The sequence below is a fragment of the Benincasa hispida genome, chromosome 2 (assembly GCF_027475165.1).
Source record: "Benincasa hispida cultivar pf3 chromosome 2, pf3_genome.v1.1, whole genome shotgun sequence".
NCBI classification, from domain to species: domain Eukaryota; kingdom Viridiplantae; phylum Streptophyta; class Magnoliopsida; order Cucurbitales; family Cucurbitaceae; genus Benincasa; species Benincasa hispida.
Genome location: NC_143479.1, coordinates 26,786,182 through 26,858,270, shown reverse-complemented (window position 1 = coordinate 26,858,270; position 72,089 = coordinate 26,786,182). Strand labels below are relative to the sequence as shown.

Sequence of the window (72,089 nt, the reverse complement as noted above, 5' to 3'; positions counted from 1 at the left end):
TTATAATCAACCTACGCTTGGAAAATATTTTAGGTGTGGTCAACAAGGCCGCCTATCAAATGAGTACCCTCAAAGAAGAATTTTAACAATTTAACTAATTAAAATAATACGGGAGTTAATCCTATTTAATTAATAATTTAATTAATTAATTAATTAAATAAACGAATTAAAATTTTATTTAATTAAATATGTATCATATTTAATTAAATAAATATTCAAATCATATTCAAATATATATCTCATTAACATGTAGTTTTAATATTAATCATATCATATACAATTAATATATATTTTCCTAAGCTAATTTGAACCATTTAAATTATTCTTTAAAAAATTTTAGTCCTTGTAATTCGTTATGAGCTAGCATGAGATCTAATGGACCTACAAATTTATAAACTTCAATTATTCAAGCTTAGTTAATTAAGTATCTTTAATTAATTTATCAACATTTATTAATTATGATGCAAGTCACAGAGTTGCACTATTATGTACTGTAAGACACGTTGCGTCCACTTCATGAGTTATTCGTAATTACTCAAAAGTTTGTTTTATCCTTGTAGTTATCTCTATATCCTTAATATAATTAAATTGATCCTCTAATTAACAATTTGTTTATGGTTCATCTTGTGAAATTACGTTCCTGACTCTCTAATTGGTTAAATCTCAAAATGGTAGGCTTATTGATAAATCAAATGACTAACCCTCACAGACAGAAGTTCATAACTCACTCAATATTAAAATCGACTTATATGTGATCATCCTACGAAATATTAATCTCTTCAATTAATAGAATTACAAAAAGAGATTAATTATTTTGCGGTCCAGTCTTATGCAAACTATTTGTATAGAATACCCCACTCAGATATCTTCACATGAACGATTTGGATTACATCATTTGTGATTATTACAAGGTGGTTAGTATCCATAGTGTTACTAAGATTATTACTTGAACATAATCTATTGTATGCCAAATATATTCTGTTCAAGTCTCATATAAATAACCTTGGATTTTGCTTTATTAGATATATTTATGCGAATTGTAGACATTAAAATAAAATAATAATTTATTTTATAAATAATAATCATTAAATTTTATTTATTTTCAAACCGAGTAGAGTTTAGGACATAAAACAGAAAAAATGTGGCTTCAAGAAAATTAGTTGATGCCATTAACTTGAAAACTGAACCACATCCTAACCCATATAAAATAAGAAAAAGGGTGGGGAAGCTAATGTTACTGAAATTTGCTCTGCTCCCATATCTATAGGAAATTAACATAAAGATCAAATTGTTTGTAATGCCATTGTTATGGATGTTTGTTATCTTTAACTTGGTATGTCATGGCAGTATGATAATCAAACAATCCATGAAGGCAGGGATAATATATATGACTTTAGTTGGTTAGGACAAAAGATTATTCTGCTACCTTTACAAGGGTGGGGGAAAAAAAAACACTAACAAAATCTTCTTCATAATTGTTTACTTTATCTAATAAGACCAATTTCTTAAAAATTAAAGAGGTGGGAATTTGATTCCTCAGCAGAAGCGCGTGAACGTACATGTCATTATTATTCATTTTGAAAACTCGAAAAAATAGAGAAAGCATATAATATGTATAGGATAAACATATATACATACAATATGCTTTTAAGGGAAAGAGAATAATACCTCTTAAAGACCTTTTTCAACACAATCCTTCACCTTTTCACAAACTCGTGAACACTAAAACTTCTTCCCAAACTCACAAATGAATACGAACTCGTAGCAATGCATCACTACTCAGTTTCCTTGCTTCTCCGGACAAGGATCAAGGATTGTAGGATTCTTAATTTGGTAGGGAGAGTGCTTGTGAGAGATAGCGTTTGTGTAAGGGAGAAGAAGATTTTTTTGTCGAGAGAAACTTTTTTCTTTTTTCTTTTTTATGTGGTATGTACCCATGAATCAACATCACTGAAAAAATTTCTCCTCCTTTCAGGAATGAAATGAAGTGATTGGAGAGGGAAAACTCCCTTCCACACTTCAGAAAAACCCTCAAGAGAATTATTTCCTTAAATTCACATTTAATTTAAATATTTTATATATTAGATCAAATGTAATATATATAATCAAATAAATATTGATTAATTAACAATTTATAATGAAGTGATTGGAGAGGGAAAACTCCCTTCCACACTAAATATCATATATTTAGTTTGATTTGAATCATATTCAAATAACAACCTCTCACATAACTTATAGTTTTAATATGAATCTTATTCATATTAATTATAACCTATAGTATTTTATGAATCTTATTCATATAATTTATTCAAATATTTATCTCTCACGTATTATAAAATATAATTTTGAATCTTATTCAAAATAAACTTTATAATATAATGTATCTATATACATTATATTAATTGTATTTTATCCAATTAATTCTCTTATTTAATTTGAACAATTCAAATGAATCTGAAAATAATTTATTTTTGTTTTACCCTTAGGAGACCTTATGGACCTACATATTAGAAACTTCAATGATACAAGATTAATTAATTAAATTCTTTGAATAAATTAATTAACATTCATTAATTGCATATCACTCTACAAAAGACTCATAACTGCACTAGATATATTTCTATGTCCATAGATATGGCCAATCAAAAGTAAATCAACCTTTCATAAATTATTCATAATTACAGTTGAGTCAAATTACCGTTTTACCCCTCTAATCAAATCAAAAGGTTGCTCTCATAGACAGAAATTCATAACTCACTTAGGATTTGGGTCATTTCCATCAAATTACAATCAAATATCGCTTTCCTATCCCAAGTCTTAGTGATATTTAAGACCAATTAGGGGCATTTCGTTGTTTTCTAAAATAGTTTTAAAGAGTTTCTACCACCAAATTTTTATTAAATATGGAGATGAGTGGAAACCAACTTTTAAAACTAATGAAGGACTATACGAGTGGCTAGTAATGTCCTTTGGATTATAATGCACCAACTACATTTATGTGTCCCATGAACCAAATCTTACGACTATAAATTTATAATTGTTTGTTTTGATGACATTTTAATCCATAGCCATTCCCATAGTGATCACATGTTGCATCTTTCTACCATATTTTCTATTTTACATAAGAACATCTTGTTCATTAACTTAAAAAAATGTAGTTTCTACATCCCTAAAATATATATATCTTAGGCTTATTTAAGCAAAGAAGAATTTTGATAGATCCCAAGAAAATTGAGACCATAGTACAATGGAAACAACCTCAAAGCATGAAAGAAATCCAAAGTTGTTTAGGTCTAGCCTTAATCTATAGGAAGTTCATTAAAAACTTCAGCATAATTGCAACCCCACTTACAAACGGCTTAAAAATGACTTTTTTTTTTTTTTTTCTAGAACAGAACAAGAAGTTAGTTTTAAGAAACTTAAAGATTTATTGGTTTCCAGTCTGGTCTTAGCTTTACTTAACTTCTCTCAACCTATTGAAATTAGCGTGGACGCCTCAGAATTAGGGATCGAAGGAGTTTTATCTCAAAATAACCATCCCATAGAATTCTTTAGTGAAAAACTCAGTCTAGCCCGCCAAAAAGGGGTTAACCTATGAGCAAGAATTGTACTCCTTTGTTAGAGCCCTCAAAACATGGGAACATTACCTATAAGTCAATAAATGTATCCTTTTATTTGATCATTTTTATCTCAAATTTCTTAATTCTCAACAGAATATCAATAGAATGCATGTAAGATGGTTGCAACTGAAGGAACTCTTATCAAAGAGACCAGTGAGTGGAAGCGAGATCGTTCCAAACCCTATTGTGACAAAACATACACATTTACAATCAAACAGTAATAGTTATGGAAAAATTCTAAATTACAACATGCTACAAAAAGCAAAATACTAAGGATCAAGAGAACTCACCCTTCAAGAACTATTCTTCTCGTTCCCCCGATGTAACAACACGATCGTTCACCAACACAAACGTCATGCCTCAGCAATCTCCTCGAACAAGAACAAATCTCACTCGTCCCTCAAAATAGTAAGAAGACACCATCAGAAGGCTACCTTGGTATTCTCGGTGTGAGAATCCAGGAGTTGTGGGCTCTGTAGGATTTGGTAGAGGGTAGGAGAAATTTGACAGATCGTGTTGACGATTGATTAAGTGGGAGATGACTATAGTCTATCGTATAGCCGGAGTACTTGATCGTTTAGAAAACAAGTGACTATCGTATTGAAAACTCGTTACACAATCGTGTATGCTCTCAAGCTATCGTATAGCTAATTCTTTTGATCATACGATTCTCAATCGCTTAATGATAGCATTGTGAAAAAATGAAAATGATTTTCATTTTATCCATCAGTTACCATAACTGATCACAACTTCCTACTAAATTGGTTATTGGGAGAAAAAACCGTAACTAATTATCCCATAATTGATCTTATTATAAATAAATAATATATTCATAACCTATAGTTTTAATATCACATCTCATACAATATATAAATCATAGTTCTTTTTAATAATAATTCCTCTAATTAATGTATCTAATACATTAGTTCAATTATATCTCATATAATTGATGCAATTTAATTATATCATATATAATCAAATTTCCTCTTGTTAATTTGAACACTTCAAACTAACCCAAAAACTGATTCTCAACATGAATTCATTGAGCTACCAAGGGGACCTTATAGACTTGTAACTTAAAGCTCCAACGATACGTAAATAACTAACTAAACTCTTTAATCACGATATCCACCATTCGTTTACTGTCGGGAATTCCACTAAAGACCGACAGTTGCACTTTTCGCACTACAGATATATTTTCATGTCCATTGGATATAACCAATCAACAGTACGATGACTCCTCACAAATCGCTCGTAAGTACAGTCGAGTCAATTTACCATTTTTCCCCTGTAATTACATCTAACTCCTTAAGTACCACTGATTCCTCTAATGAACAATATATCATAGCCCTACTATGAGTAAATCCTTCTCAAACCAAGAGAAGGTGTGGCGCCACATTGTTCAAGTCTTGGAATCAACCCTTAAGGGAGCAATTTATCTATTTACCCCTAAAACGGGGAAGAAGTGAATTTTGTCTTGTGTAGCTGAGTTCACAGCTCCCCAATCAGACGAATCCTCAAAGTGGTAGGTTTGAGTCGACAATTTGGCCACTCGTACCCATACAAATCAAAGAACTACCCTCATAGGCAGGAATTCCCAATTCACTCAAGATTAAGGTCATGTAACCTATGGTTATCCTAGTGAAATGAAAGTCTTTGCCATGAACAACGTTATATAACGAGACTAAACATTTCGTGGTCCGGTCTTATACAAACTCTTTTGTATAGAGTATCCCCGCTTGCATGTCTAATACATGAATGGTAAGGATCGGATCATTTGTGGTACTTTACAACACTTGTAACATCTACAAAGCAGGCCACACTCGTAGCGTCAATAGGATAAAGTTTCCCTCCTTTATCCATATACTACATACCATTTAGGTTATCACTTAAAGCACGATCCACTTGTATATCATCACATACATGCTTAAGTTACAGCGATAACCAGGGATCTTAATTTATTGATTTTTGGTTAATGCAACTAAAATATCTCATATTTCGTAGACAATAGTGAAGAAAATATCTCATATTATTACATTACAATATCTGTGTTCATACAGATATTTACAAACTACTAGACTCTATGAGATTTAGGGTATCAACCCAACAATCTCCCACTTATCCTAAAGCTTGTGGGGTGTACAAAAAATTATAAGTACAAATCAATAAACTAGGGCACAAAAGCCTAGTACAACAATACTCCCACTATCCCTAGTCCAGCCGCTAACGGTCTTGTAAACACATGCTCTAAAGGTGACCCTCAAACACTGTAGTTGTGAGAGCCTTCGTAAACGAATCAGCAACATTGTGCTTTGAAGCTATCTTCATGACAATCACATCCTCTTGATGCACAATCTCTCTGATGAGATGGTATTTTCGCTCTATATGCTTGTTGCGCTTGTGACTCCTAGGCTCTCTGGAATTCACTACAGCACCATTATTATCACAATAAAGGGTGATGGGCCTAGACATATCTGGAACAACTTCTAGATCAGTCAGAAACTTCGTGAGCCAAACGGCATTCGTAACAGTTTCACAAGCCGCTACATACTCGGCCTCCAAAGTGGAGTAAGCAAGGCACCCCTGCTTAGTGTTTCGCCATACTACAGCTCCTCCATTAAAAGTGAACACTGGTCCTGAAGTGGATTTTCGAGAATCCTTATCAGTCTGAAAATCAATGTTTGTGTATCCAGTAAGGATCAAATCCTTATATCCATATACAAGCATGTAGTCCCTCGTTCTCCAAAAATACTTGAGGATATTCTTAACGGCAGTCCAATGACCCTGTCCTAGATTAGATTGATATCTACTGACTATCCCCACAGCATAGCAGATGTCAGATCTAGTACATAACATCGCATACATCAAACTGCCAATAGCAGATACATAGGGGACCCGACTCATTTCTTCAACCTCTTGAGGTGTCTTAGGACATTGCTCCTTAGACAATGTAACTCCATGACGACAAGGCAAAAGGCCCCTCCTAGAGTTCTGCATCGAGTACTTGATCAACATCTTGTCAATGTACGATGCTTGAGACAGTGCTAGTACTTTGTTCTTTCGATCCTGAAAGATCTGAATCCCAAGAACAAACTGAGCCTCTCCCAAATCTTTCATTTGGAATTGGGTTGCTAACCAGTACTTAACTGAAGTCAATAAACCTAAATCATTCCCAATGAGTAGGATATTACATTCCCAAGTCATAATAAGAGGCAATGGACAAGAGAATATGGATAGACTTAAGCATGGCAACAAGTGAGAAAGTCTCCTCATAGTCAACTCCCTCCGTCTGGGTATAACCCTTTGCCACAAGTTTAGTCTTGAAGGTTTGCACCTTTCTATCAGCACCATGTTTCCTCTTGTAGATCTATTTGCAACCTATAGGTGTAACCCCATCAAGTTGATCTACAAGATCCCATACTGAATTGAAGTACATAGACTCCATCTCAAGATCGATGGCTTTGACTCATTCATCTCTGTCAACATCCTCCATTGCCTTTTTACAAGACAACGGGACCTCAACCTCGCCATCGACTATCATAGCCAGGGTTTCAGTTAAACCCATATAGCGAACAAGTGGGTTTGTAACCTTTCCACTACGTCGAGGTTCCCTCAACTCTTGAGATGGATTTGACCTAGTAGATGAACTTCCATCAATAACTTTTGTTGATGTAGCAAGCTCTTCAACAACTCTTGTTGAAGTTTCAGTAGTGTCTTTGGAAAGTTCACTCAATACTATTTTACTTCTCGGACTGTGCTCCCTTATATGATCCTCCTTAAGGAAGGTAGCGTTTATTGACACAAACACCTTGTTTTCTTTAGGATCATAAAAGTAACCCCCTCGTGTCCCTTTGGGGTAGACTACAAATAGGTACAGCCTCGAACGTGGTTCCAATTTTTTAGGATTAGCCTCAAGCACATGTGTTGGGCTACCTCAAATGCGGAAGTGACGCAAACTAGCTTTACGTCCATTTTATAACTCCAAAGGTGTTCTGGAAACACTCTTGGAAGGAACACAGTTGAGGATATAGGCTGCAGTCTCTACTGCAAAACCCCAAAATGAGTTTGGTAAGAAAGCATAACTCATCATCAACCGAACCATGTCCAACAGGGTTCTGTTTCTCCTCTCCGATACACTATTCTGCTGAGGTGTACCAGGTGTTGAGAATGGAGAAACGATTCCATGTTCTATCAAATAGTTCTAGAACTACGAATCCAAAAACTCTTCCCCCTGATCAGATCGAAGTGTCTTAATCCATTTATCTAATGCGTTTTCAACCTCAGCCTGGAACTCTTTGAATTTTTCAAAGGATTCTGACTTCTATTGCATCAAATAAACATACCCATACCTTGAGTAATATCAGTATAAGTGATGAAATACTTGTAACCTCCCCTGGCTCACACATTCATCGAACCACAAAGGTCTGAATACACTAACTCTAGAGGCTCTTTAGCTCGATAACCTTTTCTAGTAAAAGGTATTTTAGTCATCTTGCCTTAGGCATAACTCGCACACAGGTAAAGAATTTTCCACTAACTCGTTTAGAAGTCCATTCTTCACCAATCTTTCAATCCTATTGAGATTAATGTGCGCTAATCGAAGGTGTCAAAGTTGAGCATTTTCTTTAGGAGAAAGTTTAACTCGTTTATTTTGAGTTACGATAGTTTTAAACACCTCTATGTTGTGAAGGGAATTTGTTGCTAACGATTTTAGCACATACAACTTATTTTTCAGTAATGTTGAACATATCTCAACACCATCTTTTAGAATAAATACTTTATTCATTGAAAAGTTGAGGGTATATTTACATTCAAGCAAATACTTTACAGAAATTAAGTTCCTCATTAACTCGGGAACAACATATACGTCATGTAAAATGATAAATCTATTTTGTAAAAACTGGAGGCCTCCTATTGCCACAACTGAGACGACATTCCCAGTGCCTACTTGCATTTAGTCATCTCACCAGCCTCAAGCTACCGCCAGGATCTAATCCCTTGAAAAGAAGAGCAAACATGATTAGTGGCTCTAGAGTCTATGATCCAAGTAGAATCATCATTCTCCACTGAACAAGTTTCCAGAATTATAAATCACATTTACCTTGTCTGCCCTTGGCCTTAATCTTCTTCCTCTCCTTTAGCCAATGTGGGCAGTTCCGCTTCCAATGCCCATCCTGATTGCAATGGAAATATTTTCCTTTTTCAACTGGCGTTGGTTGCATACCCTGCTGTGCAGTAGGTTGTGGATTAGCCAGTACCTTCCCCTTCCCCTTACTACCCTTCTTCTTCAATTTGCTAGTGTTGGAAGAAGAAGGTGCAGACTTAGTTCCTGAGGTCAAACCTTTGTGGAACTTTTTAGATGATGAAGCAACATTTGCCTCACTAACTGTCTTTTCCTTGCTTTTCAGCAAGGATTGGATCGTCTGCAACTCATTGAGAAGAGTTGTAAGGGTGTAATCAACCCTGTTTAGAACAGTGTTACTTATGAAGTGCAGGATGCTTTTTGGCAACATTTGCAAAATAATGCTAACCTGGCTGCCCTCATCAATGCAGGCCTCATTCATCTCCGCCACATTAAAGTGGATCATCATGTTCAGAACATATTCTCAAACAGATGTACCCTTCTTCATTTTGGAGTTGAAGATGATTTTGAGAGTGTCATGCTTGAGCTGCCCAGATGGTTGTCCGAACATTCCCTTTAGGGACTCCATGATCTCATGTGCAGTGACCATGGGCTCATACTTCTTGGCCAAAACATCGTTTATATTGGCCAAGATGTACGCTCGGACCTTCTCGTTCGCCTGTATCCATCGCACATATGCGTCTTGAACATTTCGAACAGCAGTAGGAACTAGAATAGGAGAACACTCCTCCATAAGGACGAACCGAAGATCATCAATGATTAATCTAGTAAGTATTGAGTTTTTCCAACTAGCGTAGTTATCGCCAGTTAGTTTTTCGGCGGCTAATAAAGCTAACGTCGCGATTGCCATAATTTAAAAGTTGCTAAAAAAACAAGAACAAACTTAATAAGTCTATTTGCACTACTACTTTTAACACCAATTTTAGGTTTTAGCAAAATAGTTTTGTTGTACCCTAAGTAAAAGACATCTATTTTGCAATGATGCCCTAGTGAGGCAGGACAAAAATCACTGTGGGGTGATCAGGTGCCCCTTCACTGGGATGAGACATTCTCAACTATTAGACAGAAACAACTCTTGTAACTGACTCTAACAATCACCATTTTTCGATCTAGAATTGGTTAACATTTAATAATTCTGCGTAAGTGTAAACCTTCATTTTAGGCCCTCGAGTCCCACCCTAATGCGCCTACCGTAGGGAAAAAGCAGATTAGGAAAAAAGACTGAAGCGACCTTATCCTCTACAGAAGATCAGATAAAGAGTAATGCAAAACTGTCATCCTTTGGTTGGACACTCCCAGGGTGCCTCGAGGCGATGCATAAAACGTTATCCAACCTAATGAGAGAAACCGTGGGATATGTTGTCACACGTTCCGCTCTCACTTACTATGAACATTCTCTCCATTCACCTTGGTATTGACCTACCTAAACATTATCCTTTAGGGGGACATTCCTAGAGTGCCATGAGGTCGAGAATAGATCTCACGGTGTGAACTTTAGGGAGAAACGTGTAGAGATTTAAGTGAAGTATCATATACCCAAGTGATGCGTTATTTTATGAGGTGAGAATATGGAATGAAATGCGGTGATGGAATTGCGTTGAGCAACAACTTTTCTTAGTGGAATCCAAGTATAAACCCTACTGATTTCCTGGTAAGTCTAGGGTCGAACTCAGGGACTTGGGAAAATAATATGCGGTTATAATTTTTCACAAAGACTTTGCGGTAACCAGTAACTCAAATGGTTGTTTGGTGTTGTTGGTTGCGGTAAAGAAATAAATAAATACGGCAGATTTGAGAAAATTTTGATTATGCGATAGATGCACTGAGTATGCAGATGAACGGGTTAAGAAAACTATCTAAGGAAAAATTCTCTAACTCTCCGAACTTGCTGAACCCCTTTTCTGAAGGTTGCCTTCGGTATTTATAGAGCCTTCGGGGTGAAAGGTGGCTTCTCACTTATGATTGCACAGATTGGATGGCTTTAATTCTTTGACTGATGCGCCAAATATTTGTTACCAAAAAGCTGACTGTACTTGTTATCGTTAGCGGCTTATCAACTTAATTCGGATTCGACTGTCATCAACTTTCTGTCCCATCGTGATTAATTATGCCTTTCACCAAGATGCGCCCATCAAGTTGCGTCGGCTCTATGCGGCAATCCTTCTTGAGCAGATGTTTGCAAGCACAAATCACTACAAAGCCTTGCAGTAATGCTGCGCTCAACCGTTGATTTCTTGTGATCGCACTTCTCACTTTGCGTCAACGCATATTCTGCATAAAAATACAAAAATTAACTGTTTCTATGCGATGAACGCATCCGCCCGTAATGTCATGAACTTAATGCTTTTTGGACGCAATCTAACATATTTTATCAACACAAGCTTTCATTGTTTAATAACTTAGCACTGTAATAATGTGCATTTCTGCCCATTATCACACCTCCAAATTTAAACAATGCTTGTCCTCAAGCATAAGCTAAAGATTTCCTTTAGAGAGTCGACCGCAAATCTCTTTTCCTAGATTTCTCAAGGATACTTCATTCAAATCCTATACACCAAAATTTCCTCAATTCTTATTCAAGTCTCCTCTTAAAATATTTCTAAGAACTAGGGACCGCAAGTTTAACCTTCAAAATGACTTTGCTAGATTCTAGGACATCGCATGATTTATTTGAACAAAACTTTTTTTCACTGGGTGTTAAATGATTTTTATCCTTGCATATTTTTATCATTGTTATTTTTTTCTGGCCTTGCACTAATCCAAGTGCATTGCCTTCGTTTTGGCTTGCCCCCACGTATGTCATGCAAAAATCCAACTACGAGCCAGGTGCTCATCCTCAGACTAAACTCATATCTACTTGGTAGCGGAGTTGCGGTCATTTATTTATGCGTTGATCCTGGTGACTTACTTTCATTTTGACTTGCCCTCACGTGTGTCATGCAGACATCCAACTACGGGTAAATGCCCTTCACAACTTTACTCTTGTCAACATGGGTTTCCCCATAGCGTTGACAATGGAGTTGTTATTCTCAAAATTTTCTTCTTCCCTTTTTTTTTTTTGTAGAGCAAAAATAGCAAGGTTGAAAATAAATACCTCACCCCCAAATTTAAAATGCGAAAATGTCTCCATTGCCAAAAGATTGAAAGAAGTCATGCGATGTTCTTAGAAAACTTCGTAAAAAGAGTTTGAAAGAAAGCTAGCTGACCGTTAATTTCAAAAAATATATCATAAGGTGACTTTTCTAAGATTAAGTTGACTCTAGTATATATGAAAAAAATAAAAGCATGTGTTTCATAATTGAAATCATAATTGGCAAAGAGACAGCATGTGGTGACTTACTAAATTCATCAATGTTAAATTATTGCAGTAATTAAAGAGGATGTGGTGATAAAACTTTCAAAATTAAAATACGATGCGATAGTGCAAAATTTGGAATAAAGTCAAGGAATAATACAACTCCCAAATTTGCGTTGTCGCCCGCATTGTTTGTTGATGCATCCTACTTTACAACGATCTTCTTCCTTTGGATTGCGGTGACGGAGTGAAGTTGCATCTTCGTGTAGTGCCTCCGCAATCGTGTACTTTGATCGTTTGCAAAGAAACATCGAGATGGTCAAATGATAAAAAAAAGTTAATTTTTTTAAGAGAAGTAAAATGTAGATGGATAAATGATAATTGAAGCGTCATAGAATTGAGAGTTCATGAACCAAACAAGGGATACTCCAGAAAACTTTCACCCCAGATGATGTTGCATGCCAGTGCAGGGGCCACTCTATTTTCCTTTATTTCGGGATTCCCAGGTATATAGAGGTCTTTTCTTGCTAAAAATCACCCCCCCCCCCAATATGCCTGAACTCGCTACCCATTAACCTTAAATGTACAGCTCTCGTCCTCAGTAATCAGCTCCACCGCACCATGCTGGAATATTTCTTTAATGATGAAGGGTCCGGACCAACGCGACTTTAACTTGCCAAGAAAGAGCCGTAGCCGTGAATTAAAGAGCAAGACCTTTTGTCCCACATGGAGATTTTTACCGCATATGTGTTTGTTGTGCCAGCGCTTTGCGCGCTCCTTGTAGATCTTTGCGTTCTCATATGCATTAATCCTCCATTCCTCCAGCTCGACCAGTTGAAGTTTTCTTGTTTCTTCTGCTTTCTTCAAGTCAAAGTTTAGCTTCTTCACCACCCACAGTGATTTGTATTCCAGCTCCAAAGGAAAATGACATGCCTTACCAAATACCAACGCATATGGGGACATACCTATGGATGTCTTAAATGCAGTCCGGTATGCCCACAACGCATCGTCGAGCTTTGTTGCCCAATCCTTTCACAAAGGCCTTACCACCTTCTCAAGTATCAGCTTGATCTCCCGATTGGACACCTCGATCTGACCATTCGTTTGCAGATGGTATGCAGTGGCCACTTTGTGGAGAATGTTATATTTGTGCAGCAGTTCCTTGACAGTATGATTGACAAAGTGGGACTCTTCATCACTTATTATGACACGTGGGGTGCCAAAACGAGTGAAAATGTTTTTCTTCAGGAATTTAGAGACTACTGCCGCATCACTTGTGGCGCATGCCATAGCTTCTACCTACTTGGATACATAGTCGACAGCTAACAAAATATAATTTTTGCCATTCGATAGAGGGAATGGTCCCATGAAGTCAATACCCCATACGTCAAACAACTCAAGTTCCAAGATGGTGTTCATAGGCATTACATGTTTCCATGAAATGTTACCTGTGTATTGGCACCGATCACACTTTATCACGTAGTCAGCTACATCCTTAAACAATGTTAGCCAGTAGAATCAACTCTGTAATACTTTAGCTTCGGTGCGCTGTCCTCAAATGTGCCCACTATATGGTGAGTCATGACATTGTGATAATATGCGTTGTTGAGCAGCATTTGGTACGGATAGTCGCAAAATCTGGTCTGCCCCTTTTTTATACAGATTTGGCTCGTCCCAAAAATATGATCTGCATTCGTACTTGAGCCTCCTCTTCTGGTGGTCAATATAATCCTCTAGAAATTGCTCACAAACCAGATAATTGACTATGTTAGCATACCATGGTAATTCTTCAATATGGAACAACTGCTCGTCTAGGAACACCGTACTCACTTTTGATTGGTTGCGGCCAACCTTTGGGTTTTTCAAGCTGGACAAGTGATCTGCAACTTAGTTCTCATCCTCTTATGATCAATTATTTCTATGTCAAATTCTTAGAGGAGGAGAACCCATCTGATAAACCTCGGCTTCGCATCCTTCTTTGTCATTAAATACTTTATCGCCGAATGATCAATGTGGATGAGTACTTTTGTTCCTAGCAAATACGCTCTAAACTTTTCCAACACAAAAATTACCGCAAGTAGCTTCTTTTCTGTGGTGGTGTAGATAGTCTGAGCAGGATTCAACATCTTACTTGCATATGCGATGGGATGTAAGATTGTTTTTCTCTTTTATGCCAGAGTTGCTCCTATAGCATACACGCTTGCATCGCACATTAATTCAAAAGGAAGTGTCTAATCAGGTGCGATTAACACAGGCGTAGTTATCAGTGCATTCTTCAAAATCCTGAATGCGTTGAGGCAATTTTCGTCAAAATCAAATTTTCTGTCAGCCTCTATCAACGCACTCAGCGGTCGTGCTATTTTCGAAAAGTCCTTGACAAAGCGTCTGTAAAATCCGGCATGCACCAAGAAACTCCTTACAGCCTTTACACTTGTTGGAGGTGGGAGTTTTTCAATTGTTTCTATTTTTGCTTTATTCACCTCCAACCCGTCCCGAGATACCTTGTGCCCCAGCACAATGCCCTCCTTCACCATAAAATGGCATTTTTCTCAGTTAAGAACGAGATTCGTCTCCTCGCATCTTTTCAGTATCTTCTCCAGGTTGGCCAGACAGACTTCGTAGGTGTACCCTGATGATGGGAAATTGGAAGTTAACTTTACTCGACAACCAACTTCCCTTAGACGTGGTATGTAATGCATGTTCCTAAGATATGTATTGATAGTCATACGTCGATGGTCATGCGTTGGAATGAAAATTGCGTTAACGAATGTATGCGATGACCATGGGTCCTACCACAAGTTTTCTTGTGTTGACGTCAAGTATAACATAAACACAAATTTCTCAGGTAATCCGAGGTCGAACACAGGGACTTGTAACTATATGTTTGCAGTGATTGTGCATGCGACAGTTGAATAAAAGAATGGAGGGGATATTACTAAGTTAATCTTGCTTCTACTCCTATCTAACAGACAACACAATGAGAATATGCATGAAAGGTAGAGATGCGACAAACCTTGACATGGAATAAAGGTATGGGAAAATAGATAAAATGCAGAGATGAATTCATTGCAATACTTAAGAGTGACAATAAGGACAACCCTAGTCAACGCAAACTAATGCGATCATGCAACACTCATACAATAGTAAACCACATCTCGTTGCGAATGCTACGGCTTCTAATGCTAGAACGCATACGATATATGTGCAGAGGTGTCTATAGGGCCTACACATAAGCCTTTAATTCTTGTCTATGCGATGATACACAAACAAGGCAACCATATATCATCATTCATATTCCTAGGGTGCATGTGATGCAGTGTTGACAAACAAATCTTATCTCTAAGTCCCTCTGCTTATGCCGATCTAATCTCGCTCTCTCGAGTCTAGATTCTAACCTAGTTCTCTCCAATCATTAGGTTCTTTCTTTAGACTCTCTCTCGAGTAGCTCTAAAGGGGTGTTGGGCACAACATAAAACAAGACAAATGCATGAACTTGGTTGACGCAAGGTTGTTACTATCCCTTGTGAACAACGCATACCTTGCTTAATGCGTCCAACCACTTACCCTCCTAGGCAGTTGATTGTTGCTGACTTTACTCATAGACAAGCAATGCGTTAGCCTATAGACAGGCGTTGTAGCAGCTTCATACTGAGCAAATAAGGTTACTCACACACTCGCGCAACGCACACCTCTCGGTGGGTTGCTACATGCTTCATATTCCTAATCCACATGACTAAGTATGCATTACCCAAGCAATCCCACTAAGTGTTGCAATGAAAGTAAAAATGCTAAGCAAGAAGATGGAAATGGAGTCAAAGGAACAGGGAAATGCATTGAAAACAAATTGTATTAATTCCTTAATTCAAAATGTCATACAATACAATATAGGAAAAGAAAGGAAAAAGAAATGACTGGCTGGAAACAAAACTTTACTTCCAGCAGATGTGCATCAAGGCTGCCAATGGTGCCATGGATGGGGGGAGGAGCTGACTCTCTCAAGATCTAACTCTGGTCGAAGGCTCCGATCGTCACTCGAAATGGATGAAAGAGAAGAAGAACTCTCAGTCGTCTTCTCACGCATTTTGTCTGGATCGCGGGGAAAATCCCCGGTTGAGGGATAATCTCCGGATGATTGAATTTCAACTCATCAGCATCTATTTATAGAGCTTGGGTCGCCGACAGCATTAATTGGATTGCTCTGAGTCTGACATTCAGCCCGTTAGTCCTTTTATGAACCTCTGCCACTAAGGCGTGGTAGGTGAAATGTCAACATCATATTTTGGATTTTCTCGAGGTAGATGCGTTCATTCCATCTACCTTGCGTTGATCCCATTAGTTTGCATTGTCGCGCAGCCCCAATCATTCCATGACCACATTCGCTTAATACCGCAACTCTACACGATGATCGCAATCGCTCGACGAGTGCAACTCCCATGCGATAGACGCATACGACTGATTACCGCAAAATCCATTGTGTTGATCGATGTGTTTGCCTTTACGATGGAGTGTTTCTTCGCATGCGGTTGTTTATGTGGTGGTCTGGTTTCGCGTTTTCGTTCATTTTCTGCATTAGACAAAGATAGAACATTAAACGCATAATTAATGCAAAATAACGGGTTAGTTGAGATTCGACATGCTGATCGACGCAAGCTCATATTTGTGTGAATTCCTATTATGATCAACGTATATTCTGCCTAACAACCTTCATAATTCTAAGTAAAAGGCCTAAGATGACATGCATTTTTGCATGTCATCACACCCCCAAACTTAAAATCATGCTTGTCCTCAAGCATGCGTTATACTCAAGAAATTCTAACTCACCTTCATGCTTTCCTTTGCGATGACCAACTTCTCATAATATAATTTACACACACCTTTGACCATCATCGCAATGCTCTCCTCCACTTGGTTGCTTCTTCAAAAAGATCTTGTCTAAGTTAAATCTGACAAGCCTTTGCTCAAAAAATTTTTTATTCATTCACCATAATTTTGTGTTTAGCTTTTTGAGATTGTGTTCATTCAAAAATACTTCAAAATTTTGCAATGACTTATTCGAATGCGGTGTTGAACCTAGTTACGCCCTTCATTTTTGCTTACCCACACGTGTGTCATGCGGGCATCCAACTTCGATTGCGTTTCATATTCAACTAACTCTTGTTTTGGCTTGCGCCGGACAGAGGAGTTGTGCTAATGCGCTGATCCTGGCGACTTGCCTTCGTTTTGGCTTGCCCTCACCTGTGTCATGCGGACATCCAACTTTGAGCAAGTGCCTTTCACAACTTAATTCTTATCAACAAGGGTTTCTCTATTGCGTTGATAGTGGAGTTATTATTCTCAAAAGTTCACTTCAACTTTTTTTTTTTAAACAAATGATCGCAATATAATGAATGCAATTATTCAAGACCGCTGCCACCCTCAAACTTAGAGGTTGGCAGCATTCTCTCCACAAAGCTAAAAATAAAATTACAAGAATGCGATAATAAACGTTTGAACAAAGATTTCCACAAAATCAAACTTAAGACTTTCGAACTTTGAAGAGGCTAATAAAAGTAAAGAATGTCTTGCGTTGATTAGTTAGAAAATGCGGTGAACTATACGTACCATCATAGAAACATCGCAAAACAACGCAATCGGGAAAAAGAGAATTTCAAAAGGATAAGGCATACAAGATAACAAGAAAAGACCTTAGGCGAAACAATGCATGCGCTCATGCATTGGAATCTACGCGATTGAAGCCATGCGTTGAAAGGTGAGAGGAATTCTTCTGTTGAACTACGAACCGAGGAGACTTATTGTTGCACCTACAAGAGCAAACGTACCACAGCTAAGGAAGCAACCATATATCCAAAATAACAATGAAAATAAAATAAAATAAATAATCTATACTAAGAAAGCAAGTTAAAGATAAAGTAGAAGACGTCCCTGGAAAAGTAGGAGTGTTCTCACTGCAAGTTAAAATAAATAATCTTCCATGCAGGAGATGAATCTCAACTGCTTGGGTCAAGTTGCCCTAACCATTGGAACTTTCGGTGGTTGTGGGCACACGCGGCCATCATGTGCTTAGAATTACCTTCAGCTCTTTTGCGACTGATGGCCCTTCTACATTAAGATCAACATTGGCTTTCAGCGCATCGTCTACACTTCTATATTGTTTGCAACCTGGTCGCACAAGTTACAATACACCCAAGATAAAAAGTTTGCTCACAGAGACACAAAACTTAACAAACATTTAGTTGCCAAGTCCCCAGCAACGGCGCCAAAAACTTGATGAAGGGAAATTGGAAGTCAAATTTACTCGACAACCAACTTCCCTTGGACGCGGTATGCGATGCATGTTCCTAAGATATGCGTTGATAGTCATGCGTCGATGGTCATGCATTGGAATGAAAATTGCGTTAACGAATGTATGCGATAACCATGCGGCCTGCCACAAGTTTTCTTGTGTTCACACTAAGTATAATATGAATGCAAGTTTCTCGGGTAATCCGAGATCGAACACAGGGACTTGTAACTATATGTTTGTGGTGATTGTGCATGCGACGGTTGAATAAAATAATGGAGGGGATATTACTAAGTTAATTTTGCTCCTAGTCCTATCTAACAGACAACACAATGAGAATATGCATGAAAGGTAGAGATGCGACAAACCTTGACATGGAATAAATGTATGGAAAAATAGATAAAATGCGGAGATGAATTCATTGCAATACTTAAGAGTGACTACAAGGGCAACCCTAGTCACGCAAACTAATGCGATCATGCAACACTCATACAATAGTAAACCACCTATCGGTGCGAATGCTATGGCTTCTAATGCTAGAATGCATGTGAGGTATGTGTAGAGGTGTCTATAAGGCCTAACATAAGCCTCTAATTCTTGTCTATGCATATCATCATTCCTAGGGTGCATGCAATGCAGTGTTGACAAACGGAGCTTATCTCTAAGTCCCTATCTCTTGCTTATGCCGATCTAATCTCGCTCAGATTCTAACCTAGCTCTCTCGAGTTATTAGGTTCTTTCTTTAGACTCTCTTTCGAGTAGCTTTAAAGAGGTGTTGGGCACAACATAAAACAAGACAAACGCATAAACTTGGTTGACGCAAGGTTGTTACTATCCCTAGTGAACAACGCATACCTTGCTTAATGTGTCCAACCACTTACCCTCCCGGGCAGTTGTTATTGCTGAATTTACTCATAGACAAGCAATGCATTAGCCTATAAACAAGTGTTACAGTAGCTTCACACTGAGCAAATAAAGTTACTCACATAGTCGCGCAACGCACACCTCTTGGTGAGTTGCTACATGCTTCATATTCCTAATCCACATGACTAAGTATACAATACACAAGCAATCCCACTGAGTGTTGCAATGAAAGTAAAGAAGCTAAGCAAGAAGATAGAGATGGAGTCAAAGGAACAGAGAAATGCATTGAAAACAGATTGTATTAATTCCTTAATTAAAAATGTCATACAATACAATATAGGAAAAGAAAGGAAAAAGAAATGATCGGCTGGAAGCAAAACTTTGGTCTTGTTTAAGCAAAACTTCAGTGCATACTTGACACATTTTCTTCACAAAATCTGCACACTTTTTTTTTACCACCATGTCATCTTCAAAATTATAGGACTTTTCCCATGCCATCTTCATGCCATCTCTTTTTGACTCATTGAACTAACATTATATAAAACTTTGGTCTCAAAATTAATTTTCGGTTCTTGTGAATTTGCTAGTTTTTGAAGATGTAGTGTGAATGCCTCTTGAATCTTCTTTGTCTTGCTTCTTGTAATTGGTCCTTTAGGTACATGCAATGGTTCAATGGTTGAATTCATATCATCCCCCCTTTATTTAAAAGGATTTGTCATCAAATCAAGGTCTTCATTCCCTACATCAAAAGGAGTCAAATTAGCCACATTGAAAGTAGAACTTACGTTGTACTCACCTCGAAGATCCAATTTGTAGGCATTATCATTGATCCGCTCTATCACTTGAAAAGGACCATCTCCTCTTGGTTGAAGTTTAGACATCCTTTTAGCTGGAAACCTTTCCTTTCATAGATGTACCCAAACCCAATCACCAAGTTTAAAAATCATTTTCTTTCTCCCTTGGTTCTTGCTATTGACAAGCTTTTGATTCTTCTTTTCAATCCTTTCTTTGACTTCTTTATGCAAATTTTTTATGTATTCTGCTCTTGAAACAGCTGCATCACTAGTAAACATATTAGATGGCAAGGGTGACAAATCTAACGGAGTTAATGGATTAAATCCATATACAACCTCAAAAGGTGAACAATGAGTGGTGCTATGTATTGCTCTATTGTAAGCAAACTCTACAAAAGGTAGAGTATCCTCCCAAGACTTGAGATTTTTAGACATTAATGACCTAAGCAAAGTTCCCAATGTTCTATTAACCACTTCATTTTGCCCATCGGTTTGTGGGTGACAAGTTGTTGAAAACAAAATCTTTATTCCCAACTTACCCCACAAAACTTTCAAAAAATGACTTTAAAATTTTGCATCTCTATCACTAACAATGGTCCTAGGAATTCCATGCAACCTAACCACTTCCCTAAACAAAAGATTAGCAATGTTAGTAGCATCATCTGTTTTATTACATGGTATGAAATGTGCCATTTTACTAAACCTATCAACTACCATAAAAATGCTATCATGATGTCTCCTAGTATTTGGTAGTCATAAAACAAAATCCATGCTAATGTTAACCCAAGGTTCACTAGAAACATCTAAAGGTGTGTAAAGACCATGTGGTTGTGTCTTAGACTTAGCCTCCTTACATTTGAAACATTGTTTGCACACTTTATTCACATCCTTTCTCATTTTTAACCAATAAAAATGTTCAGCCAACATGTTATATGTTTTAAATTCCCCAAAATGCCCCATTAATTCTCCCCCATGAGCTTCCTTCACAAGCAACTCTCGAATGGAACACTTAGGGTTACAAAGTTTTCTTTTCCTAAAAAGCATTTCATCAAACACAATATAATCATGCACGTTTTTCCCTTCTAAACATTGAATATACACATCATGAAATTCAGATGTCTCTACTTTGCACAAATCAATCATGTGTTTAAAACCAAGAATTTTTGCACTAAGGGAAGAAAACAATGCATGTCTTCTTGATAATGCATCAGCCACCACATTATCCTTACCTTTCTTGTAATGAATGACATATGGAAATGTCTCAATGAACTCTACCCATTTAGCATGCCTCTTGTTCAACTTTGTTTGGCTTTTGAGGTGCTTCAAGCTTTCATGATCCGTGTGGATGAAAAACTCTTTTGGCCACAAGTAATGTTGCCAAACTTGCAAAGCCCTTACAAGTGCATGTAATCCCTTATCATATGTGGGGTAGCTAAGTTGTGCTCCATTTAGCTTCTCACTAAAGAACATGATTGGCCTCTTTTCTTGCATCAAAACACTCCAATCTCTATCCCACTTGCATCACATTCAATTTCAAAAGATTGGTCAAAGTTAGGTAAAGCAAGACAAGGTGCATTAGTCAATTTATCTTGCAATTCATTGAATGCATTTTCTTGCTTTTCTTTCCATTCAAATTTCACATTCTTTTTAATAAGTTCATTCAATGGTGAGGCTATGCTACTGAAATTCTTAATAAACCTTCTTTAAAAACTAGCCAAACCATGAAGAGATCTCACCTCGGTTGCATTGGTGGGTGTTGGCCACTCTCGAATAACCTTGACTTTTTCTTCATCAACTTTCACTCCATCCTTTCCAACAACGAATCCTAAGAAATTTACTTGGTCTAGACAAAAGCTACACTTTTTGAAATTAACATAAAACTTTTCTTCTCTAAGTTTAAGCAAAATTGTCTTGACATGCAACATATGTTCATTCAAATTTTTAGAGTAAACAAGAATATCATCAAAATATACTACAACAAATTTTCCAATGTATTCTCTCAAAACATGAGTCATTAGCCTCATAAAAGTACTTGGTGCATTGGTAAGACCAAATGGCATAACAAGCTACTCATAAAGACCAAATTTTGTTTTGAAAGCTATTTTCCACTCATCTCCCACATGCATTCGAATTTGATGGTAACCATTTTTAAGATCAATTTTTGAAAACAATTTTGCACCATGTAATTCATCTAGCATGTCAACCAATCTAGGAATAGGATGTTGATACTTTATCGTTATTTTGTTGATGGCTCGACAATCAACACACATCCTCCATGTTTCATCTTTCTTGGGAACTAAAATGACTTGAACCGAACAAGGACGCATGCTTTCTCGAACATAACCTTTATCCATGAGTTCTTCCACTTGCTTTTGAATTTCCTTGGCCTCGATTGGATTAGTCCTGTATACCGCCATATTTGGAAGCGTTGTCCCGGGTATGAAGTCAATTTTGTGCTCAATTCCTCTTAAAGGAGGTAGACCCATAGGTGCATCTTCATGTGGAAACATGTCATTAAATTCCTGCAAAAAATATTTAAAAGCACTAGGCAAACCATCATTAGAGTTAGGTTCAGTTACTAAACACATTCCTTTGCACATAAGTACAAAGTTTGGTGCTTCGAATGAAAACATATTCCTCTCTTCCCCCTTTCCATAACCAAACTCACACTCTTTCTTTTTTTTCCTCAAAATCACTATTTTTTCTCTCTTGGTTTTCACTCACCTTTTACCCCTCAATTTTCTCTTTTTTTTTCGTTCTTCTCCTTTAACTTACTTTCTTCTCTCCTCTCTTGATCCTCAAATTCTTTTTTTTTTCTTTTCTAATTTCACTTGATCGCATTACACTTCATATGGAGATAATGGAAGCAAAGTAAACCTTTTCCCATTCAAATTAAATGTGTACTTGTTCAGCAAACCATCATATGTGACTTCTCTATCATATTGCCAAGGTCGGCCCAATATCATATCACCCGCATGCATAGGTACTACATCGCAAAGAACTTCATCCTTATATCTTCCCAAAGTAAAAGAAATAAGAACTTGGGAGTTTACCTTCAATTCTCCTTTGTTTGTTAACCATTGAAGTTTATATGGTTTTGGATGTGGACGAGTAGTAAGCTGAAGTCTTTTTACAAGAAAACTACTTACTACATTTGTGCAACTTCCACTATCAATCACCAAGCTACATGGGGTTCCTTCAATCAAGCACCTTGTATGAAATAAGTTCTCCCTTTGATCTTCAACTTTCTCCTCCTTAATTTGCACATTAAGTACTCTTCTTGCAACTAAGGATATGGAGTTACCTTCTTCAATGTACTCATCAACAAAGGCTTCAGATTCTTCATCAAGGCTGCCACCTTGTTCATCACATTCATCTTCTAAATCAATAATTCTATTTCTTATGACCATGACTTTTTTATTGACACAATCTTTGCTCATGTGCCTAAATCCTTTGCACTTCTAACATTGAATGGAACTAGATTTCTCTCTTTCCTCCTTTGAAGCTTCATTCTTTTTAGTATAGGTGCTACCGGCTTCCACTTTTTTAGGAGCCACAAACTTCCCTTTTGCTTCACCCCTATTCACAAAACCATCCTTGTTCCAAACATTAGAATTTGAAAAGATATTAGCTTTAGAATTATACCTCTTGGAATGTTCCTTTTCCTCTCAATTGTACTTCAATTTTGATTGCATAATGATACATATCTTCCAAGTATAGTTGAGGATATCTATCAATGATATGAGCAATTTCTCGATTTAAACCTCCAAGGAATCTAGACATGGTGTCTTCTTCTTCTTCTTGAATATTTGCTCTTTCTATCAAAGTTTCCATCTCTTGATAATATCCAGCTATACTTTTTGTTCCCTGCCTCAAAACTTGCAATTTAGTTCTCAAATCTCTTTCATAATGTTTTGCAATATACCTCTTTCTCATGGCTTCTTTAAGTTCTTCCCAAGTTTCAATGGGATCCTCCTCTTTCCTCCTTCTCTCAGATTTGAGATGTTGATACCAATTTTCCGCATGGTTAGTGAACTCGGCAATGGCAAGTCTCATCTTCTTATTCTCACTGAATGTGTTGCAATCAAACACATGTTCTATCTTCCTTTCCCATTCCAAGTATGCCTCCCATCCGACATTCCACAAAATGGTGGAATTTTGAGCTTGACTCCACTATCTTTATCTTCATGGATTCTTTCTCCTCATCTAAGGTGCAAATTATTTCTTCCTCTTCCTCTCATGTTTCCTCTTCCTCCAATTTGTATTTCTTGTTCAACAAAGTCAATTACTCCCTCGTCTTCTTGTAAGACTCTTTGTTGTTGTGCCCTTCTTTCTTGCCTATCTTCCCTCATCATTTCCATCATGCCTTAAATGGCTTGAAGAATAGCCATATTAGTATCTTGTACTTGTGGTACTCCTTCACCCCATGACATTTTAAAGTTAGTAATAAAAGGACCTCACCACACTTCTCACCAATTTCACTCAAGAACACTCGTGTTTATCACTCAAGGGTAGGCTTTTGGTACTAGGTCAAAGATGTAAGAGTTGGCTTATATTTTTTGTGCAATCTCACTAAAAGTTTGATAAAAAGAAAAAAAAAACCAATTCAAAATTATCAACTCTCACAAACTAAGACTAGAGTAACTAAACTTAGGCTAAAAATAAAATAAATTTGGATTTTTTTTCTCAAATGAATTACAAGAAACTTTCATGTGCTTTAGATCTTTGATTTCTTTTCTTCTTCTTCTTTTTTTTTTTTTTTTTTTGCTGACTTTTTTTTTCTTTAAGATCTAAGCTGATTTGAAGAAGTTTTGAAGAAAAGGTGTAGTATGTCTTGTTATAAGATGTAAGCAATTGCTATGAAAAAAAAAAGTGAAATAAAATAAGTTGAAACAAAGTAAAGATAACACCTCTAAAGTCGGCCAAGAACGATGAACGAATGCTCTGATACCAAATGGTAAGCGTCTGCGATGCTTGTTGGATGCAAAGCTAGAGGTCCTTCTAGGATCCTTGCAAACACTCACAAAAAAAGCTACTTAGATCAAACTTAGAATCTATGATGGTCACTCTTAGATCCTAAGACAACTCACTCCAGAATTAGTTTGATCAAGACTAATCCAATGAATTGATTTAAATATCAAATCTAAAGCAAGATTTGAAAGAAAAAGACAACACCAAAGGTTTGAATAAGCACAAGCTTTTCACTATTGATAATTTGAGTTTTGAAGAACATTACAAGCTATTTTATAGGCCAAATGGTCATGGATGCAAGAAACTCAAAAGTAATTCAAATACAATTAATTGCAAATTGTAGAAAATAACACCTAGAAACTTGAAACTTAATTGCATACTAAATTATAAGTCCAAATGCAAAACTAGGAATGTAGAAAGTCTTCAAATTGCCTTACATATCTCTTCTAGAAGGTGGCAAAGTAGATATGCACGTTTGACAAGGTTTGACATCACATTTCCCCATGCAGTACACACTTGACAACATTTTCTTTACAAAATTTGCACACTTTTCTTTACCCCCGTGTCATCTTCCAAATTATAGGACTTTTCCCATGCCATCTTCATGTCATTCTCTTCTTGACTCATTGAACTAACATTATGTAAAACTTTGGTCTCAAAATTATTTGTCGGTTCTTGTGAATTTGCTAGTTTTTGAAGATGTAATGTGAATGCCTTTTGAATCTTCTTTGCCTTGCTTCTTGTAATTGGTCCTTTAGGTACATGTAATGGATAGTTGAAGTCATATCATCTCCCTCCATAGTTTTTCCACTCCGCAATGTCATGACTTAACATTGCTCTTTACCTGATCCCCCCGGGTTGCGTTGGAGTTTTGTTGAACTCGGCAGGGTCCCTTACGATCTGTTCTTTAACTCACTCGCAATCTGGCCCATCTGTAATTCTAGATTGCGGATGGACGTCGCCTAGCTTTGAAGCACAATTTCGTTTTTCTCTATATACTGCTTCAACAAGCTTTCTAAGGAAGAAGATTACGGCAGTTGTGAGCTACTGGCTTGACTGCTTGTCTGACCATTATTTCGTGGGAAAAATCTAGGCGGCCCTTCTTTTTGCGCCACAGATTGGAAATTCTGCTGTTGATTCTTCCATGTAGAGTTGGGGTAGTTTCTCCACCCGAGGTTATAGGTGTTAGAAAATGGATTATTTTTCACAAAGTAAATAGACTGTGAGTTCTGTGGGCATTCTTCCATTGCGTGTCCGTCATCGCAAGTCGCGCACCTTGCGGTATTCTGATTAATTGTGTTTACTTGCCCATTCTGCGGTGTTGGGTTGTTGATCGAAATTCCTTGAATTAGATTCATCATTGCGGTCATCTGATCTTGTAGTGAAGCAATAGCACCATTGTTTGCATCGTGATCCTTTATTCTCTGTCTCTGATCGCTCTCTCTCCAATCCTCATGATTTTTAGAGATGCGATCCAAGATGTTCTTAGCCTCGTCATACATTTTGTCTAGCAGACCACCAGCGGCTGCCGCATTGGCAGTGGTCTGCGAAGCGGGATTTAAACCGTGATAAAAGATTTCCATTTGAAGAAAATTTGGTAATCCGTTGTATGGATAGTCCCTGAGCAATCTCTTAAACCTCGCCCAGGCATCGCTAAGTGATTCGTCCATGTCTTGTTCAAAATTGGTGATTAGTTTCCTTCGTCGAGCATTCTCAGTAGGTGGAAAATATTTCTTCATAAACTTCTCTAGTACCTGTTCCCATGAAGTGATCTCTCCCGGCTCGAGGGAATACGCCCATTTTCTTGCCTGATCACACAGAGAAAATGGAAACAGAGTTAGTCGAACTTCTTCGATAGAGATGTTTAGGAACACAAAAATATTGCAAATTTCTATAAAGTTATGGAGGTGGGCATGCAGGTCTTCACCACGCCGTCCTCCGAATTGTCCTGCAGTCTGTATTATCTGCAGCATCACCGATTTCATTTCGATTTGGCTTCCATCAAAGGCAGGCCTCATGATTCCTGGAGAGAAATCATAGAGGTTTGGCGTTGCATAGTCCCTAATGGACCTATTACGATCGTTTTTCAAGAGGATTGGATTCACCATGATGTTGTTTTCGTTTGGTGCTTCGTTTCCAGGCTACTCCGCCATATCATCTTTATCTCGTTGTTGTGGTTGGCGACTGTTTCTTAGTCTTCATCTGAACATCCTCTCAATCTTCAGATCGTAATTCGCCAGAGATTGAGAGCTGTAAAGAAATCAGAAAATTACTGTTAACACACTGATGTGCCGAAGTCCTCGGCAACGGCGCCAAAAACTTGATGCGTTATGTATGAGGTGAAAATATGGAATGAAATGCGGTGATGGAATTGCATTGAGCAACAAGTTTTCTCAGTGGAATCCAAGTATAAACCCCACTGAGTTTCCTGGTAAGTACAGGGTCGAACTCAGGGACTTGGGAAAATAATATGCAGTGATAATTTTTCACGAAGACTTTGCAGTAACCGGTAACTCAAATATTTGTTTGGTGTTGTTGGTTGTGGTAATGAAATAAATAAGTGCGGCGGTTTGAGAAAAGTTTGATTATGCAATGGATGCACTGAGTATATGCGGTGATAATTTTTCACGAAGACTTTGCAGTAACCGGTAACTCAAATGGTTGTTTGGTGTTGTTGGTTGTGGTAATGAAATAAATAAGTGCGGCGGTTTGAGAAAAGTTTGATTATGCAATGGATGCACTGAGTATATGCGGTGATAATTTTTCACGAAGACTTTGTAGTAACCGGTAACTCAAATGGTTGTTTGGTGTTGTTGGTTGTGGTAATGAAATAAATAAATACGGCGGTTTGAGAAAAGTTTGATTATGCGATGGATGCACTGAGTATACGGATGAACGAGTTGAGAAGGTCTTTAACTAGCGTTACCTGGGAATGCGTCAGACTATGCGATCATGCTACACTCATACAACAAAAAATCATTTTCCAATGCAAATGCGGTGCTTCTAAGTCTAGGACGCATGTGTTCAATGCAAAAGTGTCCATAGAGATTATTCCTAAGTATCTACTCTTTTCCTATGTGATGATGCAAGATGCACATAAAAACAAGATGACAGCACACAATCATATCCTATCTCTAGGATGCATATGATGCGTTAATAGCAAATAATGCTTATTCCTGAGCTCCTATCTCTTGATTATGCATTCTAATCTGACTCTCCCGAGCCTAGATTCTAACCTGACTTTTTCAAGCCTAGATCTTGTCCTTAGACTACCCTCCCGAGTATCTCTAATGGACGAATGAAGCATACATAATACAAGATAATCACAGAGAATGAAGATACCCAGTTATTCTAGCTAAGTGCTTCTAAACCCATTCAACAGATTTAGCTACTCATGCGTAATAAACAGAGAATGAACAGATATAAAATAGTAAATTCCATTTCTATAAATGAGCTTGAGTACAAAATAACAATGGAAGATAAGGATTGAGAGCCTGGTAGCAATCCCTTGCTTCCCAAGGCTTTTACACTGTCAACTCTATTCGGTTCAAAAGATATTCCTGCTTCCACAGGAACTGACCCTCTCTCTCATCTTGAAGCTTCCGGCACTCTCCCAAGTTTACCGGAACGATCTATAGGCACAATCTCCTTCTCTCGCTTTCGCCTTAAAATAAAAGAAAATCTAAGAACAAGGCTAAACTATCTAAGGAAAAATTCTCCAACTCTTCGAACTTGTTGAACCCCTTTTCTGAAGGTTGCCTTCGATATTTATAGAGCCTTCGGGGTGAAAGATGGCTTCTCTCTTATAATTACACAGATGGGATGGCTTTAATTCTCTGACTGATGCGCCGAATATTTGTCACCAAAAAGCTGAGTGTACTTGTTATCGTTAGCGGCTTGTCAACTTAATTCGGATTCGACTGTCATCAGCTTTCTGTCCCATCGTGATTAATTATGCCTTTCACCCAGATGCGCCCACCAAGTTGCGCTGGCTCTATGTGGCAATCCTTCTTGAACAGATGTTTGCGAGCACAAATCACCGCAAAGCCTTGCGGTATGCTACACTCAACCGTTGATTTCTTGTGATCGCACTTTTCACCTTGTGTCAACGCATATTCTACATAAAAATACAAAAATTAGCTATTTCTATGTGATGAACGTGCGACCGCAATGTTATGAACTTAATGTTTTTTGGATGCAATCTAACATATTTTATAAACGGAAACCTTCATTATTTAATAACTTAGCACTGTAATAATGTGCATGTCTGCCCGTTATCACCAAGCACCTCCCACTGAATGTTCTACCTAGGGATTCATTAACTTAGAGAATCCGGGTACTGATTTTATCTAAGTGTGAGTTTAATTTGCTCAAAAAACAACTCTTTGATAATTAAACAAGTTCGAATCAAGTCACACTTTAACAGACTATCGTTGAATTTGCATACATGCATTAAATCTATCTAATTCACCTTTCCAGGTAGGTTCCCAGGTAGGGGTGTTCTGTTTCCGTCACCTTAAATACCCCAGCCTAGACAAAACCCGCCTTAGACAAAAGGTCCCTTATAGATAGATTTGGTACATATTTAATCTTTTATTAATCAATTTAATCCTATTAAACCGATTAAAAGATTAAACTTACGTTTCTAATCTCATTAGAATCGTGATCTTAGGTCTATCTCAATCAAATTTTAAAACTCTTTTAAAACCAGATTAAACCTAAGTTTGCATGCATGTCTTTCTTATTGATTTTAGTTTTAATTTCTAATATAACTCGAATAAAAGAAACAACTAAGATCATTCACATTGCTAAGCTAGACTAGGTAATGAACCAAGCATACATGCTTTCATACATCCTTATACTATAACACTTATAATATAAAGATGGTGCATGGATATGCTTAATGCATACATATATTATAACTCTTATATTACATGATGCATGAGCATGCTTTAAAGTAATTTAGTTATGCAAGCTACTATATCATAACTCTTACAATATAGAGATGATGCATGACAAATGTATAACCTATGGTGGATTTTAAAAAACTATATGGCATACTGTATGACATATAAAAATAAACATACATCACATGTACATTCATCAAGAATCAATGGACTGGGATGATTAGCCCCAAAAATCAGAAAAATTAAAACTATCTATTACAAAAAAAAAAAAAAATGAGCCAACCGGTTCAAATAGGTGAACTGGGTCTTCAATTGTTCAGGTGAAGCATCGTTCCTTTGATCATATAGCAGCTCCTTGTGATCATCTAATGACGCTGAATGAGAGTAAACGAATGTTTAGCATGGATCTTGTGCCTATGACAATGCGATGAAACATGAAGGCCATTCGATCGTGCAGCACACATCGTGTAACACATGCCTAAACGATCAAGTAGACGACAACTATACGGTGAAGCATGATCGTCTAAACAATCGCAAAGCAAGCATCAAGTATCGTATACCAAGTGATCGAGTAGCCAATGATTATGCGATGAAGCATGCTGGCTGACTCAATCGTTTAGTGCGCGCGCCTACCATGCTACGAGTATTAAAACCTCAACGATTGTTTACCTCAGCGTCTATACGATCGAGTAGCCAACACAACACGACTGAGTAAACACTTTACCCGATCGCTCAACATCAGCCATGTGATCGTTTAGCAAATACTATATGATCGGGTAGAACTTTTCTACACGATCGCGTAGCCAAATCTAAACGATCGTTTAGCCTGGGCTACACCACGCAACCAACTCTTGGTCTTCTTCCACGATGAGAACGACATCTTCATGTGCTGAAGCTTCTTCATGAACGACTCTCACAAACTCAAACACTTTGAATACAGACTCGGTAGCATTATCATTATGCTCAAAAACACAGGGACCCTTACAAATGTACTTGAAAAATAAAGAAATCTTTAACAAATAGAGGCAACCATCCTGAAACATCCATTGATTCACATCCATAACTACATCTAACATTTAAACGTATTACAGACTACATAAAATCCACCAAGACCGTAAATGTAATTTGATGCATCAATGGAATTTGGACTATCAGAACAACCTGGCTCTGATACCAATTGAAAGAACTTTTATCAAAGAGACCAGTGAGCAGAAGCGAGATCGTTCCAAACCCTATTGTGATAGAACATACACATTTACAATCAAACAGTAATAGTTATGCAAAAACTCTAAATTACAGCATGCTACAAAAAGAAAATATTAAGGATCAAGAGAACTCACCCTTGAAGAACTATTCTTCTCATTCCCTCGATGTAACAGCATGATCGTTCACCAACATGAACGTCACACCTCAACAATCTCTTCAAACAAGAACAAATCTCACTTGTCCCTCGAATAGTAAGAAGATACCACCAGAAGGCTACCTTGGTATTCTCAGTGTGAGAATCCGAGAGTTGTGGGCTCTGTAGGATTTGGTAGAGGGTAGAAGGAATTTGACAGATTGTGTAAACGATCGAGTAAGTGGGAGATGACTATAGTCTATCGTATAGACTGAGTACTCGATCGTTTAGAAAACAAGTGACTATTGTATAGAAAACTCGTTACATGTTCGTGTATGCTCTCAAGCTATCGTTTAGCTAATTCTTTTGATCATATGAATCTCAATCGCTTAATGATCGCATTGTGAAAAATTGAAAACGATTTTCATTTTATCCATCAGTTATCATAACTGATCACAACTTCCCACTAAGTTGGTTATTGGAAGAAAAAACCGTAACCAATTATCCCATAATTGATTTTATTACAAATAAATAATATATTCATAACCTATAGTTTTAATATCACATCTCATGCAATATATAAACCATAGTTCTTTTTCTTCCTTATAGTATTTAATAATAATTCCTCCAATTAATGTATCTAATACATTAATTCAATTATATCTCATATAATTGATGCAATTTAATTATATCATATATAATCCAATTTTCTCTTGTTAATTTGAACACTTCAAACTAACCCAAAAACTAATTCTCAACATGAATCCATTGAGCTACCAAGAGGACCTTATGGACCTATAGCTTGAAGCTCTAATGGTACGTGAATAACTGACTAAACTCTTTAATCACAATATCCACCATCCGTTAACTATCAGGCATTCCACTAAAGACCGATAGCTGCACTCTTCGCGCTACAGATATATTTCCATATCCATTGGATATAACTAATCAATAGTACGATGACCATTTATAAATCGCTCGTAAGTACAGTCGAGTCAATTTACCGTTTTTCCCCTGTAATTACATCTAACTCCTTAAGTACCACTGATTCCTCTAATGAACAATATATCATAGTTCTACTATGAGTAAATCCTTCTCGGGCCAAGAGAATGTGTGGTGCCACATTGTTTAAGTCTCGGAATCAGCCCTTAAAGGAGCAATTTATTTACTTACCCCTAAAACGGGGAATGAGTGAATTTCTTCTTGTGTAGCTGAGTTCCCAGCTCTCCAATCAGACGATTCTCCAAAGTGGTAGATTTGAGTCGGCGACCTGGCCACTCGCACCCATACAAATCAAAGGATCGCCCTCATAGGCAAAAGTTCTCAACTCACTCAGGATTAAGGTCATGTTACCTATGGTCATCCTAGTGAAATGAAAGTCTCTGTCATGAACGACGTTATATAACAAGACTAAATATTTCGTGGTCCAGTCTTATACAAATTTTTTTGTATAAAGCATCATCACTCGTATGTCTAATACATGAATGGTCAGGATCAGACTATTTGTAGCACTTTACAACACTTGTAACACCTACAAAGCGAGCCACACTCATAATGTCAACAGGATAAGGTTTTTCTCCTTTATCCATATACTACAAACCGTTTAGGTTATCATTTAAAGCACGATCCAATTGTATGTCATCACATACATGTTAAGTTACAACGATAACCAGGGATCTTAGTTTATTGGTTTGTGATTAATGCAACTAAAATGTCTCATATTTCATAGACAATAGTGAAGAAAATATCTCATATTATTACATCACAATATGTTTGTTCATACAAGTGTTTACAAACTACTGAACCCTATGAGATTTAGGGCATCAAACCCAACAACAGCTTTTCTAATGATTCGATTTTGTTATCAAACACACAAAAAGTAAAGCAAGGTAATCGATGCTCGTAGCCAAAAAGGTAGTTTACTAACTATTTTAAAAAGAGAAATCATGTCTTTCGACTAGATCCATGACTTATACCCTCTAGATCCCGACTTTAAAGATATTTGGACAACATGTTGTAATTATATTCCATGTAAAGATTTTCACATCTTAGATGGTTTTTTTTGTTTAAGGGAGACATCGTCTGCATACCACACACGTCTTTTAGAGAGTCCATTATTTTAAAGAAGTACATGCGAGAGGCCTTGGTGATCATTTTGGTGGAGATAAAATAATTCTTTCGACTTCATCCTGTTTTTTCTGACCCCAATTGAAAAAAAAGATGTCACTAACTTTGTTAAACCTTGTTTTATTTGTCAAACTTTTAAAGGCTCAACCCAAAACACTGATTTATATACACTTTTGCACGTACCTAAAACTATTTGGGAAGTTCTCTCCGTGGACTTTATTTTAGGTCTTCCTAGGACACAAAGTGGTCATGATTCACTAATTTTAGTGTTTGTTGATCGCTTTAGTAAAATGAACCATTTTTTAACTTGTAAAAAAAACGGTCGATGCTTTAAATATTTGCTAATTTGTTTTTGAAAGAAATAGTTCGTCTTGTTGGCTTTTTCGACCTTAAACTCAAAATTATTGATTTTAATTAATTAATTAATAATTTGATGACAACAAACCTGTTTTTATTTATTAATAATTTGAGTGTTTTGAAGTGTCCATTGGGTAGAGCTTGGAACAACAATTCAAACGAATCACTCAAATTGGAGTTCAACTTAGAATATAGGCAGAAACAAGCTTAACGAAAAAATCTCAAGTTGATGATGTGGCAGAATTTTTCTCATTAAAGTGGACCAATTTAAAAGTGCCACTTGGAGCAATAGAGAAGTGACACATGGTGGACTTTTGATTTTTGAATTGGTTATAAAAAAAATGAATTTAATATTATATAAGTTTGTGTGTAACGACTAGTTTTGGACACATGATGATCATTTGCTTTTTGTTGGGTTTTAAAAGAAATATTTTTAAAAGATATATATTATTATATTAATTTTTTGTTGGTGACTAACGGCTAGTTGACTTTAAAAACTCCACCATTGATTTTTCTTTTCCAAAATCTAATGACCTAAATTAAATGTGGTTTTCAATAATTTTTCTTTTCTATTTAACCTCATCTTCTTTTCTAAATTATAACAACAATTTTTATTATTTTCAATCCTCCATAACTCATTAAGCCACCATTGTTGCTCTCTCTTGAAGCTTCAATTTTCTTCTTTACATCTTCTTGAGAGAGATATTTTATGTTGTTAGGATTGATTCATTGAGTGCTAAATTTTGTAATTCACTCTTTTAGAGAGTTTGTCAAGTGTGCTATTTATTTTTTCAATCTATTGTGAGGGTTGTTCTTGATCCCGAAAAAAGAGTCATTGTAACGGTTTGATTCTCAATCGTGGAAAGGATCAGATTTGTTCTTGCGCCCGGAGAAAGAACATTGTACAGTTCGACTCTAAGCCATGGAAAGAGTTAAGTTCATGATGACATACCTAAGAGGAGTTTAAAAGTGGATGTAGGCCGGTTGTTCAAACCACTATAAAATTTTCAGTGTTAGTTTCTCTATTTCTCTCCTATTTTAATTTTGCAATTAACTTGTTGTTATATTTTATTGCATGAAATTAATTGCAATATTTGTTCCTTAAATTAATTGCTTAATGTTTATTTAGGTTTGTTGAATTGATCTTTACATATCTCATACCAATCTTTTTATTAAAATTAAATTGGGTGCTTAAGAGTGTTAGTTTTAATTTCTTGGCTATCTTGGGTTGAATTTATTTGCATGAACTTATTGTTTATTACTTGTTAACAAAAAAATTTGTTAATATGTTTAATTAGGCCCACATTAGTAAAAAAAATTTAATTAGTTTAAAGAAACTCTATTCACCCTCTCCAGGTTGTCATATCAATCCTACAATTAGTATCAAAGTCGATTACTCTCTTGTTTGTGATAAAAATTTTCATAAATCATTTTAGATTGATGCCTATTGTTTGAGTTTCTTACTCCTTGGTATAAGAGCGGCGGGTAGCTCTTCTACGTGAATTTTTTTTCAAGTATTATTTTGATACCTAAAGCATCTTATTAATATTTTAAAAAATTATTTGAAAAGTTTAATTGCTAGAGCTATGGCAACTTTAGATCATTGTGTTGATAAACCTTCATTTTTGTATGGTAGTAGAAATTATGATGTTTGGAGAAATAGAATGAAAACTTTTATGCTTGGTATGGATTTTAACATTGTATATGTTTGTGAGCATGATTTGTCAAAGTTGCAATTAAATAATGAGTTGCTTACTTTTAATGTCAAAGCTATAAATATCATCATATATTATACATTGGATAGACAAATATGTGAAAAAAATTTAAATTTTGAATATGCATATGATATTTGAAATTTTCTTGATAATATGTATAGCTTAGAAAATTCTCCTTGTAGTACTAATAACTTATTTGATGTGAAGGGGAAGTATAATTCTCATAATCAAGAAAAGTTACATGAAGTGAAAAATGAAAAATATGATCAAACCTCTTTGTGCTTAATGGTTAATTCGGATAAAGATTCTGGTGATGAAAGTAATGAAAATAAGGTAAATCACAAATCCCAACTTATGATGAATCATATGATTCCTTTGAGAGCATGCAATGCGATCTTGAAAAGGTTAGCTCTAAATATTTTAAAATTATCAAAGAGACATAAGGTCTTGATTATTGAGAATAAAAGTTTGATTGATGAAAGTACTTGTTTAAAAAATAGAGCCAATGATATATTGTTGCATGATGAGTGGTGTAACGAGAAAATTTCATTGAAGGACAAAATTGCTCTCCTTGAAAAAGAGAATAATGATCTCAAAAAATTATCTTGTAAAATGAATGTTGGATTGAATGACCTGGGACTGAAAATAAGAAATTTAAATTTTGTAATTTGGAATTAAATGATGAAATTGCTAAGTTGGACAATAAAATTATTGAGTTGGATGTGCATTGCTTAAAGAAAAAGAATTGCTTGTTATTAGAGAGTTTGAACTTGCAAAAGAGTCTTAAGAAATTATCTATAGGTGGAGAAAAACTAGATAAAGGCAAACCTTTTAATGACAAAAAAGGATTAAACTATTTGAATGGAAATTCATCATCTAATTCCAAGACTACGAGTGTACTTAGAATACATTTTCAAGTGTTTAATTTAAAAAATATGTTATTTTGGAAGAAAGTGGAGTGCTTGGTAACCATTCAAAATAGTTTTTTAAATGTATTTTAATCTGTTTTTGTTAAAAAGTGTTAAATAAAAATGAATTTTTTTAAAAAACACTTTTTTCTCAAGTCAGTCCAAGACTCTACTTTTATTAAAGCTACCCCTCGTATGTCCCATTATTCTTTACTCAATGTACCTAAATTTGTTGAATCTAGCTTTGTGCCCAGGCATGAAAAAATTATGTATCTATGAAAATTCAAAATTTGTGCAAAAACACATTCATGCTAGATCCAAATATGTTCATAATGTGAGTTTTGTGAATAAGGATGAAAAAGCTAGGTCATTTCATGAAAAATTAAGGTTGTGCCTAACATTGCCATGGAAAATCTAAATGTGTGCATAATGCTAAATTTGTGACAGACATGTAAATGCTAGAAATATCATGTGAATTCAAAACTTTGTGCCTACATGTCATTATTGTGGAGTTAAAGGTCACATGAGACCAAATTGTTCTAAATCTAAAAAGGATTTCTCGAATATAAATAAAGTACAAAATTTTTGTGTCAAAAAGAAATTTCTGCCTAATGTGACTTGTTATTCTTGTGGCAAAATTGGTCATAAATTTAATACTTGTTATTTACCAAAAATCAATGCTAGTCATGTTGGAACTAATTGGAAATGGGTTCCAAAGTCTCTGCTCAATAACCATGACCCAAGAAATGAGTATCAAAATCTTTTGGTTGAGATTTGTAAGAATATTCAAGAAACAATTATTGCTTGGACTTCAAATGAGAAATTATTTCAAATTGGAGCTCTTAAGACTTGCTTGAATCCAACAAAAGGAAATTGCATATTTGGTAACCTTTATTTTCTTTGAATTATTGAGATAATTATTCCTTTGGTATTTTTATGAAAATTATATCTCTGGAACAGTCTTGAATAATTAGATTTTGATTGTGAAATATATTGATTATTGGTTTTAATGTCATGAGAAATAAATGTATATCTATCTATTTGACATTTGTCTTTATTGCTTAATTTGTGACTTTTTGATCAATTAAATGTTTGTTCTATTCTTGTGTTTTTTTCTTGAAAATTTTAAGCAAAAGGATATTGAGTATTGCAAAAGATTATTGTTTTGATGATTAAGATATGTTGTTCATCTCTTGGTTGAAATATATTAAATTTGTATCAGATACTTTTTGGTATAAGTTATTGCATCTTTCATGGAAAATAAATGCTATGTTTTGATGATTAATTTTCTAATAGTGTTACTTAGATGAAATATGTCTTGTTGAATGAAAAATATTTTGAGTATTTTATTTGTCCTATGTTGAAAAGAATTGATCATCAAGCATATTGTTTTGAAGACTTATAAAATTCTTTTCCATAAGGGAAGTAGTTATTGAATTTATTTACTTTCTTCATCTCCCGTTAGCATGATATGTTGATACCATGCATATATTTACTAGTTAAGAACACGTGCAATGCATATAGTCAAAAATTTTAAGACATAAATTTTGGGGATGAAATTTGAATATTGAATAGAATATTTTTCACGTAACCTTTCTTCCTATTTCGCTTCCTTTGGGCTCTTTTTTATCCCACCCGAAAGTGCCAGACCCGAGTGAACTCACCCTTACGAATCTAAATGGAGTCTCTCTAAAATTGCATTCATGGTCAAATCTTGGTTTATTGAATCATTAATCATCAGGGACATTTTTCATTTATTTTAAATAGTAAACATTTAACATGATTTTACAAAATAATAAAAGAAATAGTAGATAAAACTATATACAATATAAGTTTGAATGAATATACATTTCACTAAATTTAAGAATTAAATAAGTATTTAATTAACAAAAAATTAACAAATTAAACATTTACCAAAAGAATACAATAAAAGGAGCATATACATAACAAGCTTATAAAAAATGAAGAAAAAATAATAGTTGGTTGGGATTTTCAAATTAAGAATAAAATTAAAAAAGATTAAACTACCCTCTACCGAATATTTCCTAAAATTTTCAATTCCTCTCTCCATAATCTCCTAACCCCTAACGAAATTTGTTATATGAATATCTTCCAATAAATCCAACCAAAATAAGCAATTTTTTCCAAGCAAGAAAGAATAAACTAATTACAATGAAGTTGCTAATAATGAAATTTGCTCATGTTTCAATTGTCGATTCAAGCAAAATTTCCCACAAAATTATACACCAATCAAAGGATGGTTCAATACTCTTTTTCTCTAAGTATTTGCATATATGTTATAATTCTTTTTGTCATTTTTATTTATTTATTTATCTTGTGAGTATTGAGTGAAGTGGGGACAGAAAAAATGGTAACCATGTGACTCATACGACAATGACACATTACATCCAAATTATTTCTCATTCAAACTTAATTTGATCCTAATTCTTTCATTTGGTTTTTCTTTTCTCATCCAAAAAAAAAAAAAAATCTCATCCAAATTCTTTTCTTTCTTTTTTTTCCTTTCTCATTCAAACTGAAATCTCATCCTAATTCTTTAATTTCTTTTTTATTTTCTAACAAAAGAGCATCTCCAAGAGCAAATTTTCACTTGAAAAGACTTCTCAAAAACACACTACTAATCTAGTCATAGAGATAGAAAAGAATAATTTTCCATCAATGAGTCTGGTTTTTTAAGGCCTCATCTCGATTAGGTTCAATATTTTCCTCTGAAGAACAAAATTTTTTAATCCTCACTAGTTCTAGAAGAGTTTCTTTGATATAAAAACTTTTCATGGCATCATATTGACATTGCGATCATTGATAAATGATAATGAGATTATCAAATTCTTTATTTTTATAGGTAGATCCCATCCAATATAGTAGAAGAGTTGTGTTTCTATTTTTAGTTGTAGTGAGATGTCGATCTTTTTCCATCCACCTATTCGATGTGCCCCTAAGTAGTTTTTTCCACCAAAGAGTATAAATAATTGTAAGGGTAAGATAGGTATTATTGAGAAACATAAGGGCAAAAAAGGAATGTAAAAATTCTCTCAATTTTGCCTCTTTTAATATAGTATAGATTTACTAATATTTCTTTGCTATTATTTGGTATTATTATGTGTTTTTCACCATTGATGTTTATTTTCAAATATTTGATTTTTTTTTTATTTCAATTGCTTGAATCTTACTTGAATGATATTATGTCCTTGGTAAATATTGATTTTTTCTTAGTAGAAGGAGAATGCTCAAGTTAGATGAGAGTTATACACTTTCATATATGAATTTCATATATTTGATGATGTTGATTCTCCATATTCCTTTATTATTGTATACCTCTTTTATGCATATTATTTATCCTTTTAGGGGGAGTTATTGTCATTGAACTAAAAATTTATTTTAAAAATTTATTCGATATTTCTACTCTCAAGTTAAATTATACGTTAAATATCTTTTGTCCCTTATTAAGGGAAGTGTTTAATTGATTTCAAAAAGGGGAGAATTTGTGAAATTTGGCCTTAAATAAAATTAAGCTTGAACTTGATTAATTCTTTTTTAAGCCTCTTAAATTTAAGATATTGTTTGTTATTTTTTTAGAACGTATCTCGGTATGAAAAGAAATACAAAGTATGTACTTGTGATTTTAAAGGAGGCTTTCATATCTTTGTCTATTTTTCTTAATTATCTTTTTTGGATTGATTCCAAAAAGGGGAGAGGTAGTAAGAAAAATGAAAGTACCTTGTTATTGAAATGTTTATTGTTTTCAAATTAATTGAATTATATATGTGTTGATTGTGATTCTTGTTCATATTCTATACCACACACTCTTTGAATTTCATTTTTCTTGAGTTGTTTGTGGTTTTTGGACCTTAATCTCAAATTAATTCATTTTAGTTAATTAGATAATAAACCTGCTGTTATTTGTTAAAAAATTGGATGGTTTGAAGTGTCTTGTGTAGAGTTTGGAACAATGGTTCTAATACAATTTGAATCACTCAAATCCAAGTTAACGGAAAAAATCCAAAAAAATCCAAACTAATGATGGTGGCATAACTTTTTCACATCAGAGTGAACCAATTGAAATGTGCCACTTGGAGCAATATAAGAATGACATAGGGTGGGTTTTTTTATTTTGGATTGGTTTTAAAAAGAAAATGATTTAAAAAAAATGAATCTAATATTATATAAGTTTGTGTGTAATTGCTAGTTTTGGATATATGGTGGACATGTCCTTTTTGTTGGATTTTGAAAGAAATGGTTTTAACTTTTTGTTGGGTTTTAAAAGATATTAAATTATTTTTTTTGTTTATGTCGAATGGCTAGTTAAGTTTAGAATCTCCACCATTGACTTTTCTTTTTCGTTCAAATCAGATGTGGTTTTCAACAATTTTTCCTCCCTATTTAAACTCATCTTCTTTTCCAAATCATAACAACAATTTTTATTATTTTCAATCCTTCATAACTCATTAAGCCATCATTCTTGCTCTTTCTCTAACTTTCAATTTTCTTATTTTCATCTTTTTCTTGAGAGAGATATTTTATGCCGTGAGAATTGATTCATTGAGTGCTAAATTTTGTAATTCACTCTTTTATAGAGTTTGTCAAGTGTTATTTATTTTTTCAAATTATTGCGAGGGTTGCTCTTGATCCCGAAAAGGGTCGTTGTAACGATTTGATTCTCAATCGTGGAAAGGATTGTATTGTTCGACTCAAAGCAATTAATTCTCTATCCCCTCCTATTTTAATTTTGCAATTAATTTGTTGTTATATTTTATTGCATAAAATTAATTGCAATATTTTTTCCTTAAATTAATTGCTTAATGGTTATTTAGGTTGGTTGGATTGATCTTTTCTTATTATTAAAATTAAATTGGGTGCTTAAGAATGTTAGTTTTAATTTTTCTTTGGCTATTTTGGGTTGAATCAATTTGCATGAATTTATTGTTTATTACTTATTAACAAATTTGTTTAATTGAACTCACATTAGTAAAAAAATTTAATTAGTTAAAAAAAAAACTCTATTCACTCCTCTAGGTTGCCATATCGATTCTACACTTCATGGAATATCAAAATCTATTGTTTCAAATAGAGATGTAAAATTTATGAGTTTTTTCTAGAAGTCCTCGTAGAAAAAATTTAGTACAAGTTTACTTTTTAACCCATCAAACCATCTCTAAATAGATGGATAAACAGGGAAGTCATTCGAAATAATTTATACTACTTTCTAGAATTACTTTAAACTCATCTAACATCCTTTTCAATGTTGATCTTAGCACAGAGGCCGATCTTACATGTTTGGAGATTAAATTTAACTATATGTGTAAACATTATAAATTTAAGAACTCTCATTAAATTTTAATAATATTTTTCACAATAAAGACTTAATAATTACAAACGGTAAAATGTATATACTAAATGAACTGAATGGTTGCAACTTTGAAAATATATTCTATTAAAATTTAAAGACTAAATTAGTTACAATTTTGAAAGTATTTATACTAAATTGTTACTTAAACTTCTTTTGATGGCGTTCCGCTCAACTGTACTGACAACTTGTTGGCAGTCTTATTTATTTAATTGTGACTCACCCCCTGCTCCATCACTTCTTCATTTTTCTTCTTAGTCATCTTCGTGTTATCTGGCTACCCAGATCTAGACATTCCACCTCCACTTACTGTTTCTACTTATGTGATTCTCTTATATCTTGGTGAAGCAAGAAACAATATGTTGTTTTCTATTCAAATACAAAATATTGAATATCATGCACTTGTTAATGCTATTTTTGAGTTGTTATGGCTTCACTGGCTTCTTGCCGAAATGAGTGTTCCTCAACTATTTGCTACTTTACTTCACTGTGGCATTCATAGTGCTATCTATATTGCTCACAATGATGTATCCATGAACGCATCAGACACACAAAAATGATTGTTGCTTTGTTTGTCGTCATCTCCTAAGCAACACTCTCTTTTTACGATCTGTCTCCACCACCAAACGACTCGTTGATATCTTCACGAAGGCATTGTCACTTGGATGCTTCACTCAATTACTTCACAAACTCAATTTGGTAAAATACAAGTTAGTTTTTACTTTACCACACTGAGTTTAAGGAATGATGTTACCATATATATATATATATATTATTCGAATTGTAAATTATCAAAATCTTAGGCTAATTTAGTTGTTTCCTTATTTGGTTCATTGTTTGTATATTTATATCTATGTAATCTTCATTGCAAATTAGTTCAGTTGATATCAATAAAATAATACATGAATGACACACTATTTCGTCATAAAACCATTTTGATTCGAAAATGTTGTAATAAGCAAAGGATGTGACTATCTATCTATTCAAACATATGTTCATCGATAGGTAATAATGTTTCATATATATGTGGTCTAAATCACACTCATACATGAAATGATACACTACTTCGACTTTTAAGTAATTATAATAGATCAAAGAACGTGACTATTTATTCAAACATATATCTACTATTATATCGCGATATCTCATATCGTGCTTGTACACGAAAGGTCGTACTTTGACCCAAAAATAATTGTAACAGGACAAATGACGTGATGGTTAGTTCAGACATACTGTATCACTCGATCATAATAATTTAATAATAACGACATTGGGGATATTTAAGAGATTAAATTTTAAGAATAATATTTAAGGTTTTGACGAGACAAGAAAATACTCAACATCTATAAAATATTGATTTATCATCATTTTCTTTCTCGAGTTCAATTTATCATCGTTCTTTTAGACCCAACTTCTTTATGTTAAATAAAGTTATATCTAATTGAGGAGCTTATAATAAAAATGTCTCTCATGCTCGATTTTGAACGTTACCCTAACAATCCAACGAAGTTGACTTAATAATTTAACATTAGCTATGAAAGTAATGCCCTTGATCAAAGGGATGGATTTAATTGAGCTTCGTCCTGCAAATCAACGGCTTGGATTAAACACATCTCACAATCGAATTGATGCCACGTCATTAAATGGTCACTGACAGGTGACGATAACCCCGACCCGAATTTTTTTGCCCAACTGACAGTGGTACCTCCCAACGCTGGGAACAATCGTTTCCGACCTGTTTTCGACTTTTCCTCTCCATCCTCCTCCTCCTCCGACGACGACGACGACGGTCAGACTAAATTCATTCTTTAGTAATTTGCAATTGGTTGTCTGATGATAATTCTCGATCGGATTCAATCGAGGGAGTCAAATGCCCTTTTGTTATTTGCATGATCAGTTCCACGGATTACGGCTTATCAATTTCTTTTCGCGGAATACTTTGATGATTAGAGTTTATTAGGGTTTAGTTTGTTCAATTTAAAGCTGGAGAGTTGGATATATAACCGTCAGAGCTGGGGGCGAATCAGTCTCGGTCTCACAGAAGCCCGTCGGCGGCTGCATCGGTCCAAACCGGCGCGGGACTCTGGTTTTTTCTCCGATCTAACAATGTGCCTCCTACCCATACTCTTGCTTACCTTGCTAATATCGAATCTGTGAACCGGCTTACGTCTGATTCTCGACCAGCTCCTGCTCGTCCTCCTTCAATGGAACAATCTACTGTTCATTCTTCCAATTCTGCTCCTCCCGAAGAGCCAGAATACTTGGCGCGCTATTTGGTTATTAAGCACTCGTGGCGTGGCCGTTACAAGCGGATTCTATGTATTTCGGCCGCTTCGATCATTACGTTAGACCCTTCCACACTGGCGGTGACTAATTCATACGATGTCGCTAGTGATTACGAGGGTGCCTCACCGATTATTGGGCGAGATGATAATTCGAACGAGTTTAACATTAGTGTTCGCACAGATGGGCGTGGAAAGTTCAAGGGGATGAAGTTCTCTTCCAAATACAGAGCGAGTATACTGACGGCGTTGCACAGAATTAGGTGGAATAGATTGGCCCCCGTGGCTGAGTTTCCGGTGCTTCATCTTCGGCGACGAGGCTCGGAATGGGTTCCCTTTGTAAGTTTTCTCCTTTGCCTGCATCCAGAATTGAGTGGTGAACTATTTGCTATTTACCGAGTTTTTTTTAAAAAATAAAAATAATTGTCTAAACATTGTCATTGTATCAAGGAACTCTCTCTATATGTACATCTCTTAGGCTGCAACCATTGGTTGAGAGTACCGGATACAAGAAACTGAAAGAAAGTTGTGTTTGCCTTGCCTTGAACCCAGGGAAAATTAGATGTTTGTCTTAATACTTAACTCGTCAGGGTTAAAACCATAAAACTAAATAGACAATCAGAAGAGTTGAATCAAACTGGCGAGACTATCGAATTAAGTGCTTTTGTGTAGGACTACTTATAATTACTTTCACATGTTCAAGTCTATTGTGTGGATTAGGTTCAGTTGCTGAATGGCTTGGCACTGTCTGCTTGCTTTTACAGAAATTAAAAGTTTCTAATGTTGGAGTCGAGCTTATAGACGTGAAATCTGGAGACCTTCGTTGGTGCTTGGATTTTAGAGATATGGGCTCTCCTGCAATTATAATCCTACCTGATGCTTATGGGAAAAAAAGTGCTGAATATGGTGGTTTTGTTCTATGCCCTTTATATGGAAGGAAATCAAAAGCCTTTCAAGCTTCTTCGGGTACTTCAAACAGTGCCATCATCTCAAATTTGGTAGGTTGGAATCTCAGCTGTTGCACATACTCTTAATTATGACATCTTGTTGGTTAGCAGTTTGTGTAAATGTGAGGTTTGTTCATCAGGGAGAAATGACCAAAACAATACCTTGAAAGGTCTAACATTTATAAGAATTTCTAATTTTAAGTCTACTTTATTGTAGACGAAAACAGCAAAATCCATGGTAGGGTTGTCACTTTCAGTGGACAGTTCACAATCTCTCACTGTGACAGAGTACATAAATCGAAGGGGTAATTCATTAAACTGTTTCCTCTCTTATATGTACTTCTTCTATCCTTTTCAAAAAATTTATTTGTCATATCTTATTTGAAAAAAATGTATTAAATCTAGCAAAAGAGGCTGTCGGAGCTGATGAAACCCCATGCGGTGGCTGGTCTGTTACAAGACTACGGTCTGCTGCACATGGAACTTTGAATGTTCCAGGATTGAGTTTGGGAGTTGGTCCTAAAGGAGGACTTGGTGAACATGGTGATGCTGTGTCTCGACAACTCATTCTTACAAAAGTCTCAATAGTTGAAAGACGCCCAGAAAATTATGAAGTAAGTGGACAAACATTTAGCTTTGTATTATTTGCTTGCCATCAATTTGAACTGATCACTATGTATTTTACTTGGTGTTTGATGCATCCACATCTCATGTGTCTGAAGCTCCTCCTTTCCTCCTGGTGCTGTAAAAACAGGGTTATATAAGTAGTGACATAATTGTAATTATATTATAATTTGTTAGAGTGGAGGAAATAGAGGGAGTTAGGGAGTGTAGAGGTTAGACATAATTTTGACCTGGTATTGGTCCATTGTGGACTTAGAGAGGGATAACGCTCTTGAAAGACAATATTATTGTGGTTGTCTCTTTGATATTGCAATAGTTTGGGGTTGTTTCTTTTAATTTAGATCGTAATGAAAGCTCAAACACTGAAGGAAAACGAACCGTGTCTATCTTTCAACTCTCCTTCTGTGGATTTCCTTCAGCACCCCATAGGATTGCTCACATTCCAAGACCCCTCCACAGTCTGCTCATTTGAAGTTTCTCTCCCTCGATTATGTGCTTAGATGCCCCAAAATGGTGCATTCAAATTAAGGCCTCTGCTGCCCTGGGGAGTTTGGTCTCTCCCCTTCCCCGGGGCATAGTTTGGAACTCCACCCTCTCGTTTGTGTTTTGAGCACCTTATGCAGTGACCGGATTGTGGTCCCATTTACATTTCATTGGAATGCCTCTTAATAAGCCCGCTGATTTTATTTGTTGCCCCTATGAAAATTGAGTTGATTGATATTAATAAAGTATGTTGATAGTTAAAATCCTATTTCAGTCTTAAGCATTCTGAATGTGAAGTATGAATTGATTGGTTTGGCAAATTTGCGATCATAGATGTTTTAAGTAACTAATTATTTTGTGCACATGAATTATCAAGTAGTAATGTTTATTGAGTTGATACAGAAATTGTTTGAAAAACCTGTTCTATACAGGTATTACTTTTGCAGTCATAGTTGTTTAAGTAACTAATTATTTTGTGCACTTGAATTATCAAGTAATGATATTTATTGAGTTGATACAGCAGTTGTTTGAAAAATTGTTCTATACAGGTATTAATTAATTACAGTTATTTTTTTAATAGAAGGGATTAGTTAATCAAACATGATTTAATTATTGTTGTGGATATCAACTTTATATTAATTAAACAATTTTGATGCTCAATTGCTCATGTCTACATTCTACAAAACGGATGCATACTCATTTCAGATTTCAGATTTGTTTTTAAGTCAGAAATGATAATATGATAAGTCTAGATATTGGAATCCCAGATAACCAATTCTTAGCCATTGTATACACCTATTTTCGTCTCACAAAATTTCACAATGATACATACTTCAACTAACTAAAAAAACTGTGTAGTCTTGAGTGAAGTTTCTGTGAACAGAAATATTAAGGCGACCATTCAGCATCATTGCACATGTATCTTGCATGTTAGATAAAGTTTTGTAAATCATTGAAAATTTTATGTACAGGCTGTTACAGTTCGTCCTTTATCTGCTGTCAGCTCCCTTGTACGCTTTGCAGAGGAGCCCCAGATGTTTGCTATTGAATTCAACGATGGATGTCTTGTTCATGTGAGCTTACCTTTTAAATTTTCAGTCTAGATTAATATGATTTTATGAACTTTTAATGGACATGGCATGAATATCAGGTATATGCCAGTACGTCTCGTGATAACTTACTTGCAGCCATTCGGGATGTATTGCAAACAGAAGTAGGTAGATGATGTATTTGTCTTATTTATTTATTTATTTATACTATTTAGTGTCCATAAATGGATTTCTATATTGGTGTCATTGGTATCTTAATGTTGTCTATTTTCTTTTCTGCTGTCTTCCTTTAGGGACAGTACGCAGTACCTGTGTTACCTAGGCTAACAATGCCTGGTCATCGTATTGATCCACCGTGTGGAAGAGTCCACCTACAATTTGGTCAACAACAATCAGTCATTGATTTGGAAAATGCGTCCATGCATTTGAAGCACTTAGCAGCAGCTGCTAAAGATGCTGTGGCCGAAAGTGGTTCAATACCTGGATCAAGAGCTAAACTTTGGCGTAGAATAAGGGAGTTTAATGCATGTATACCTTATAGTGGGGTTCCTTCCAACATTGAAGTACCAGAGGTGACCCTCATGGCCTTGATCACAATGCTTCCAGCTGCACCAAATCTTCCTCCTGAGTCCCCTCCATTGCCACCTCCTTCACCTAAAGCAGCTGCAACTGTAATGGGCTTCGTCTCATGTTTACGTCGATTGTTAGCATCAACAAGTGCAGCATCACACGTGATGTCATTTCCTGCTGCTGTTGGGAGAATAATGGGTTTGCTTAGAAATGGTTCTGAGGGTGTAGCAGCTGAAGCTGCAGGCCTAATTGCAGTGCTTATTGGTGGCGGGCCTGGTGATTCAAATCTGGTGACAGATTCTAAAGGAGAGCGGCATGCTACAATCATGCACACCAAGTCAGTGTTGTTTGCTCATCAAGGTTATGTGATTATTCTTGTCAACAGACTGAAGCCAATGTCTATTTCTCCTTTGCTTTCCATGGCTGTTGTTGAAGTGCTTGATGCGATGATATGTGAACCACATGGTGAAACAACTCAATATCCAGTTTTTGTTGAATTATTACGCCAAGTAGCTGGTCTCAAGCGTCGCTTGTTTGCCCTCTTTGGACATCCAGCTGAAAGTGTAAGAGAAACTGTGGCTGTGATAATGCGCACAATTGCAGAAGAAGATGCAATTGCAGCAGAATCAATGCGTGATGCTGCTTTACGAGATGGTGCTATATTGAGGCATTTATCTCATGCATTTTTCCTTCCGGCTGGTGAGAGACGTGAGGTTAGTCGGCAGTTAGTTGCTCTATGGGCAGACTCTTATCAACCAGCTTTAGATTTGTTGTCTAGAGTTTTGCCTCCTGGGCTTGTTGCATATTTACACACACGATCTGATGGAGTTCTGCATGAGGATTCAAATCAGGAAGGGTCATATAGTAGACGACAGAGACGCTTACTCCAGAGGAGAGGCCGTACAGGTAGAATGACAACATCTCAAGATCAAAATTTGCCACATAATAATTTTGAGACTGGCGAACCCTCAAGGCAGATAAGTGCTGGTCCAGTTTCAACCATTCAAGCTTCTGTTGCTCATCCTAGTGACAATGCTATCAGTGATGTTACCGGGTTAGCCCAACGTGATCAATCTGCTGTTCCTTCTTTGACTGATATTCCAATTACTATCATAAATGAGGCATCAGAACCAAATATTGGCTGTGCTGATGCTAATCAGGAGTCAGGACTTCCTGCTCCTGCTCAGGTAGTTGTGGAGAACACTCCTGTTGGATCTGGCAGGCTACTCTGTAATTGGCCTGAATTTTGGCGTGCTTTTAGCCTTGATCATAATCGTGCTGATTTGATTTGGAATGAGCGCACAAGACAAGAACTACGTGAGACATTGCAAGCCGAGGTTCATAAATTAGATGTTGAAAAAGAACGGTCTGAAGATATCGTGCCTGGGGTCACCCCTGTTGGAGAAAGTATGACTAGTCAAGATAGTCTGCCAAAAATTTCTTGGAACTACTCTGAGTTCTTAGTTAGCTATCCTAGTTTGTCTAAAGAAGTTTGTGTAGGTCAGTATTATTTACGATTGTTGCTTGAAAGCAACAGTACCGGCAGGGTTCAGGATTTTCCACTCCGTGACCCAGTTGCTTTCTTTAGAGCACTTTATCATCGATTCTTATGTGATGCGGACACGGGACTCACAGTAGATGGTACCATTCCTGATGAACTGGGTGCATCTGATGATTGGTGTGATATGGGAAGACTGGATGGTTTTGGAGGAGGTGGAGGTTCTTCTGTCAGAGAGCTATGTGCAAGGGCTATGTCAATTGTCTATGAACAGCATCATCAGACAATCGGTCCATTCGAAGGCACTGCTCATATAACAGTTCTCTTGGATCGAACAGATGATAGAGCTTTGAGGCATCGTCTTCTTCTTCTTTTGAAGGTGCACAAATGCTCAAAACCCTTTCCCCCTGTCCACTTCCCCTGCTACCTTGAGTGATATACTTGTTTCCAAACACCATGAATTATCATGGAGGGAAAAAATCACTATCTTAGTTTGTTCAGTTCTTTAACTCCCTTTAACGAAAATTAGAGAATTGACTGTTTTGGGTCTTGGGACTAAGCTAGCATGGAACAATTTTCAGGATGATTAATATGGTCTTTAGATTTTATAAAGATATTTATTTCACTTATATTAACTTTGCTTGCAGGCATTGATGAAGGTATTGTCAAATGTAGAGGCATGTGTTTTGGTTGGAGGATGTGTATTAGCTGTTGATCTGTTGACAGTGGTTCATGAAGCCTCAGAGAGGACTGCTATTCCTTTAGAGTCTAATTTGCTTGCTGCCACTGCTTTTATGGAACCTCTCAAAGAGTGGATGTTTATTGACAAAGAGAATGCAAAAGTTGGGCCATTGGAGAAAGATGCCATTAGAAGACTGTGGTCAAAGAAATCTATTGATTGGACAACACGGTGCTGGGCCTCTGGAATGCTTGACTGGAAGAGATTGCGTGATATACGTGAACTACGGTGGGCATTAGCTGTTCGAGTTCCGGTTCTCACACCAGCTCAGGTATGCATTTTTATTGTGTGCTTATATGTTTATTAAAGCTAAGATGTGGCTACATTACACGTTAATAACCCCTTTGTTGCTCAATCTATTTTCTGGACCTCCCATGGCCATTTTCCAGTCTTCCTGCAAAATACCTTGTGAATGTACACTTGCATTTCTAGCTTTTTTTTTCCTGCCCGGTTATGTTTCCTTTCAAGCAATTAATTGAGTGTGTTGGTACTGCTTGATTATTGTTGTATACTCCAACCATAATTTAAAATTTCAGTTGAAATCTCGAAATTTCGGTATGGGAGGATTTTCGATTTTTCCCCATTCTTGAAATTTCGATGGATATTTCAATTTTTTTTAAAGCAATTAGGCTCAATGGAAGTTTTTTAAGGTTTATAGACTTGTCTTGATTACATGAATTGTATAGTTTTACACATCAATGTATAATTTCACCTCAAAATTGAATTGAATTTATGTAAATTTTGTTTTTTACCATCCTAAGCTTTCATTTCCAAGAAACCAAAATTGGGAAAAATAATAACATATATTTATATTTAACTTCATTTAGACCTTTTTCATTGAATTTTCACATCATTTCACCTCAAAATTGAATTGATGCAAGTTTTGTTTTTTTACCATCCAAAGCTTTCATTTTCATGAAACCAAAATTGAGAAAAATAATAATATATATTTATTTTTAACTTCATTCAAACCTTTTTCCATTGAATTTTCATATCATTTCACCTCAAGATTGGATTGATGTAAGCTTTATTTCTTTTACCATCCACTTCTTTCATTCCTAAGAAACCAAAATTGATAAAAATAACATATATTTATTTTTAATTTCATTCAAACCTTTTTCTATTGAATTTTCATGGATTTTCACCTCAAAATTGAATTGATGTGAGTTTTGATTCTTTTACCATCCAAAGTTTTCATTTCCAAGAAAAAGACTTAGAAAATTATGGTCACAAGTTGTTCTAATACACAACAAAACTATGGTCAATGTAATTATTCTTACTCAAATTATGATGGTCTTTAAAGACTTGACCATAACAATTTTCAGCCTAACTTTCCACCAAATAGTTATTTTCCATATGAAGGAGGAAGATCATCGATCAATGAAATGTATCCAGCAATAGGGTCTATATGTTGGCCATACGAGTCCTATCATTTTCATTTAAGTAACTATCTTCAATATTTTCAATATAGGATGACTTGGTAGCAATACTGTAGTTTCTACCAAAATTATCAAGATTCTAGATTAGATGCTCAAAGTCATCTTTTTTATCTTAGACATGTAGGTTTTATAATAAATAATTTACTGTTATTTTATATGCAAACATCTCATGTCCTTTAATTTTGCAATTAATTGCCAATATTTGATATTATTTTGTAATTATTTTTCCTTTTTTTAATTTCTGCTATCACATTGACACCTACACAGATATTTACACTATACCTCTAAATATTGTCTTACTTTATAGAAATATTGATTAAAAATGGTCAAATATAGTCTAATTAGGTCCCAATCAAAGTTTCATTACTAATTGTAACAATTTCTATCAATTTCTATCGATTTCCGTAAAGTTTTCCAAAATTTCCATCGATATTGATATTTCCATAAACTTGGGACCTCGATATTTATGTCAATATGGATATTTCGAACCTTGACTCCAACTATGTATAGAATATACTTTGAAACCTCTCTCTTTGTTTCCACTGATATCTTGATATAATGAGTTTGTTGTCTAGATTGGTGAGACAGCATTGTCCATTTTACATAGTATGGTATCTGCACATTCGGACTTGGATGATGCTGGAGAGATAGTCACACCAACCCCTAGAGTAAAACGAATCTTGTCCAGTCCAAGGTGCCTTCCACACATCGCTCAGGTGAGATCTGGAACTCTTTTCTTGTCTTTCGCAGGTTACTTGGGAGGAGGAACCACTGGTTAACTCTTACCTCAAAGTGATGGTCTGGTTGGATAAACGTGTTACTTATTGTATGAGTTTAATGGTGTTAAATTGTGAATTATGCAAGTTAGTGAGAACCAAGAAAGTTGTAGAGTTTCATACATTACTTTTCAATGAAAAAATCATTGAAAAAGTACTTCAAAAGACAAATGATTCTTAAGGTAATGTTAATAATTATTTGTTCCTATAATGATGATGATGATGATGATGATGATGATGATGATATATTTATGAAGTTGACAAGAAGTAACTCTTACCCATAATTCAATTTTTAATGAAAAGAACAGTAAACACATCTCAAGAAACAAGATTTATCAATTGTAAGTATGCTGAACCTTTTTTTCTTTAATGTAAAAAAGTATAATTGTTCTATTTATGGTGATAATACGATGCTGCCTAAATCTAATCACATATATCACTAGTTTGCATTCTGTATTCGCTTATTACTAATAATGATTTGGTAGGTCCATTTCTATTTATTTTTATTGGCTTGCCTACATTTTGAAACCTTAACGTTGAGTCTTTATTTGAGTTCTCTTGTCATCTTTATTTTCCTTTTTTGGCCTAGCCTTGGAGAATGTATTACAGTGGCTATTTTCCCCTTATTGTGTGTAGGCTATGCTCTCTGGGGAACCAAACATTGTGGAATTTTCAGCTGCTTTATTAAGAGCTGTTGTCACCAGAAATCCCAAAGCCATGATTCGTCTTTACAGTACAGGTGCTTTCTATTTTGCCCTTGCGTATCCAGGATCTAACCTTCTTTCAATCGCACAACTCTTCTCGGTGACTCATGTCCATCAAGCATTTCATGGTGGAGAAGAGGCTGCAGTTTCCTCTTCTTTGCCTCTTGCAAAGCGTAGTGTATTGGGTGGACTTCTTCCTGAATCCCTGCTCTATGTACTGGAGCGCAGTGGCCCAGCTGCATTTGCTGCTGCTATGGTTTCTGACTCAGATACTCCCGAGATCATATGGACACACAAAATGAGAGCAGAAAACCTTATTTGTCAGGTGCTCCCCTTGCTTTGGGTCTACTTTTGCTTCCATAAATGAATTTTTTTGCTTTACATTCAACAGACGTCCAAACTAGAAACTCTCTTTTACCAGGTCTTGCAGCATCTTGGCGATTTTCCCCAAAAATTATCACAGCATTGCCATTGTTTATATGAATATGCTCCTATGCCACCAGTGACATACCAAGAGTTGAGGGATGAAATGTGGTGTCATCGTTACTATCTGAGGAACTTGTGTGATGAGATACGATTTCCCAACTGGCCTATTGTTGAACATGTTGAATTTCTACAGTCATTACTTGTTATGTGGCGTGAAGAATTAACACGCAGACCTATGGATCTCTCTGAAGAAGAAGCTTGCAAAATATTGGAGATATCTCTGGAGGATGTGGTGAACGATGGTGGTAATGTGAGACATTCTTCTGAAAATGGTGAAGAGATGTTTGGCATCTCTAGACAAGTTGAGAATATTGACGAAGAAAAGCTTAAACGGCAATATAGAAAACTTGCAATGAAATACCATCCTGACAAAAATCCAGAAGGAAGGGAAAAGTTTCTTGCTGTGCAGAAAGCTTATGAGCGTCTACAGGTAGGCCTCTGAAGCATTTTATTCTGATGCATACACCTAATTGTTTTTCAACAAGCTTATAACATGGCAAATAGCATATTGACAATCAGGGTTTTAAGTCCCCTTTCAAAGTATGCTCTAGTATAAGCTAGTGCATTTACCGCTTTATATCTGTACGTCAAAGACTAAACACAGCATTGATGAGAAAATAAAAGATAAACCTTGATATTTTGACAAGCATGTTTCATTTGAGCCTGTGGATCCTAATGGACTCAATTGAGCTTAATAGAGACATAGAATATACATCTCAAGTACAGAACTCCAAAACTTTGGCAAGTCTCATGAAGGGGGAAAAAATGGCATAAGCAAACAGTGTGTGTACATGTCATGCATGGTATTTTAAAATTCTGGCAAGTTTCAAGAAATTGGAAAAAACAAAAAAGGAAGGAAAAATGGGAATTGGAACCAACTCTTCCATCAGTTTGTAACCTTCTTGATGCTTGAGTGCTTGTGATGCCCAGATTTTCTAGTATAGAGGGTTTGCTTATTACAATCTTCTGTGCATGTTGTGAAATAAAATATAGTACCCTTTCTGATATGGTTACCAATGACTTGTAGAATTTAGTTCATGGACGTACACAATACATTACTTAGAACCTTTTCAGAGTGTGTATATTATTTTATTTTGTTACCATCACATGACAGCCGTTGGGCTGGATCTGTAAAAGACGATCACACATTTTCTTTAATCAAACCCTTCTCCATTACCCTTCATAGGCTACCATGCAAGGGTTGCAAGGTCCACAACCTTGGAGGTTGCTGCTTTTGTTGAGAGGTCAATGTATCTTGTACAGACGCTATGGAAATGTACTCGAACCTTTCAAATATGCAGGTTATCCAATGCTGCTAAATGCTGTAACAGTGGACAAGGAAGATAACAATTTTCTTGCATCTGATAGAGCACCCCTCCTTGTAGCAGCATCAGAACTTTTGTGGCTCACGTAACTTTTCCTATTTCACTATTCTTTTTCACATTGTTATTTAGTTAGTTTATGAGATGGATAAAATGAACTGAAGTTTCTTCTTTGATGTGTTAGATGTGCATCGTCTTCATTGAATGGCGAAGAACTCGTGAGGGATAGTGGAATTAAACTTCTTGCAGTTCTTCTTTCTCGTTGCATGTGTGTGGTGCAACCAACTACTTCTGCAAACGAACCATCTGCTATCATTGTTACAAATGTCATGCGAACCTTTTCTGTTCTAAGCCAGTTTGATAGTGCGAGGGTTGAGATGCTCGAATTTTCTGGTCTAGTGGATGACATAGTACATTGCACTGAACTTGAGCTAGTACCAGCAGCTGTTGATGCTGCTCTCCAGACTATTGCCCACGTTTCTGTTTCCTCTGAATTTCAGGATGCCTTGTTAAAAGCTGGGGTCTTATGGTATGTTTTCTTATCTAATTCACTCTCTGTATCTCTCTGGTTGGTTTTGATCATGACTTGGTTATTATTGTGATAGGAATGGTCTTAGGGTGTTAGAGGGATTTTGAAATTTAAACAGTAACTAAACTACAAGACCATTCCTATTAGATTGTTTTGCTGAGTTGTCCATTTATCTTCTGATGATAACGTTCACAAGGCAAAATTTCCGCAGTGTCTTTGTTCCATTTCCAGTTTGTTGGTTCAATTAATAACCATAGACTATTGAAGCCCTGTCATCAGAAATGAATACTTCCTAATCCTGTTTCTCGACTTTCTTAAATTATTTTTAGGTACCTTTTGCCCTTGTTGCTTCAATATGACTCAACAGCCGAGGATTCTGACACAAAGGAGTCACATGGTGTCGGTGCCAGTGTTCAAATTGCAAAGAATTTGCATGCCTTACGCGCTTCTCAGGCCCTCTCAAGGCTTAGCGGTATGTGTAGTGATGACAGTCCTACACCTTATAATCAGGCTGCAGCTGATGCTCTCCGTACATTGTTAACTCCAAAAGTTGCTAGTCTTTTGAAGGATCCAGAACCTAAAGATCTACTATCCAAAATAAATGCAAACTTGGAATCACCTGAGGTACACATCGGTCTACTAATTTTGTTATTCTGTCTTTCTACTCTTATATATTTGAAGGTAGAATTGTTTGACACTCAATCAGTATCAATATGCCATTTTACCTTCCTGTATAATGAATGTAATTTCTTTAAATTGGAATTCTTCCCTAAGTTTGTATAATGAATGTAGTTTCCTTAAATTGGAGTTCTTCCCTAATTTTTTTAAACATTATTCTTGTAGATTATTTGGAACTCTTCCACGCGAGCAGAACTCCTCAAGTTTGTGGATCAGCAGCGCAGTAGCCAGGGCCCTGATGGGTCATATGATCTGAAAGATTCACATGAATTTGTGTACGAGGCACTGTCAAAAGAACTCTATGTTGGCAATGTTTATCTGAGAGTTTACAATGATCAACCAGATTTCGAGATTAGTAGTCCTGAGGTTTTTGGTGTTGCTTTGGTTGAATTCATATCAGACCTTGTTCATAATGAGTACTTTGTAGATTCTGCTTCTCAGAATAAACCTGTTACTAGTGACAGCTGTAGTTTACAAAATGAACTTAATTCCAGCATTCCATCTCCCAAAGCTGAGCAACTTAACAAAGAGGCTTCTGGACAAATTAGCCAGCAGAGCGAGCCTCTTGATACAATGTCAGCATCAGATGGGCACGGTTCTGAAAAAGAAGAAGCTTTATTGGTTAAGAACCTTCAATTTGGATTGATTTCCTTAAAGGTATGCTGCTGATTCATTTCCATCACTTCACCCAATGGGTTTATTGTCTATTGAGTTTATGGATCATATGGGGAATATGAACAGTTAAATTGATGTCTTTTATTTGATTTGGAAGCAATGCAACATATATGACACTCTTGTCCTCCATTATAATTTTCAGAATTTGCTAACGCGGTATCCAAATCTGGCATCCATCTTTTCTACCAAAAACAAGCTATTGCCTCTTTTTGAATGCTTTTCTGTTCCTGTTCCATCAAAATGCAACATTGCTCAACTTTGTCTCGGTGTGCTGTCACTTTTAACTGCATATGCTCCGTGCTTAGAGGCTATGGTTGCTGATGGATCTGGTCTTCTCCTTTTATTACAAATGCTCCATTCCAATCCTCAATGTCGTGAAGGGGTTCTCCATGTTCTTTATGCTTTGGCAAGTACTGCAGAACTTGCCTGGTCAGCTGCCAAGCATGGTGGTGTTGTATATATTCTTGAAATTCTCTTACCTCTGCAGGGTAAGTAACTGTAAATTGAATTTTATATTTTCCCATGTAGAGATTGTGGAAGAGACAATTCTTGACCTATTTATTATGTATAATATGCAGATGAAATTCCTCTGCAACAAAGAGCTGCTGCCGCCTCCTTGTTGGGAAAACTCATTGGGCAGCCCATGCATGGCCCTAGAGTTGCTATAACTCTTGCTAGATTTCTTCCAGATGGCCTAGTATCAGTTATCAGGGATGGACCTGGTGAAGCAGTAGTGGCAGCTGTAGACCAAACCACCGAAACGCCAGAACTTGTATGGACGTCAGCAATGGCAGCCTCATTGTCTGCCCAAATTGCAACTATGGCTTCAGACTTGTATCGTGAGCAGATGAAAGGTCGTGTTATTGATTGGGATGTGCCTGAGCAGGCATCTACACAACAAGAAATGAGAGATGAACCTCAGGTATATATGTTACGTATCTGCCATCTTACATTGTCTGCCTTCATTGCTGCAAAACTTAGCAGCTTTATGTTCATGCAGGTTGGAGGAATATATGTTAGATTGTTTCTGAAAGACCCCAAGTTCCCTCTAAGAAATCCAAAGAGATTTTTGGAAGGATTGTTGGATCAGTATTTGTCATCTATTGCTGCCACACATTATGATACACAAGCTTTTAACCCTGAGCTTCCTCTTCTTCTCTCTGCTGCTTTGGTTTCGTTATTGCGAGTGCACCCAGCACTAGCAGATCATGTTGGATATCTTGGATATGTACCCAAACTTGTTGCTGCTGTGGCTTACGAGGCCAGACGAGAAACTATGTCATCAGAGGAGCCAAACAATGGCAACTATGAGGAGAGAACTCATGAACCTAGTGATGGATCAGAACAGCCTGCACAAACTCCACAGGAACGTGTGCGTCTCAGCTGTTTACGTGTCCTGCATCAACTGGCAGCTAGTACTACATGTGCAGAGGCAATGGCAGCAACTAGTGTTGGAACTCCTCAGGTATATTTTATTATATTATTTATGCAACACCCTGCAAAAAAATATTTATGTTAGCCAATGAAAGACAATTTATCCAAGGACGATGGATATTAATTTTACATGGCATTTGTGGGATGTTAGTCTTGATTAAAAAAAAAAGATGTTAGCGTGCTTTTCTCACTCTTGGTTCTTGTTGAACGATCAAGTGTTTGCAGTTCTCTGCACATTGGGATGAATTAATAGTATCTAAACACCTGTGCCATCAATCATCTTTAATTTGCTTTGGTTTCATCATTGTGTATTATCTGACTAGCACTTATATGGTTCTAGGTTGTTCCTCTTCTAATGAAAGCAATAGGATGGAATGGTGGAAGCATACTGGCACTTGAAACCCTAAAGCGTGTTGTGGTTGCTGGAAATCGAGCCAGGGATGCGCTTGTTGCCCAAGGGCTTAAGTGAGTATCTTATTTAGTATATCAAAATTTACTTCATGGCTTCTAATGTTGTTCCCAAGCGGAAAAAGCTGTTAGATGATACGTTTGCCACACATTTTGACTTTTATTAGTATTATACTATTATTAGATTTTCTAAACACCATAAGGTACTTCTATATTATAATTTAGGATAAAAGAGTCCTCTTGATGTCTAATGTGTCTAATTTGAATCAACAAGTGTGACATTCTAATGCCTGATTAGATGCCTTATGTGTCAAGTAGTTAACCATAATATTCTGCAGCGTCCCATTTGCTGTGTTTGTCCCTGTAGTTAGATACCTTTGATTCTTGTATCTCTGCCTTTGTTTGGTAAGGAGTTTGATGGCAACTTATTTTAGTCACTGTTGACTACAACTTTATTGATTTACATAGATTATAGGATCTTTGAGGTGCCCAACCTCATGGATTGGGCATGATGTTGACAAATGACTCAAGACCATCTTGATCCATTTTGGATGTTATCCCATGAAATTTGTGATTGTCAATGATTGTAAGGCTAGTGTTAGTATGGACTGATATGAAATAAGAAAATATTGTAAAACTGATGTGCTTAAGATTGAACTTTCTTCTTCATAAGCTTTCTGTATTCATTCTTTATTGCATTATGATGAAGGGTTGGCCTTGTCGAAGTACTCCTTGGGCTTCTTGATTGGAGAGCTGGGGGAAGGAATGGACTTTGCTCTCAAATGAAATGGAATGAATCTGAAGCTTCTATTGGCAGGGTGCTAGCAATAGAGGTATGTAGCTTTGAATGCCTTCTTGTTGGTTGATTGTTGTAGTTATTAATTTTAATAGCTTGATGCGGCTGCTATCTTTTGTTGTTGGATGACTTTTCAAAGCATAAGATTTTCTTGAAGGGACTTCTCAGAATATGAGAGTGTTCTGTAATATTATCTAGTTTTGTTTCCATTTTTGGAATAAAACATGAAATTTGAAGAATTTTTAACTGATTTTGTTGGAACTTTTAATCCATTCAAGAATGTCTAACGTTATTAAATGTATAGTACAATGTTATTCTCACCAACCCGAGTTATATTTTGATTATAAACGGATTTTTCATTATATGATTTGGGTTAATTAATAAAGGGGTTTTAACGGAAGGACTTGAACTTCGACATACGAGAGACTTTCAAAGAAGAATTGTTAGACAATGACAAGCGAGAAGGGGACCAAGCATTTGGAGGGAATGATGGACGTGGTTGAAGGAATAGATCAGGGGAGGAGAGTGAAGCCAATCAGTTAGGATTTTGGAGAGTGATTTGGTCGGAGGATATATACATAGGTCGATATTGTATATAAGGCTAAAGAAATAACCATCATGTACGCCTTTCTTCAGATGGTAGGCTCAACATTGGCTGGAATCTTGATGCATCCCTTTAAACATTGACCATTACACAATAACAACACCTCTTAAGAAATGGGAGCTTGCCAAGTTCTGAGCTCCTTTTTCACTAAGACTTCTCAAGAATTTTAGCAAGTGGCTTAAAGACGGGGCTTTCTAGTTTAGAAATGATACGTGCATCAGTAAAGATTCTTCTAATGCAACATTATTATCTATATAAATTTTTTCTTCCTTGTGTACATTCAGGTTTTGCATGCATTTGCCACGGAAGGGGCACATTGTTCTAAAGTGCGGGATATTTTAGATTCCTCAGAGGTAATTATTAACGGATAGTTAGATCTAGAACATAGTTTTCATTTACCTTTCTTCCTTCCATGCTCCTTAAATGTCCCTGAATTTTTGTCAATCTCTTGGCTTCTCTCTATACACGAAGAGTGGATGAAAAATGCATGGAAGATAACTGTGTACCATCTCTTGCTTACATTCATTGACCACACATTTACAATGTTCTTATGAATGATATTACCAAAGTTGAGCTTACAGTAATTGCATGACCTTCCAACTTAGAGTTTGGAGTTCGATCTCCCATCTCCCATCTCACAGTTTTTGTATTTTTTTAAAAAAAGTTCGGAATGATATTAGGAAAATGGTTGCCTGTATACCGGCTAGTAGTATTTGTTATGATACAGTGTTTGGGTCCACGCAGATTGTAATTTTAAACTTCATCCACTCATAATACTCTTAATTTGGTCGATATTGTATTTTAGGTTTGGAGTGCTTATAAAGATCAGAAACATGATCTTTTCTTGCCATCAAATGCCCAATCTGCTGCTGCCGGGGTTGCTGGTCTAATAGAGAATTCATCTTCCAGACTAACCTATGCTCTTGCTGCACCCCCTGCTCAAACTTCAAGGCCTCCCAATGGAAAATAGAATCAGCTGTAGAACAAGCATTCAGCGTCTTTTTTATGAATCCAATTCTATGCCCTGAGTGCATAAATTTTCTGTAAATTAAGTTCTTTTTGTACAGTTACAACATTTTTCTTTCACTCCAATTTAATTTTTTTTCTCCAGAGGGAGGAGGGGGTTTTACTATTATACGGTCTCATTGCAATTTTCTTCTGCTGTAAAGAGAACTTTGTAAATTGAGGTTCGAGGTGATTTTGTGTGAATAATATACCATTTCATTTTCTAATGTGCTGATTTCATCATGTCTTTTCATGGAAGAACTTCCCATGAAAGTGTTGGAAGATAGAATATATTTGTTGAGAACCTCACTTTTTCCAAAATTCGAATCCTTGTTTTTTTTTAATCAAAATAGCCCACAAAATTCTAATGACGTTCGAATCTATTGGAACCATAATTGAAATGCTTCCTCCACCTCATGCATGGACGTGGATAAATCAAAATGTAACATTGACCAAGCAGCAGCCTCTATAGATATTTATTTATTTATTTATTTTGTGGGGATACAATATTGGTCTTCTTTGTTGTTGGGGTTTTTATTGTGGAAAATAAAAACGTACTTCGGTAAGAGTTGGGAGAAGTCGTTTTCATTTTAATGCGCCACGTGCCTTTTCATTACTAATGTCATTTAAAATAAATTTTATTAGTGTCATTTAACTTTTAAAATATTTGTTTTTACCCTAGAATTGCATGCTCTTTCCATTACTACTATTTTGTCATCTTTTTCATTAAATGAAGGCGAAAAAATCATAGAGTAACTTGCAAAGTGGTAGTACTAGTATTTTTCATTACTATTTTGTTGTTGGGGTTTTTATTGTGAAAAAAATCATATTTTGCAGCTGTTCATAATACTTTTTTAAGTGTATTTTAATTTTTTTTTTATCAAAATGTTTAAATACTTATATAAATCAATATTATTCAAATAACTTAATTATGATTTTGAACCTAACCGATGGAAATAGGATGTATGGTAAAACTAAAACTAAAACTGAAACCATATTTTTAAATACATATAAATCAATATTATTCAAATAATATAACTGCTCAAACATCCTCATTGTTTCATGAAATATAATACAATCTCTCTTTCAAAATATGGAGGTAAAATTCAAAGTAAAGTTGGATGGATTGAGACTATAACTAAAGTACATATTTAACCAAAAATAAAATAAAATAATAACAAAGGTTGAAAAATTATGGAGATAACAATTTAGTCTATTGAATTTTGATTTATAACAATTAAGTTCCTACACTTTCATTTTTTGTAAAAATTTAGTCGTTGTATTCTTGTATATAACAATTTAGTTTTTATACTTTCAAAATTGTGACAACTTAATCCATGTCGTAAAAAAGTCAAAAAAAATTAAATATCAATTTTCATTATTTAATAATTTAGGTCTTGTTTGATAACTATTTCATTTTTGGTTTTTGGTTTTTGAAAATTAAACTTATTTCTTTCTCATTTCTTACCATGGTTTGCATATTTTAAGTACATGATTGAATTCTTAGCCAAATTCAAAAAAGCAAAACAAGTCTTTAAAAGTTAATTTTTTTAGTTTTCGAATTTTGGTTTGATTTTTTAAATCATTGGTAAAAGTAGATAACAAATAAATAAATTTGGAGGTGAAAGTAATATCTATATACTTAATTTCAAAAAAAAAAAAAAAAACTAAATAGTTATCAAACTGAACCTTAAATTTTATAAGTTATTACTACATTGGATACCTAATTAGTTTATTGATCTAACTATGTAAAAATTGCAATAAATCTTAAAATAATTATAATAATAAAGACTAAATCGTTATAAACATAGTACAAAAACTAGTTACAAACTAAATTATTATTATTAAACTTATCAGTTTCATACAAGTTTTAGGGGAAAAAAACAAAATTTAACCTAATTAAGTAATAAGAATTTCAAATTTAAAAAAATTTAAAAAATAATTAGCGGGCGAAAGGGGAGGCAAGAGGCCAGCGGCACCGTGTTTTAAGAGTAGGCTAACGGCATGCCGAAGACTACGAAATTGGGGCTATAAGAAGGCATTAATTACGAGAATGACATTTTACAACTGACAGTGGACACGTGTCACGTTGAGCTGGCATCAAGAAGAATCGTCTAGATTTTGAAGGCAGAAAATATTCCAGCGGCTTTTGAGCTGTTTCTGGGAAAGATATAAATATAAATATATATTGAGAGAGCACATTAAAAGACCAATTGTGCTTTTGCTACTTTACTACCAATTTTGTTTGGTCACCCAATAATTTCCAAGAAGAAAATATTTTATCTATTCAAATAAAACATCAAAATTGACATATAATAATTATTAGAATAATTATTTTAAATGATAAAATTATTAAAAATATTTTTAAATATAGCAAAATGTCATTATCTATCACAGATAGATAACTGTAATAATCTGCTATATTTATAAATAAGTTTATTCATTTTATTATATTTGAAAACAACCCTATATATTAAATGTGTATGTGGTGTTGTTTAGGTGAAAATATTATTTTGGTTCTTCTACTTTTAAAGTTTGTTCAATTTCAGTCCTTATACTTTTATTTGTCTAATTTTGGTCTTCGTACTTACAATAAATCTTAAATTTAGTCTCTCAAAATTAATTGTTACTATAATCGATTAAATAGTAATAAAATAAGTTTTCAAAATTTATAGTAAAAATGCTATAGATAACCAAAAGTGTTTTTTTTAAAAAAATTAACAATGAACTAGCATTATGACTAAATTTAAGATCTATTCAAAGTATAGGGTCTAAAATTGAACAATTAAAAATACATGGACCAAAATTGAACAAATCTAACCTATTATTTATAGCTAAATAAAAGTTGAAATCATTGTTAATATTTATTTCACTAAAGTATATTGTTAAAATCATTTACATAATTAATTTTATCCATCAACTTCAGACCAATTTTGTGAACAATGTTTTATATATTGGTCATCGAGCTAAAAATTAAATTTTATTTTAATGGAAAAATTGTAAGAATATTTTCGAAACAAATTTTAATATTCATAAATAAAATAAAACTTTTCAGAGTCTGTGAATGTAACCAAAATCTATCTCAAAGTTGAAGAGTATAGTATTTCTTTTTTCAAACAACAAAAGTATTACAAACAAAAATTATTATGTTTCTTAAATTCACATTAAAAACTTATGCACATAATAGAAAATCACATTAAAAAATAGATTGATAATTACTTTTTCTTTTTTTTTTTTCCAACTTAAATATTGCTCGATGGGTTAAAACACCTCCATCCTCGACCAAAAGGTCATAACTTCAAAATTTTGCACCATCATGTTGTTCAACTACAAAAATCACATAATTTTCTCTTTTTTCCCCCTATTTATGACTACCATTTATTTAAGAAAAATAATAAATAAAAAAAAAACTAAGACAAATTAATTAGGGTTTTCCCGACACCTGACCAATTGAGCTATTTCAAATTTTATACTCAACATAGTTTTCAAACATAATAAATTTGAAAAAAATAATATTTTCATAATGTCTAAACCTTGCCTTCACGTATAATTTAAAATCATTAGATTCATGATATTCTTAAATAATATATATTTTTTAGAATAATAACTAAGAGTCTACAATCTATATGATTACATCACGAGATACTAATAAAATAAATCACTCAAAATAAGAAGTTTGAAGAATGCAAAACTCATCTGTATAATTAATATTTTATTGTAAAATTTCAGTCTAATTTAACTAACTTTTTTTTTTTTGGAAAAAACATTATGATTTAACATTTAAATATGAACATGGATAACAAATTAGATGAAGCAATTGACCACAAAATTAGTTGCAATTGAAGGAAAACTAGTGAAAGAGAGGAAAAGATAAAAGTCAAATTTAATAAAATTCAAAGAAAGCAAGTGCAGTTGAGCTACCTATTCTTTTAATTACTTTATCTATTTATTTCTCACTTTATTTATTTATTTATATGAGGAGTTGGATTCTGATATTGGTCAATTTGTTGTTGCCAACAAATAAGGCTCACTGATTGTTTGGGTTTGTCTATAACCAAAAATAAAGAATAAAGAAAAGTCAAATTTAACTATTAATTCCCATAACTTAGGCTGCTTCCTAATCATTTTAACTAACATTATTTTCTTTTGTTTCTTTTATATTCACAATTATTATCAATATCATCTTCAATCACAAGTTATGTATTTCTTTTATATTCAAGATCTGTTTGGTAGAGAATCTAAATTCTGTTTTATATTGAGATTTATTGAAATTTTCAAATATATGTTTGATAGACCACTCGAATTTTATGACCGTGCAAATTGTGAAAACAAGTTTTATTGTATCCAAATTTTAAAATGTAAAATTATATTAAATAAAGATAAAAATATTTAGAAATATAATATGTCCAATTATAAACTCAATTCATGTTTTAAAAAATATAATATGTATTATGTAATGTATTATAAATTATATAATTTTTTAAATCTAAATCATATTTAAATAAATTAATAATAATTTATTGTCAACTAAATATTAATGGACAACTACAACTAGTTTTATGATTTATAAATATATAATATCAATACAATTTAAATATTTGTTTAAATTAAAATTTAATTTCTGAATTTATTATGTGTATAAAAACATGAAATACACATTTATTCTATTATTCCTTAGCTCTTTTATAATAAATTCACATTGATTAATCATGGAATTTTCTTTTAATTTATGGTTGATTTGATTGATTGAAGAAACGAACAATAGAAAAACAATTTCTTTCACATGGTAGCTGCATATTTATATCTACACGGTTTAATTAATTATAGGATAGGAATGTATATTTTAAGATCCTAAGCTAAATTGTTTAAGAAAGCAAATGATATTGATATTTTCTGAACAAATGATATTTAATATTACATAAAGAAAGATGGCAATATAAATCAAGTGTGAATTATTTGGAAGATACATCGACAATCCTATATGCAAGTATAGCTCAACTAAATGTATGGATGATTTTTAAAATATAACAAATTAGAAATTTAATTGAAACATATAATATTTTTAAAATTAAGCATGAATGTGGTGTTAATTGATACAAAAGTTAATTCAAGATTTAAATTGATACAATTCAAAGTTTTAAGGTATAAATTTAACATTTTCTTAATTTTTATTTATTGATCGAATAAAATTGTAATTTTATCTCATTAACTATTTTAAATTAATTAATCGAAAGTTAATAACAAATACTGAAAGTGAGCATTAAAATTTATAAACGAAATAAAATCTAAACTTAAAAACTCAGCCATTTAAAAATTTATACACCAAATGAAATCTAAACTATGACCATTTAAAAACTTGTTCACCGAATAAAATCTAAACTAAAAGTTCAATCATTTTAAATTCTATTAAACCAAATAAAATCTAAACTAAGTACTCAACCCTTTTAAAACCTATAGGCCAAATTAATAAAATCTAAACTAAGAATTCTATCATTTAAAAATCTTTGGGTCAAATAAAATATAAACGGAAAATTCAGGGTAAAAATATAACGTTTTAAAATTTAAAACCAAATGAAAATTTAATTTAAAACTCGATTATATAGCCCATTTGATAACTATTGTATTGAGAATTAAAAGTAGTTTTCAAAAAGTTATTGTTACGTATGCAAATGATGGTAAGAAATGGTTCAAAACAAAAACAAAAAATCAAAAAATCAAATGGTTACAAGTTACAAACGAGGCTCTCATATTCAACATTTTGAAACTTAAAACTAAAATTATACCCTTTAATCTTTTGACACTCATTCTCAAAAGTTAAACAACTAAATCATTCACTAAAAATGTGTTTGTAATACATTTTCAAGTATTTAATATTAAAAAATTGGAGTGTTTATCAAAACTCATTAAATAAAAACGAGTTTTAAAAAAAATACTTTTTCTTGAATCATCATTCCAAACAGGACGCAAGAGTGTTTGATTTAATTTTTCAAAGTGTTTAATCTTTAAAAAATTATTTAAAAAAAATTAAATTGTTTGCAATACTCAAAATAGTTTTTGAAAGTATTTAAAAAAATTTAAACAACAATGAATTTTTTAGAAACATTTTTTTCTCTAATCAATCCAAACACGTCCCCCGTGAATGTTATCTAACCATGGAATTAAAACGAGTATAATGGTTAAAAATTGAGAACTAATTAATTTAATAATTAAATAGTAAAAAGCAATTAAGAAGAAAAGGAAGATGGTTCTGGAAGGAATTTGAGAGAATGCACAAATAAAAATAATAAATAAAAAATATGGAAAAGGGCAAAATCGTAAATTGAAGATGGGAACTGTGGACTGGAAGGGAGGAAGGAAGAAGAAAGAAGAAAGAAGGAGGAGGAGGAGGAGGAGGAGGAGAAGAAGAAGAAGGCAGGTGTCCGCTTTATATATCATTATTTATTTCAAAGGCTTTGAAACAATTCCCCACCACTAACACCAACCGTTGGCCTCAAACCCTTTTCTCTCTCATTTTCCCATTTTTCGAACGACCTAAATAAAAACAACTAACACAAACCATTTTCCAAAACGCCGAACACCAAAGCTTCTGCAAACCCTACGATCCGCGCCCGTTAAGGAGAGATCTGCATTTTGATTTCTCACATTACTCCTTCCTTTTTCTCTTCATCTCATCACCGGACGATTTTCCACTTCTTCCCGTTCAAGGTACCGTCGCTCCACTTCTCTTCTCTTTCTCTCCATTTCACTCATTAATCGTTTCAGATCTGCATTTTTATTTTGTTTTTTTCTTCCTTCTTCCGTTTACAACTTTCCTCGTCTCTTGTTAATTGTCATTGGCTCTCACATGCGTTTTCCTTTTGTTCTATTGGAGTTTTCTTATTCCTCATCTTTGCCTTCGGTTGTCTTGTATAGCTAATTTTGATTTTTGTTCTTAGGATGCCTTCATTTCGCGATCTGTTTCTTTTTTTTTTTTTTTTTTTTTTTTTCTTTTTCTGTAGATTTAGGATAGGTTTCTTCTGATCTTGTTCTGAGCATGCAAGTCGATGATTCTCTTTTGAGTTCATGCATTCGTTGATTTTCAATGCGTTTTTTTTCCTTAGAGAGTGCTATTATTATTTAGTAGTCATTTTCGTTCTTTCTGCTCTTTTTTCTTTCTTCTTTTTGTTTCGGCTTGTCTCTTGACGATCTTGGATCAGAGTTTTGTTTTTCTTTCGTCATGCTTTGTTTATTTGAATTTGTTGCGTTAATCGTGTTCTACATCCTGTTTCTGCGAAGCTTTGTTTTGAACTACCTTTTAATTTTGTTCGTTTTGATTACGATCTTTTAGATGTGTATGCTATCATTTCTATGGATACTCCTAAGGTTTTTAGTCGAATATTACATCCTATGTGATTTTCATCACTTTCGTAATTATTTAATTTTATTATTTTATTGTTAGAGAGAGAATAAATTCGTAAGTTGTATGTGTGATCTGATATTGATGACTTTTATATCAACCTCATGAAGCTTTCATAGTCGATACTAATTTTCATGTAGCTGCATAGGTTGCTGATGGCTATTTCCTCGAGAAAATCCAGCCATCTTTCGTGTACGTAGGCTTTGATTGATAGTGGGGAATTTCGTTGAAACAAGTATCCGGTTGGCAGATTGACCGTGTTTCTGGTAGAAAGTTCGTCATGGTTGCCACTGCAGCTACTTCTGCCTTTTTTCCTGCTATTTCTCCGTCCTCGGACTCTGGTGCAAAGTCAACTAAATTTGGTAGTGGATCTGTCAATCCCGGAGGAAGCAGGCCCAAATCTTCTTCTCGTGGTTTGCAAGTTAAGGCAAATGCCCAAGCTCCTCCAAAGATAAATGGTACTTCCGTTGGATTGGAGGGTGTCATGTTTGATGATGACTTGACAACATCACCTCCCCCGAGGACCTTCATTAACCTACTACCTGACTGGAGTATGCTTCTTGCTGCTATCACCACCATATTTCTGGCTGCCGAGAAGCAATGGATGATGCTTGACTGGAAACCTAGGCGGCCTGACATGCTTATTGATCCATTTGGTTTGGGAAGAATTGTTCAAGATGGTCTTGTGTTTCGACAGAATTTTTCAATTAGATCTTATGAAATTGGTGCAGATCGGACTGCATCTATAGAAACACTAATGAATCATTTACAGGTACATGATTAATCATGTAGTTGTTTTCTTGTTAGATTTTGATTCTTATGATGCTTTATCTGTTGTAGATTAAAATTTTTTTAGTTGCATGTTGAATGCATATTGTTGTTAATTCATCTATTATTTTATTTATTGGAAACAGTAAGATCTTATCTTGTTTCTTCTACAGGAGACTGCACTTAATCATGTGAAAACTGCTGGACTGCTAGGTGATGGGTTTGGTTCGACACCAGAAATGTGTAAAAAAAACTTGATATGGGTAGTTGCGAAGATGCAGGTTGTGGTAGATAGATACCCTACTTGGTAAGTTGGCATAGGTTTCTTCTTGTATATATATCCTTGTTAGGAAAATAATTAGCGCTTCATGACATTTATTCATCTCTGCGTTAGCTATATCTTTCTATTGAACATGTAAGATGAATGGTTCAGATATTTGACTTCCACAGCTTCTCATATTCTCAGGACATGTAGCCAACCGCCAGTGTATGACTTTTAGGTTGTCTATGTTACAACTGCTCTCTAATTTTAATATGAAATGTGTTATTTTCATAAAAAAGAAATAGAAGAAAAATGAGATGAGTTGGTATCTGGAAAATATCACAAGGATATTTTAATGGCTGACAAAGAGGTTGAAGAACTGAATCAATTATCCCCTTTTTTTGCAGGGGTGATGTTGTTCAAGTAGACACTTGGGTCTGTGCATCTGGGAAGAACGGCATGCGACGAGATTGGCTTGTTCGTGATTGCAAAACTGGTGAAACTCTTACTAGGGCCTCAAGGTATAGGTTTCCCCTGCCAGAATGTAATCCTTGTTTTTTCTCTCCCTTTCTCAATTCTCTTCGTAGTTGCATCTCAAAAGAAGGAAAGAGAAACGACGGATCTAGACAATTATTCTACCGTTTAAGTCGGTTACTGCAATTCTAATTACTGGGTTTGTTCTTCTTTTCTCGTCCAATGGCAGTGTTTGGGTGATGATGAATAAGCAGACAAGAAAATTATCAAAGATTCCTGGTGAAGTTAGAGGTGAAATAGAACCTTATTTTGCAGATTCACCTCCCATAGTAGAAGAAGATGGGAGAAAACTTTCAAAACTTGATGATGATACTGCTGATTACATTCGTACAGGTTTAACAGTAAGTTATAACTCTCCCTCTTGGTTAAATAATATTTTACTAGATGGAGGCTTCCTCGTTTCATTGTTGTGAATAATGATTTGCAGCCTAGATGGAGTGATTTAGATATTAACCAGCATGTTAATAATGTGAAGTACATTGGCTGGATACTTGAGGTATTTTTCTTCTCAACTCTTTTTTTTATTGGTTTCTTCTGCCACGGCCGTCTCTGACCAAAGATTTGGTAATCACAGAGTGCACCCTTGCCAATCCTGGAGAGTCATGAACTCTCTACCATGACTTTGGAATACAGGAGAGAATGTGGAAGGGACAGTGTACTGCAATCTCTTACTGCTGTATCTGGTGCTGGTATCAGCAATTTGGCCGATGCTGGCGACATCGAATGCCAGCACCTGCTTCGACTTGAAAATGGAGCTGAGATTGTTAGAGGAAGAACTGAGTGGAGGCCCAAGCATGCAACAAATTTCGGTTTGGTGGGTCAGATTCCAGCCGGAGATACTTGAAAAAAAAGAAAAAAAGAAAAAATAAGAAGACAAGAAAAAAAAAAAGAACATCAATCCATGAAGCTACCTCGTAGCTGGAGTCGTCTCTAATTGCGCCCCACCTTGTGCATTCATTGCTTGTGTTGTAGAGTCCAACTGCTGTTTTTTTCTCGGATTTGAAAAATCCTCATATAATTATATGATATATATATCTATATATGTATATGTATATTTTTTTTCCAGTCCCCTAAACTATCTGTTTTCCTTGGGAAGAAAAAAAAAAAAAAAAAGGAAAAAACATGCAGTCCCATTGTAATTAGTCATTCTTTTATTGTCCCATCTCTCCCATTGTCTCAACGGGAAGGTAATATAGATAACACCTCTCCGACCGCTCTGCTGACTGTTCCTCCATTTTTTTGTTGGGGTTATTTGTGATTGCCTTCATTAGAGACTTTAAATGTGAAATATTTTCTTGTTTTGTGTATTGATTGATCCTTAATTCTTTGCCAGCCTGGTTGATTACTGAGAATTAAGATTAAGATAAGCTTTTGCAGCAGGTTATGATGATAATACATCGTCTTATTGCTATTTTTGCAGCCTGGCTCCTTAGCTGGACCAACGATGTTATATCAGGTTTGCCGGTTCCAGCTAGGCCATCAATCCTCACGTTGTGTAATGGGCCCTACCTTTTGTCTCTCTTTTTTTGAAAAAGCATATAGTGTGAACTAACCTTATCTTAAATGGCTAATAATGTGAGCTGAGAACAAGTAATATAAAGACAGAATGTTTTGCAATGGACAGTGTGTTTAGTCATTTTTGCCTGATTCTGTTTGTTCCTTTGTTTTAATTCAAGTTTTCCTTCCCTTTTTGGTTCTTTTTCTAACCTGACAGTTTTGGTTCCAATTTGGAATTTTGCTTCACGGAGAAAGGGCTTTTTAGATAAGTTATTCCTCGTGAAGAAAGAGCTCTTTCCCCTAGTTCAAATGTGGTTTTTTGTGGTCCAATGGACATTTAGTTATATATATTAACACTTTTATCACGAGTGGAAATTTCTTTGGCCATACTTGGAAATATGTGACATCGAAAAACATTTTACAAATATAGTTTTTTTAATTAATTAATTAATTTTGTAATTGTTTCTTTTTTGTTAAAGTTCTACGACTGTATCACTTAATCAGTTGCGATATATCAAGTTGACACGTAAATTGTAATTCTCTTTCTACTTTCACATATCACTAATATACCATCTTTATAACATATCTTTACTTATTCCCCCTTTTTAAGTATAGAATGTGATGAGGGTTTACCTTTTAAGATACAGAATTAAGGGCCATTTGGTTGGAGGAAAAGAGAATGAGAATGGGTTTACAAAGTCCATATTTGGTTGGTGAGATTTGTTTATTTATCTTGGAAAAGACAATTCCTACGTATCTTTTATCCACACAAATGAAGGAATTGCATACCCATTGAGAAGGGTGGGTTTTCATTTCTTCCGCTTCCTACCACGATTTTCCTTCCATCCAACTGTGAAATCGTATAGCATTTTGTTACTCAACGATCGTGTAGCATTTGG

General features: G+C 35.0%; 2 protein-coding genes and 1 pseudogene across 4 annotated transcripts; 2 read left to right on the top strand and 1 right to left on the bottom strand.

The window, feature by feature from the left end:
* Window positions 1-19,900: 19,900 nt before the first annotated feature.
* LOC150037776 (uncharacterized) lies at window positions 19,901-26,985 on the bottom strand (annotated as a pseudogene).
* Window positions 26,986-43,356: 16,371 nt separating this feature from the next.
* Window positions 43,357-60,960, top strand: GRV2 (DNAJ heat shock N-terminal domain-containing protein). 2 transcript variants are annotated; one of them, XM_039022898.2, is made up of 22 exons: window positions 43,357-44,306; window positions 44,732-44,965; window positions 45,132-45,219; window positions 45,320-45,528; window positions 46,993-47,094; window positions 47,172-47,234; window positions 47,364-49,517; window positions 49,786-50,148; window positions 51,892-52,032; window positions 52,729-53,121; window positions 53,218-53,712; window positions 54,469-54,692; window positions 54,789-55,133; window positions 55,463-55,757; window positions 55,977-56,468; window positions 56,629-56,974; window positions 57,065-57,408; window positions 57,487-57,951; window positions 58,261-58,385; window positions 59,038-59,161; window positions 60,013-60,081; window positions 60,534-60,960. In XM_039022898.2, exons 1-22 carry the CDS (start codon window positions 43,890-43,892, stop codon window positions 60,696-60,698), a joined length of 7,653 nt encoding a protein of 2,550 aa, XP_038878826.1. In that variant the 5' UTR covers window positions 43,357-43,889; the 3' UTR covers window positions 60,699-60,960. The 2 variants fall into 2 exon arrangements, with proteins under 2 accessions (XP_038878826.1, XP_038878827.1); XM_039022899.2 differs by lacking the exons at window positions 43,357-44,306; window positions 44,732-44,965; window positions 45,132-45,219; window positions 45,320-45,528; window positions 46,993-47,094 and having other exon boundaries at window positions 47,189-47,238.
* Window positions 60,961-66,993: 6,033 nt separating this feature from the next.
* LOC120071362 (palmitoyl-acyl carrier protein thioesterase, chloroplastic-like) lies at window positions 66,994-71,000 on the top strand. Of its 2 annotated transcripts, none has more exons than XM_039023604.2 (7): window positions 66,994-67,438; window positions 68,278-68,901; window positions 69,071-69,204; window positions 69,567-69,680; window positions 69,863-70,034; window positions 70,121-70,189; window positions 70,268-71,000. In XM_039023604.2, the coding sequence occupies exons 2-7, from the start codon at window positions 68,410-68,412 to the stop codon at window positions 70,535-70,537; spliced, it is 1,251 nt and encodes a 416-aa protein (XP_038879532.1). In that variant the 5' UTR covers window positions 66,994-67,438; window positions 68,278-68,409; the 3' UTR covers window positions 70,538-71,000. The 2 variants fall into 2 exon arrangements, with proteins under 2 accessions (XP_038879532.1, XP_038879533.1); XM_039023605.2 differs by having other exon boundaries at window positions 67,103-67,438; window positions 68,270-68,901.
* The last annotated feature ends 1,089 nt before the right edge of the window (window positions 71,001-72,089 follow it).

Bases quoted from the DNA above. Each gene is read 5' to 3' on its own strand.
- GRV2 (XM_039022898.2), top strand. From the start codon at position 43,890: ATGGAACAATCTACTGTTCATTCTTCCAATTCTGCTCCTCCCGAAGAG. The intron at 44,966-45,131 runs GTAGGTTGGAAT...ACTTTATTGTAG, and splicing joins GTGCCATCATCTCAAATTTG to ACGAAAACAGCAAAATCCAT. The intron at 53,713-54,468 runs GTAGGCCTCTGA...TACCCTTCATAG, and splicing joins AAGCTTATGAGCGTCTACAG to GCTACCATGCAAGGGTTGCA.
- LOC120071362 (XM_039023604.2), top strand. From the start codon at position 68,410: ATGGTTGCCACTGCAGCTACTTCTGCCTTTTTTCCTGCTATTTCTCCG. The intron at 69,205-69,566 runs GTAAGTTGGCAT...CTTTTTTTGCAG, and splicing joins GTAGATAGATACCCTACTTG to GGGTGATGTTGTTCAAGTAG. The intron at 70,190-70,267 runs GTATTTTTCTTC...TGGTAATCACAG, and splicing joins ACATTGGCTGGATACTTGAG to AGTGCACCCTTGCCAATCCT.